At 64.4% G+C, this 51,320-nt stretch overlaps 5 protein-coding genes across 7 annotated transcripts; 4 read left to right on the top strand and 1 right to left on the bottom strand.

Annotated features, from left to right (window-relative positions):
- Positions 1-629: 629 nt before the first annotated feature.
- Positions 630-14,620, top strand: UBE2J2 (ubiquitin conjugating enzyme E2 J2). 3 transcript variants are annotated; one of them, XM_044236891.1, is made up of 8 exons: positions 630-755; positions 1,930-2,084; positions 4,639-4,769; positions 7,474-7,514; positions 12,286-12,388; positions 12,468-12,606; positions 13,271-13,351; positions 13,964-14,620. In XM_044236891.1, the coding sequence occupies exons 3-8, from the start codon at positions 4,639-4,641 to the stop codon at positions 14,246-14,248; spliced, it is 780 nt and encodes a 259-aa protein (XP_044092826.1). In that variant the 5' UTR covers positions 630-755; positions 1,930-2,084; the 3' UTR covers positions 14,249-14,620. The 3 variants fall into 3 exon arrangements, with proteins under 3 accessions (XP_044092826.1, XP_044092825.1, XP_044092824.1); XM_044236890.1 differs by lacking the exon at positions 1,930-2,084; XM_044236889.1 differs by lacking the exons at positions 630-755; positions 1,930-2,084 and adding an exon at positions 4,208-4,466.
- Positions 14,621-16,331: 1,711 nt separating this feature from the next.
- On the top strand, positions 16,332-22,888 carry C1QTNF12 (C1q and TNF related 12). Its single transcript, XM_044236254.1, has 10 exons — positions 16,332-16,434; positions 18,433-18,701; positions 19,317-19,460; positions 20,771-20,908; positions 20,989-21,100; positions 21,188-21,336; positions 21,838-21,946; positions 22,147-22,237; positions 22,427-22,505; positions 22,698-22,888. Exons 1-10 carry the CDS (start codon positions 16,332-16,334, stop codon positions 22,794-22,796), a joined length of 1,293 nt encoding a protein of 430 aa, XP_044092189.1. The 3' UTR covers positions 22,797-22,888.
- An 8,148-nt stretch (positions 22,889-31,036) lies between these two features.
- B3GALT6 (beta-1,3-galactosyltransferase 6) lies at positions 31,037-34,616 on the bottom strand. The gene has a single exon (XM_044236887.1). It carries the CDS (start codon positions 34,580-34,582, stop codon positions 33,593-33,595), a length of 990 nt encoding a protein of 329 aa, XP_044092822.1. The 5' UTR covers positions 34,583-34,616; the 3' UTR covers positions 31,037-33,592.
- A 233-nt stretch (positions 34,617-34,849) lies between these two features.
- SDF4 (stromal cell derived factor 4) lies at positions 34,850-44,852 on the top strand. The gene is made up of 7 exons (XM_044236886.1): positions 34,850-34,933; positions 37,798-38,150; positions 38,982-39,118; positions 39,370-39,483; positions 42,530-42,688; positions 43,050-43,225; positions 44,270-44,852. Exons 2-7 carry the CDS (start codon positions 37,846-37,848, stop codon positions 44,444-44,446), a joined length of 1,068 nt encoding a protein of 355 aa, XP_044092821.1. The 5' UTR covers positions 34,850-34,933; positions 37,798-37,845; the 3' UTR covers positions 44,447-44,852.
- Positions 44,837-50,640, top strand: TNFRSF4 (TNF receptor superfamily member 4). Its single transcript, XM_044236253.1, has 9 exons — positions 44,837-45,022; positions 47,175-47,570; positions 47,824-47,953; positions 48,216-48,338; positions 48,803-48,904; positions 49,256-49,322; positions 49,796-49,992; positions 50,143-50,247; positions 50,343-50,640. The coding sequence occupies exons 1-9, from the start codon at positions 44,837-44,839 to the stop codon at positions 50,411-50,413; spliced, it is 1,377 nt and encodes a 458-aa protein (XP_044092188.1). The 3' UTR covers positions 50,414-50,640.
- The last annotated feature ends 680 nt before the right edge of the window (positions 50,641-51,320 follow it).

Genomic DNA, 51,320 nt, shown 5'->3' with positions numbered 1-51,320 from the left:
GGCACGAGGACCGCGCCCCCCCCGACCCCCGGGCCGAACTGGCCCCGTCCTTCGCAAGGTAGCCAACGGGAGAGTCGGGGTCCGAGTGAACTCAAAGCGGAGTGCACGCCGGCACCTCGGGGGTCACCCTTTGCCTGGGCTTGTCTGTCTTCCCCAGAACGGCGCGCCCCGCTCTGGGGCGGCCCCGTCGGCCGGGCTTCTCGGGGAGGAAGAAACTGTGCAGGGTGAGGGGGTCCAGGATCCCTGCGGCCGCTGACAACCCCTGGGGCCGCCCGCCCGACAGCATTATGGCGGAAGGAGGCTTCACAGAGCCCCGACCACCTGACCGGGCCACCAGAGAGGCCGCGCGGCCGACCCCGCACTGCGCCCGCTGCGGCCCTGCCTCCCCGTGCGCACGCGCCGACCCTCCGCCCTAGGGCTCCGCCCCACGAGGCCGCTCGCCAGTGCGCACGCGCAGACGTTCCCGGCCGCGCAGGGCGGGAGGTGGCAGCGAGACGCAGGCGACGTCCGCCGGGCCGGCTAGAGCGGCCGCCCCGGAGCGCGGCGCACCGGAACCGGAAGCGGGGATGAGCCTCCCCCGCCCCGCGAACGGCCATCTTGCAGGCTGAGGCGGCGGCGGCGCTGCGGCGGTTCGGCGGCCTCCGTCCCGGCGCGGTGCGGCTCTCCGGCGCGGGCCACGCGCTTCCTTCCCTGCTCCGGCCTCGACCACGGCGAGCCTGAGCGCGGCGGCGGCCCACGCGCGGCGACGGGGAGAGGTAAGAGCGCGGCGCGGGCCCGAGCCGGGGCTTCGGCCGCGCGTCCGCCCCGCCGGCGCCGGCCCGCGCGGAGGGCACGGGGCCGTCGCAAGGCTTGTCCCCGCCCGGTCTGCCGCTCGAGGGGCCCCGGCCGGGAGCCTCCGTGCGCGGAACCGGAGGTCGGTTACGGCGGGGCGCCCGGGGCTCCGGGCCGGCTGCTCCTCCGGCCAGCTTGGGGGTGTGGGTGGCCCCGCGGCTGGGCCGCTGCGGAAAGGCCTCCTGTTCGTGGCGCTCGCGGGCACCTCCAGGACTGGCCGGCACGGTCTTGGTGGGTAAACGTCCCCGGGCGTCGGCGTCGGCGTCGGGGGGGCTGCCCTCGAGCCCGCCGCCGCTTCCCCGGCACGGCCCCCGGGCCGTTTCGTGAGACCCGGCAGGAGCGAGTGTGCCGGGGTCGTGGCTGTCGGGGCAGTGGCCGAGGGAGCATGAGGCGCTGAGAGCCGGGCGGCTGCGGGGGCCCCGGGCCGGTTCCTCACGTGTGTCCGCCCACTCGGCGCGCCTGCCGGTTACCCGCGGCCGGCCGCGCTCCTGCCGACAGCACCCGGCCGGCCCGTGTTGGACTCAGACCCGCTGCCCGGCCTCTCTCCGGGCCCAGGCGTGGAGCAGCGGGAGCGTGAGGCCCCAGCCTCCTGGGCGGAGCGCTGGCCGGTGCGTGAGGACGAGCCCGCGGCGGGAGGCCGCCTCGGTGGAAAGAGGCGGAATCGGAAAACCGGCTGTGCCCGGCAGGCCCGGCCGCATCTCGGTGCCGACAACCGGCAGCTCGGCCTCTGCCCCGTTCTGAAGGGTTGAGCTCGGGGGCAGCCCCCGGCCCAGGCCGGTGCAGGAGTGGCCGCGGGGCTGCCTCCATCAGCCCCGGCTTCGCTCCAGCCTGTGGAGCCGTCCCGGTGGAGAGAGCAGAAACTTCCGTGAGAGCCCTGGGCTTGGGTGTGTCACGTGCCCAGCGGGTCATGCGGGCCAGAGACGGCCAAGGTCCGCGGCCACGGAGGGGAGGAGATGCGCGGAGAAGGAAGGCTGGAGCAGTGGGTGCTGGGCGGGGGCCGCGCGGACGGTCCCCTGTGACACCGGCTCAGGCTGCGGTTTTCCAGCCTCTGGGGTCAACATTCTTCATTCATGCCTTTTTTTTTTAAATGTCTTCCAGCGTAATGCCCTTTCGCGTGCCCCGCCTGTGGGGTTTGCACGGAACTTGAGACATGCTTCACGGTGTGTGTCCGCGCCGGAGGCTGCAGGGGCTGTGAGACCGCAGACTGAGGCCCAGGAGGGGCCCGTCGGGAGCCGCGTAGTTGAGTCGTAAAGGTGACTGTGAGCAAGAATGAGAGGGACGTTTGTGACCGGCCAGGCTGGGCCCGTCTGTTTTGCGTGGCTGCCCAGTGGCCTTCATCAAGCATCCGGCCTGGCCCCGTGATTAAGTCCAAACACAGTGGCATTTGAGTAACCCAGAGCATTGTTTCGTGTGTGGCAGAGTGCCGACTTCGCGGGGACATTTGCGAGAACCTGGACAGGTGCCGAGCGGTGCCGTCCGTTACGAGCTGTGGGTCCCAAGTGAGCCACCTGGCCTGCGTGGCTGGGCCGGGAGCTGGGGGCAGTGCTGTGCGGGAAGGCATCCCTTCCCAGGCTGCTCCGTAGCTTTGTCCTGCTGGGGGTTCACCGGCATCTCTGCTGGGGCCTGGCGGGAACCAGTGTGGTGCGCAGCTGGGCTGCGGGAGGCCGGGCGGAGCCGTTTCGCGAGATCAGGGAGGCTTTTGAGGGACCTCACTTCTGAACTAGGCCAGGGAGGGCCTGAGTGAACTTTCTGCCCACAGATCGGGCGAGGGCGAGGAAGGGACTTGGGACTGGGGAACTAGGGGGGCTAGCTGGGGCTGCTCTGTCAAGGGCTGGGCAAGCAGGGGGAGGCGCTCCGGTTTACTGGCTTGGCTCTGGGGGAATCGTGCAGTGCTGTGGTCAGAACTGTGGGTGGAGAAAAAGTTGATCTGACCGAAGTACACAGGCCGGACGGAAACGGCGGGAGACTGGAAGGTGGAGGCCAGCTGGGAGGCCGTTGGGGCGGGTAGTGGGAACACCCGAGACCCCGCATTCGGGCGGGTGCGGTGGGGACAGGAGGAGGAGGGGAACAGAGACCCTGAAGTTTAGGGGCCCCGAGAAGTGCCGTGGGCAGTGGTGTGTAGAGGATTGCTCGGCGCTCCTTGGGGTGCAGAGCGAGTGCACTGAGCCCTGGCTGTCGTGGAGGGGCTGAGTGCTCCGAGGGGAGTTCGGCCTGTAAAGAGGCAGGAGTCTGTGGACGTCTGACTCGACGGAGCTGTCGCTGGGGAAGTGAGCGCACAGAGGCCCTGAGATGAAGATGAGGAGGGCAGGCACCGTCGTGGGAGGGGAGTGGAGTGACTGCAGGCCTGTACAGGCCAGCGGTCGGGGTGACGATCCTAAGCCCTGATGTCCGGTGCTGTGGCAGGTGGCCCGAGATTGCTGACCGGCCGTGTCCGTGTCACGGAGGAGAGCAGGGCCCGGGTGGCTCCAGTTTGCCGCCACTGTCGCCTGGAAGCTCCTCCTCTCCGTTCCTGCGCACCCCTGCGTGTCCTCTGTCTCCATCGCGTTTCAGACCGGCAGCTTTCACGCTCTGCTTTTAGCGGCAGAACTTGGGTGCCGTCTTACTGGAGCTTCAGCGCTAGCCGTTCAAGTCGGAGCTGCTCGGATGTCTGTGGGGGTCGGGGCTCTGTCTTCCCCGCCGTCCTCCCTTCTGTCTCTGAGCATAGCTGAAGGGTCCCGGGGCCCCCTCAGCCCAGGCATGCCTCTGCTCTTGAATGGTGGCTGTGACTTCGCTCCTGGTCCTCAGCTGTCCGTGCTGTCCTGTCCCTGCCGTCCCATCTCAGCGGCCCCATTTGACCTTCACTGAACAGTTCAAGTGATTTTTTTTTTTTTAAGGTTTTATCGATTTGAGAAGACTGCCAGAGCGGTGGTGGGGGCCTGCAGGGAGGGAGATGCAGACTCCCCGTGAGCAGGACTCAGTCCCGGCCCCCTGGGGTCATGCAGGCCCTGAGCTGAAGGCAGACGCTTAACCGACTGAGCCACCCGGGCACCCCGTGTCCAAGTGATCAAGCAGAAAATTGGATCTTCCTTTAGGCTTGGACCTAAAAACTTCGTGATGTGCTGCCTAGCCGCCTGGCCTTGCCTCCCTGCCCAGCCTTGTCAGTCTCCATTTACTGCCCCGTGGCTCCCTACAGAGTGGCCCAGTGCTCTTCCCTGGACCCGTGATGCTGCCCGAGTCCCTGTAGCTTCTCCTCTCTGGAGGGCATGTGGGTCCCTCTCTCTCCCATTTCAGAGGCCCCTTCTCGGCTCTCCTGTTGCTCCCATGCACTTTTGACCAGGGGTAGGTGTGTTGGAAAATGCCGGACAACAGGCTCTCGGTGGGGGCTGGTTCCCACAGTGCAAACGTTTGGCTGGCACAGAGCTGGCGAGAACTGCTCAGGCACTCAGGAGCCCTGCCCAGGCTGGCTTCCGCACACCTCTACTGAGGACCCTTTAAATCAGATATTTTTCTTCCCGTTTTGGTTCTTTGATGACAGGAGTGAGGCTTTGGGTTTCTCTTTTTTTCCCTTAATCTTTGCATCTGATGTTACATAAATGAAGGTTGTGGCGGGGCAGATGGAGAAGGAGACTGTGCCGGTCCTGCAGGCGTCTGAGTGGGTGAGCAAGTCAGGACAGCCCACGGCCTGCGTTCTGGGCGGCTGCGATTCACCTGGCTTGCTGCTGGGCTGCGGAGATGGGAGCAAAGGGGGGCCCTGCTGAAGCCGTCTGTGGGTGAGGAAGGCAGTGGTGTGCCCTTTCCTTTGTGAGCAGAAGTGTTTGTTTTCCACAGATGAGCAGCACCAGCAATAAAAGAGCTCCAACAACAGCGACCCAGCGGCTGAAACAGGACTATCTTCGGATTAAGAAGGACCCGGTGCCTTACATCTGTGCTGAGCCCCTCCCTTCCAACATTCTAGAATGGTAAGGCTCTGGACTGCCACTCTGCTCACACTGACGGTCACCTGGGTTTGCTGCCGGCTTGCCTGGGTGGCTTTCGTGCTCCGCCATGGCACTGGGAAAGGCGCATCTGCACCTTTCTTAGATGTGAGCAGACAGAGGCCTGCGGATGTGTCCTGGTTGTCTTCGTGATAGGTGGCGGCTGGCCCGCAGTGAGGTCTTCCTTCACCCCTGCACTCTGGGGCTGGAGAGGGAGTTCTGGGGAGCACCGTTGGGTGGGGTGGGGGCGGTGGGGGGGGCTGGTTGGTGGGATCCACAGCCGGAGGTTGGAGTGTATCGGTCTCACAGTTGTTGGTGGAGAAGCTACATTTCTAGACTCTTCTTCTCTGCTCTTTGCTTGTTGGTGCTGTGAAGTGGCCTGTCCTGCCTTGGAGAGTTTGTGACAAAGGGTCAGGGGTCCTGATACCTCAGCACCTGGCACTGGCCTGGGAAGCCATTGGGCTGATGCGACAGGCTCCGTACCTCAGGGACACTTGTTTCGTAGTGACTCTTTGGCTGTGTTCACGTGTGGCCTTGGGAACCTACCTGCTTCTCCAGACACGCTGCCCTTACCAGGGGCGTTGCTGATTTTGTGGGAAGTCCAGTGTAGGGCCCAAGTAGTAAGCATTTTCTGTTTGGAGGGTATTTCTTTTTTAAAATCTTACTTGTTTATTTGAGAGAGAGAGTGCGCACACGTGCCAGTGGGAAGAGGGGGCGGGAAGGCGTCCTGAGCGGGCAGTCCGTTGAGCCCGAAGCCTGATGGTGTCACTAGGTCCCACAGCCCTGAGCTCATGACTTGAGCTGAGACCAGGAGTCCGATGGTTAGCTGAGCTGCCGAGGCACCCCTGCTGGAAAGGTATTTTGTGTTTTGATCTCAGAAAGTGTCTCCGAGGGGCACTTGAATGGCTCAGTTGGTTACGCTGGCTAGTCTCAGCTCAGGTCTGGATCTCGGGGTTCAAAGTGCGTTGCAGCGTGGAGCCCATTTAAAAAAAAAGGAAGTATTTTTTAAGTTTCTTGAATCCAGAGGAAACAATTGAACAGAGTTAAAAAGAAATCCTTTTCCGACTGGGCAGGTAGTTTCGGGGTTCTGGATCCGCCTTCCTCAGCTTAGAAGGGCTCTCAGGGTGAGGGCGCCCGTCTGGGTGAGGCTTCAGGCCCACAGCAGAGCTCTCCCTGCCCCCAGGCCACAAAAACCACGTGGCGCCGCTTACAGAGTCGGCCCACGGAGGGACAGGTTCCATGGCCGTTGCAGGGATGTCCTCTTTGTTTGGGGAGCCTCTTCCTGCCCGCGAGTTCAGGTCCCCGGGCTCAGCCGCTCACGAGGAGGAGCCGCTAAGGTCGCTTACAGAGAACAAATGAGTCAAGTCGGCACATGGAAAAGGCCCTGGAGGCAGAATCCGTAGGAGGCCAAGGACAAGCTTGCCATCCCCGCGGGCTCTCACAGACTTGCTGTGGCAACACATTTGAGGTTCTGTCCACCAGGGAAGTCTGTAGAGATCCAGGACTTGGGATTTCCAGGGGGTGTAGGTCATGTAGGCACCTCTGCCTGGCACCTCCCAGTGTTCCAGACTCCCAGCCGGAAGGCAGGCTTCCTTTTGGCATGGATCCTATTTTTGGCACAGATAATTTAGTTGGGGTGGTGAGACCTTCTCCCCACTCCAGAATCCAGTTCCCAGAGCTGGCCACGTCAGGCCTGCTGGTTGGGCTTTCCTGCCCAGCCCTGGGCGTCCCCTGCTCTGCTGCCTCAGGGTGCTGGGTTCCCCACACTTGCTCGTTGCCCCAACCCTGTGTTCTTGTACTGGGCGCCCGGCTTGGGCAGTGACAGAGTAAGGCCGTGCTCCGGGGTGGCTCGCATGCTTAGCTCTCAGGCTTGTTCCTGGTCAGCGAACACCGATGACTGCTCCGGGAGTGAAGTGTGTCAGCGGACGGCAGGTGCTGTACGGTCCGCGACGTTAACGTGGCGCTTGTGGGAAGAGACGTCTGTGAAGGGTTAGGGTAGTTGAAGTGTTCACAGTCGTGTGTGGTTGTGCGTTTCTGGTTGGTTCTACTTTCTCCTTTGTTTTCTGTTTTGTTTGAAAACCCTTAAGTCCAAACACCTCTTGGCCTACAGCTGGAGCTCTGTGTTTGTGCGGGAGAGCGGGGTCTGTGCGTGTGGCTGCTTTTGGTCGGAGGCCCGTGGGCCCAGCCTGGGCTTGGGCTCTGTGCGGGGACTTCAGTGACGGTTGTGGGCTGTGCCTGTTCCTCCTGCTCCAGGACAGCTGCTCTGAGGTGGTGTGTAGTTCTCCCAGAACAGGAGCAGCAACACTGGGAGACACAGTCCCGTCACCAGCTGTCCCCCGCTTGGCCTGCTTCACAATATTTGGGCGCACAAGTTTTCCCTGGAAATGCAGGTTTCCAGGTACACCTCAAGAATGAATGTGAAATTAAGGTTGGAACCCTTTCCATTTGGCTGTAACTGTTAGAGAGGAGTTCTTTCTTGCACATTGTAGACACACAAATATTTGTGGAAAACGCACAAGATAGAGCTTTCAGGTTCTGTTACAAAGTGACTGACGTGTCTGCAGTACGAATTCATCGACCGACCGTGAGTGTCAAGTTTCACGGGACCCTACAAAGCCCAGCCTTGGAGTCACTCCAGGTTTGGAGAAGTTGCCATCCCGGAGCCCGCTGATTTTCTTCTCTCCCTCAGGCACTATGTGGTCCGAGGCCCAGAGATGACTCCGTATGAAGGTAAGTCTGATCCGATTTGAGAGGAACAACAGGCCGCTTTACCTCCCCAACCCCCACTTAGGATTTTATTTATTTATTTATTTATTTGACAGAGAGAGAGAGAGAGTGAGAGAGGGAACACAAGCGGGGGAGTGGGAGAGGGAGAAACAGGCTTCCTGCTGAGCAGGGACCCCGATGTGGGGCTCGATCCCAGGACCCAGGGATCATGACCTGAGCTGAAGGCAGATGCTTAATGACGGAGCCCCCCAGGTGCCCCACTGTTACCATCTGAATAGACTTCACCTGTCAAACACTTGGTATTTGTGAATCACGCCCTATTCTGGATGTGAACGCATGAGATTGGACTTCCTTGGACTCCATCCCAGTGTCTCTCCAGGTCCAAGAAGTGTTTGGTTTTTTGCCGTTGTGTTCGGTCTTTGGAAGCTGTCTGTAAGGGTCGGGGTTTACCCGGCCTCTCACATCAGTGGGATCAGAGCTGGAAGACAGACCTCGTGAGCAGGACAGCATGGCCAGCTTCTCCGGGTGTTCGTTCAGACCAACGTGAATATTGTCCGAGGGAGGAAAGGTGTGATTATGGAGCTCTCACTCTGCTGAGCCCTCTAAGCCAAGTTTTGGGCCCCTTTGTGGATGGGACACTGAGGCTTAGGATCTGCTCTGGGTCAGCTGGGCACTTCTGCTCTCCTACTTGGTGCTGAGGTTGATGCGCTGATGCCCCCCAGGGTCGTCTGGTGTCATTTACAAAGAAGACCTGGGATTAGTCAGTGCGTCCGGGGCCGCAGGGAGCCGGCACCAGCCTTGGGTTAGGCCGGGGGAGAGATGGGCCATGGCAGGGCAAGCCCAGGGCAGAGCTGTGGCTGGGGGGGCAGCACCTTCAGCTCTCTAGCCACGGGGTCCTTGCTTCAGGCGACCTCTACGTCCACATGGGGCTTTTGCATAAGATTTCAGTAGAATAGAGTCTGGCCACTTGAGGTTTGGCGCGTGTGTCCCCAGCCTTACGAAGACTCTCCTTTGCTGTGCCGGTCCCTGGCACCGGCACGTGTGTCCTGGAGGGGCAGAAGCCGTTTGCAGGGTAGGGGGTTCCCAGTGTCATGGTGGGGCCTGCCCAAGTGACCGGCAGCAGCGTGTGGCCTTGGGCTTGCAGGGGGCGTCTAGAAATGCAGCAAAAGATGGGCTTCAGGCCGTCTGGACAGATCATGTTAGAATGGATGTTACAGATTGATTTATTTATGTATGTGTTTGATGGACAGAGGTCACAAGCCAGCAGAGACGGGCAGGGGGAGGGGCCGAGCAGAGAGCCGGATGCGGGGCTCGATCCCAGGACCCTGGGATCATGACCCAAGCCGAAGGCAGCGGCTTTAACCCACTGAGCCGCCCAGGTGCCCCTAAACACGTGTTTCTGACACACTAGGAGTGAATGTGTTTTCTCTCTGCCAAGGGGTATTATGCCTGATTTTTAAGTGTTTTTTTTTGTAGTTTTATTATTTTCCGAATAAACAGTAAATGTTTATTAATTTTGTGTCCAGGCCTGTTGCTGGTGGAAGTGAGCCTGGATGGGAGTGGAGGCAGCGGGGAGAGGAGAGGGCAGGCCTCCCGGGTGAAGGCATGCACGGCTGGGACGCCAGGAGACCCGCTGATCCCCAGGCCCTGGCCAGCAGGGGGTCTCCTGTCTCTGTGCAGAAAGAGGCGCCCTCTTTCCGGACCCAGCACTGTCACAGTGCTTCCTGTGTCTGGTACTCGCCTGTGTGTTTACCTGCGGGCTCTGGCCCTCAGGCGGCCAGCAAGATGCCCTTCAGATACAGAGCTTGTCCTGCTGCTGCTCCTCCCTCCCCTCCTCTGCCTCTTCTCCCTTCTCTGCCCTCCTCAGCGTCTGTCCCCGTCCCTGCCGCCATCCCCTCAGCTCAGGGCTACACTCTACAGCTTAAGGCCTGCCTTGTTTTGGTTACTAAGGGACCCCTGTGAACTGCCAGTCCAGGGGACAGATCTCAGGCCTCAGTGCCTGGGGTTCTGTGGACTCCAATGGTGTTGACGCTGGCGCCCTCCTCACTTGCTTCTCCTCTGACTTCTGGAGGTCCTGACCCTTCCTTCCCGGCCTGTCGCGGCGCCTCTCCCTGTCCATGTCTGCTCGGCTCGGCACTGGCTGGCCTCTGGCCTCCACGACTGTGTTTGCCCTGGCGAACCCCAGGCCTACCGACCCTCGCGGCTCAGAAGCCGCCTCCCGCTAGCGCGGAGGGTTCTCCCTGAAGCCCTCTGGATCTTACACGATCCCGTCAGAGTGGTGACGGAAGTGTTCCGTAGGCACCCACAAACTTGACCTGCGAGCTTTGTTCTAAAACGCACATGGAAAGGCAGGGGGTCGGGAGCGGCTAGAGCAGGAGCGAGCCCGAGGGGTCGCCCTGCGGCATCTTCAGACCGCGCAGCCTGCGAGCAGACTGGAGGGCGGGGTGGGGGGCGGCCCCCGGGACAGAGCGGAGAACCCAGAACGGGCCGGCACGTTTGCGGCCATGGGTTTTTTCTCTTTTTCCACTTAGTTGCAAAAGCAGTTCGGTGGAGGGAGGGCGGCGGCGTGCTGGGCGCTCTCCGCGGCGCCTCCCAGGGCCGCAGCGCTCGGCCGAGGCTGTGCTCCTCACGCCGTCCCCTGTGGATGCTGGGAGTGAGGGATGTGGGAGCTGCCGGCCTGGCGCGGCTTCCGTGCGCTTCCTGAGGGCCTGACCTCCGGGCGAGGCTCTGTCCTGCGGGCCCTGCTTTGCCTCTTCCCCTCTCCCACCGAGCCCTCCGGGCCCCCTCAGCCCAGACCCGCCCAGCGTTCACCTCCTGGCTGCGGAGCACCCCTACACGCCGAGCTGCGGGGGCCCGAGGGCGGCGCCTGTATTGCCGTTTGCTTCTCCCGTTTGCTCCCTGTGTGGTTGCCTCTCTGCCCGGCTCCTGCCCGGAGCTCTCCCCTCGGTGGAAGGTCTTCGCCGGGCTTTCCTCCAGTACCCGCCGGGGGTGCAGGGCGGGGCTGGCGCAGGTCCTGAGAAGTCCGTCCTCCCGGCAGCGGTGCGCTTGGGCTGCGAGGCAGTGCCTGTCTTCCCAGTGCCTTCCGCTGAGCTGCCCGTGGCAGCTGTTTCCCGGGGGCTGAGCCTCAGACGCGCCCGACTCTTCTGCTTCCTCTTGGGAAAAGCCCCTGTGTGTATCACTTGGCTGTTGTCCAGTTTGGCGTTTCTTAGTAATTTTGAGTGAGTGTGCCCTGAGTGTCATTTATGGTGGTGTCATTCAGTAGTGGACTTGTCTGCTCGCGGGGTTGGCCTTACAAGGGACACTTGCTGATGCCATCCCTCCGCCACCGGCAGAGGTTGGCGTGGAAGACAGCCCTCACGCGGGGGGGGGGCAGGGCCCTGGTGGGCAGGACCTACCCAGGAGTGGCCTTGGAGCAGAGATGTGTGGCTCTTTGGGACTAGTGTGCCCCAGTCCTTGAGGTGGGACCACACCCGGGGTGCTGGGGACAGCGGGGATCCCAGGCGGAGGTCGTGCAGCTCGTGAAGCCTCCGTGCGCGCGCACGTCACCAGGTGTCCTGTCAGCGTGCGTCACTTAGCCTGCTGCGCTGGGCCCAGGGCTCTGCATTTCCAGCAGGCTCCCAGGTGCGGCCCTGGGAGGAGGGTGTGAGGCCTCCGGTAGGCTGGGGCAGTGGGTCTGGGAGCTGAGGGGGTGGGGTGAAGGCCGTGAGGCTAGCAGGGTCCCCCAGAGTGTTGGTCTGGATCAGTTGGAAGGTGTGGCCAACAGGATTCGCTGTCGGAGTCGGTGTGGAATGGCTGCTGGGCCAGGGGCGGGGGGACAGGTCCGGCCATGGGTCTTCCCAGAGCTTAATCTGCAGGGTGAAGAGGTTGGCACTGCTCTTTGGGGAGAATAGCCAGATTCTCTCTCAGACTCCTCTGAACAGTGTTGCCTGGATGTTGAGGCCATGGGTCTGGAGTGAGGGAGGATCCCCAGAGGCCCGTGTGGAGGTGCTGGCGGGGGACTAACGATCGCATCCTCATGTCACAGGAGACGTGAGACCCCAGAAGTGTGAGTGGTCAGGGAGGGCACCAAAGGAGCCAGTGGGTTGCGCTTAGGGGGTGGAGTGCGAAGGGGGAGGCAGGCCAGGGCGGGACTTGAGGTGGGAGGGGAGGTCTGGGGGGTCTCGAGGTTTGGGGGATCACGGTGGGAGCAGGGGCTTCGCCAGGGTGGACTTGGCCGTCGCTGTCTGGGGGTTTTCCAGAAAGGAGAGTGAGCGACTGGCAGGAGTTGGAGGGGTGGTGGCCAGAGTTTTGTGTTTTTACGGTGGGAGAAATGATGGCAGTTGTTTATTGCTGGGTGTAGCTTAGTGGAGAAGGAGAAATGGGTAGTGCAGGAGGGAGGGGATCTGAACAGGGGTGACCTTGGCTGTCATGCTGGGAAGGGCGGCAGGAGGGGGCCACTGAGGAGCCCAGTACAACTTCTCTTCTGGTGCCCTGCTCTGGGTGAGAGGTGGGCATAGGAGGGCTGAGCAGGGTTTGTGTGGTGGTCGTATGGGGCAAGGCTGCTCCTAAGTTTCGGTCATGAGCCCCTCCTTTGGAGTGAGACCTCCAGCAAGACTCTTGTGTTCCGGGGGCGGTCAGCTGGTGGGCACAGAGATGGGGGCGAGCGGCTGGGCGGGGGTGGGAGGCCGAGGGCACTGATGCCAGCCTCGGGGCTGGAACGGGGCTGGGTGTGAGCCGTGTGTCCCCGCAGGAGCTGCACTGTGAACCATGACAGGCTCTTTCTGTTTTGATATAGGTGGCTACTATCATGGAAAACTAGTTTTTCCCAGAGAATTTCCCTTTAAACCTCCTAGTATTTATATGATCACGCCCAATGGAAGATTTAAGTGCAATACGAGGTAAGGCATTTCTGCTTCTCCAGTATCGAGTGAGGTTGGGATTGGGGTGAGCTCTGTTGAGTGGGTCCCTGTTTTGCAGGCTGTGTCTTTCCATCACGGATTTCCACCCAGACACGTGGAACCCGGCCTGGTCCGTCTCCACCATCCTGACGGGGCTCCTTAGCTTCATGGTGGAGAAGGGCCCCACCCTGGGCAGCATAGAGACGTCGGACTTCACGGTGAGGGGTGGAGAGCGCGGCCACGTGTCGGGGGCTCCCCAGACACTGTGCGGAGACTCCCTGCTCTGGGGCTCCTTGTTTTCCTCAGCAGTGGGAAGAACAGGCCAAGCTTCCTCAGGGGCCTGGGGGCAGGGGGCAGAAGGGGCAGCTGTGCAGCCCCGGCCATGGATAGCAAGGGATCTAGTCCTTGTTACCTGGTTTTTATTTTTCTGCTTTTAAATTTTATTTATTTAATTATTTTTAAAAAGATTTTACTTATTTATTGGACAGACGGAGATCACAAGCAGGCAGAGGCAGGCCGGGGGTGGGGGGTGGAAGCAGGCTCCCCGCTGAGCAGAGAGCCCGATGTGGGGCTCGATCCCAGGACCCTGGGATCATGACCTGAGCCAGAGGCAGAGGCTTTAACCCACGGAGCCCCCCAGGCGCCCCTATTTTTCTCTTGTTTCAGTAGGAGTTAAAGTTACTAGTTGACGATAATGGAAAGATGCGTTTTCATAAGACGGAGTTAGTTTACTCTGAAGACCGAGTGTATGGGTGCTCTCAACCACACGAAGACCGTAGCTTTTGAGGATGAAATAAAATTTGAAAAAATTGAAATTAATTTAGAATTTGAAGGACCTGAAATTAGTCTTTGGGCTGATCTTTCCGTTCTGGTTCTTCTCAGAAGAGACAGCTGGCCGCGCAAAGTCTAGCATTTAACTTGAAAGACAAAGTCTTCTGTGAACTGTTCCCCGAAGTTGTGGAGGTAAGGGCCAGGCCGGCTCCGATTTGCACCCCTTGTCAGGAGCACTGCATGTCCCCGTCTTCCCCAGAGAAGACCGTGCTGCTCTGGGTCCCTGGGCCGCACGTGGACCGCGTGGACAGCACCCGTTCCCACGTGCGCCTGTAGGAGCTTCATGGGCGGGTACAGCCCTGCCCCTCTCTTCAGGGGGCCCAGGGAGCTGGGGGCTTGGATGTGGTGGGGTTGGAGCTGGGAGGGCCAGGGAAAGGGAAGGATGTCAGGACGTGGAGCTCCTGGGGTGGGCTGCTGAGCCACAGGGAGGGCCCTTGGCCGGGAGGGGCAGGGTGAGCCGCATTAAGTCGAGGTCCCGGTGATCCTGTGTGGCTTGGACTGACTCAGTCTAGGCCCTGCGAGGTGCATGCTTGGCGACTTTGATAAGTCCCTGGACCCCCTCTTCTGTCAACAGGTTAGCAGCAGCCCCCACCTCCGGGGGTGGGTGTCCGGCTTGAGCACGTGGGGCCGGCGACCGCAGGCCCCACAGGTCTCCCACCCACGGGTGGATCTTAGAACAATCCCTAGTTCTAAAGGAATTCGTTTGTTCAGAACAACCCTTGTTTTTTTCTGTTTTTATCTTAGGAAATCAAACAAAAACAGAAAGCCCAAGATGAACTCAGTAGCCGACCCCAGGCTCTCCCCTTACCAGATGTGGTTCCAGATGGGGAAACACACCATGGTCAGAACGGGCTTCAGCTCCTCAATGGGCACGCGCCAGGGGCTGGGCCACACCTCGCGGGGCTCCAGCAGGCCAACCGGCACCACGGACTCCTGGGCGGCGCCCTGGCGAACTTGTTTGTTATAGTTGGGTTTGCAGCTTTTGCCTACACGGTCAAGTACGTGCTGAGAAGCATAGCGCAGGAGTGAGCCACGTGCCACGGCTGGCAGAAGTGGTCAAAAACGAGGGACACTGGGCCCGAGCGTGCCACGGGCTGGCTGAACGTGCCGCCAAGCGCGGGGTGGACCTGCCTGACTCCTGGGGTAGCTTTTTAAAACCTTGAAAAGGAAAACAGAAACCAAAGTGTGTCATTGAGATTTAGAGGAGATGCAAGATTCTCAGCTCCCTGTCCTCACTCTGGGGTCTGTTGGGGACCATGGAGCTTGGGTGCCGAGGAGGAGGGGCCTCATGCTTTGGTTTTATAGCTTATCTCCTGTATCGTCTTTTGGACCTGTTTTAGTAAACCTGTTTTTCATTTTATTAGATTTGGTCACTTAAAAATACAAAACTCGATTATCAAATACTCTGCGTGCATTCTTGGTCCAGTGGAGCCCTGGCTCACCAGGCAGGAGCAGTTCCCACAGCTGCGCCCGGCTGGCAGGGGCAGGGGGCCTGGCCGTGGGGCCCAGGGGCTGGCCAGGGGCAGCCACAGATGGGGACCAGGAGATGTGGGGCTTTGGGCCTCAGCATTTGAAATGTGTTTGTGTTCGCTGGAAAGAAGCCGTCCTTCCTCGCAGAGTGGGTTCTTTGTTTTGGTGAAGTTGGAATCCAGCGTCCACTTGCTTTCTGACCACAAGGTGGCACCCCTTCCTTGAAGAGCCACCACGTCCCGCGTGGTCCCTGAGGCCGCCTTCCCTTCACCCTCCTCCTGCCCTTGCCTCCACACCCGTGCCAGGCCGGGCCTCCCGTGGCCACCTCCAGGCTCCCAGTGCCCGCAGGACGTTTCCTCTGACCCCCAGCAGCCCCCCGGGGTCCACACCTGACAGGCAGGTTCTGTGCACGTCGGGGCTCCCCTCACACTTGGTCCAGATGTGTGCTTTACCCGAAAGGTCGGCTCCCGTGTTCTTCCCGCAGCTGACCCGTGTCCGGTGTGGGCTCTGCCCTGGAAGGCCACACGTGGACTGGGCATCCCGGGAAGGACGGGGCCGGCAGGGTGGACACGGCGCCTCGGCTGCTGACGTCTCCGGCAGGCGCCCGTGTGAGGGTTCTCACTCCGCGTCGGCTGAGCGCCGCGTCTGCGGCTCCCGGGGCTCGGGTGCGGCCGCCCCCTTGTGCAGCGTCCCCATTCTTTGCTTTTCGATCTGTTTATTTAAAATTGCGCAATAGTTTACCACTCGTGTGTATTTCACCCACTCTTGTGAAAAAAATCTTTCATTATATCTTGTTCCTAAACGTTGTGCTGTCTGAGTCTCTGTCGGTGGAAACGCAAGCCCATCCCAGCCCAGTGCCAGGCGCGCCTGCGGGCGGCCAGCGGCGCGGCCGTGGGGCTGGAGCTCCCGTGTCGGCAGCGCAGCGGCGCCTCGTGAGCAGCCGTGGGGCCCGGCGGCAGCGCCACAGCCGGGGCCCCGCGGGTGTCGGCCGGCGTGCGCTCTGCGGCGCCTTGCCCTCTGTCCGCGGCCGCGTCTGACCCAAGCACTTGGTGTTTCCGCAGCAAATGCGTTACTTAGCGTGGGGTCTTTCCTTGCCGGATGTGAAACGTCAGCTCTTCCAAACCCTTTGTCAGCGGGGCCGACCGGTCCGTACCGAGCCTGCACCCCGTGTCCGAGGCGGACGATGACCTTGGGGTGCCTGGCTGGCCCAGTCAGAAGAGCGGGTGACCCTTGATCTCGTAGTTGTGAGTTTGAGCCCCACATCGGGTGTAGAGATTGCTTAAAACCGATAAACAAACACTTCAACAACAACAGCAACAAAGACGAACTTGTCCTGTGGGTCCCCGCATCTGACCCCGTGTCCACGTTGTTCTCCCTCAGAGGCGTCACCGGCCCCTCGCGCTCGTGTGGAGCCCTTGGTGGAGGGCAGTTGGGTGTCCCCAGTGGTTGGCCCATCTGAACCGCTGAGGGCAGGCCGTGCTGGGAGTCTCTCAGTCCGGGGACGAAGCCCTGACCAAAGTCAGGCCGCACGGACAGAGGGGAAGGGGTCCTGGTGGTCTTGCGAAGACCATTCCCAGCACCTCTGCCCCCAGGAAACTTCCCAGGCCTGTGTTTGAGCCTGGAAGCTTGTGAGTGCGGCCGAATGGTCTGGGTCCGAGGCTGGGGCGGTCGTCGGTATGTCAAGGGCATCACCGGGGCAGGCTGCTGTGGGGACAAGGCCCGGCGTCTGGGTTGTGGCTTTGTGGGTAGAGAGGTGTGGCTGTGGGCCTGGGCCTCCCCTCCAGGGGCAGTGGGTGTCTGGGGCAGTAGGGTGTGGACTGGAGAGTGGGGTCCCTTTCATGGTTTTCCAGGCAGCTCCCGTGCTCATTGGGGGAGCTGGGGCCCTGAGAGGACCCATAGGGTGCAGGGAGAGGAGGCACTGGAGAGCAGGGAGCTGCTTCCCTGACACTGGACCTGAGCCCGAGGGGGCCGCGTCCCCCTGCAGAGCACAGCCTGGAAGAAGCTTACCAACCAGTGGGCCAGGGAACTGGTCCTTCCTGTTTGTGGTCGAGGTGCCTCGGGATGGGAGCAGAACCTCATGGTTCAGGCACGGTTGGACCTGTTTGAGGCCTGTTGCTGTGCGGCTGCCCCGTCCCGCTTCAGAGGCTGTCCGCTGTAGGTCGACCTGCCTGTAGGACTGTGCTGGAGGCTGGCCAGTTGGCAATGCCCACGCAGTAGCCAGTCTGGGATGGTCCACTGCCCCCGGCACTCTGCGGACACTTGGAAGCCTCTGAGGATGGGGCTATCAGGATGCAGTTGCTAGAAAAAGAGGTGCCCGGGTGCCTTGTGCCCCTAGGGCACAAAGGGACCTTCTGCAGCATGGCCCTCTTCAAGACCCAGGCATTGGGACCTGAGTCCCTGACCGTGATCTTGCAGTTTGCCATCACCGCCCGCTCTTGTCCCTGAAGCTGACCCGCTCTGCCTGGACCAGGAGTGGGGACGGATGACCCTGGGCAGACACTCCTCACATCTTCCCCACCAGGCTTGGCTCTGGGGATGGCTCTGCCTGCAGCTGCCAACCGTGAACGTGGTCTGGGGTCTAGAGTCTGCCTTTGTCATTCCTGGCGGACGTCTGGAAATTGAGGAGTTCCTGGAGGAGGACTCGTGCAGTCCGCCAGGGCCGGTGTGCCCCCCGCCTTCCTCTCGGCTCGGGGCTAGCCATGGCTCTGACCGTCTGTAGGCCTGGTCCACCAAGGGGCAGCTGTCAGCCCACCTGGTCCCCGTCATGTGCTGATTGACTCTGCAAGGCTTGGGTGGCTTCAGCTGGCCCCGGTCACCCTGTTGCCTGTAGTGTGCTGGTGGCTAAGGAAGGGCGCTAACTCTCCCTGGGGACCCACGCACCGGTTTTCAGGTCCCACTGGGGGTAAGTCTTGCGCTCCATCTCCTCGGACTTCTGTCCCTTTCCCCTGCCGGCTGAAGACGGCAGGAAGCGGAGAGGCCTGCTTGGGAGAGGGCACCCCTTCGGGCAGTAAGGTTTGGCCTTGTGCCCCAAGAAGAGGAGGGGGTGGAAGGACTCGGGGAAAGCCTCAGGCGGGCCGCCCACCATGACTTTCTCTGAGGTCACTCAGTGCCCCCTCTCCCTAGACCTGCTCACTCCAGTGGAGGGCCAGTGCCCAGGGTCATCTAGGCCCGGATGTGGCTGGGAGCCTGGTCGAACAGCTGTCTGTGCCAGGTCCTGCCTTTCTCAGGAGCAGGGTCTGAACCAGGCTTCTGTCTGTCCTGGTGGAGGTTGTCCCTGCCCCTGGGCCCCCTGGATATGAGGTGCTGGGAGCTTTTCTGGGAGCAGGGTGGGGTGAGTTCATGTCAACAGTTTGCAGGGCCAGCCGGCCCTCCTGGAGAAGGGCGGGGGCTGTTTCCCCGGGGCAGGGAGCAGCCCCTTGCCGCAGCCTAACGCCCCCGTCTCCGCCCCCGGGCTGGCAGGGGAGCCCCTGTTGGCTGGCAGAGCCCGCAGAGTGTGAGCCCTCCCCCTTGGAGCTTTGGGGCGGAGGGGAGGGTTTATCTGGCGGCGTGCGCGGGCGGGCAGCCGGGGCACTGCGTGTGAGGGAGGCGGGCGCCCGTCCCAGCCCGGGGGATCGGGGGATCGGGAGGGAGTGTGTCCCTGGAGTGGTCTGCCCCAGCCCGGGGCCTGTGTCGCCGCCCCAGGCTCACCCTGCCTGCAGGTGCAGGGAGGTGTCGAGGTGCCCCCTGGGGCTGTGTCTCCGCAGGGGGCTCTGAGTGCCGGCTGCACCGCTGCCCCCATGAGCACACCTGGGGGTACCCGCTCACCGGGCTGAGCCGCCACTGGGGTCTGCAGCTGCTGGGCGCCATGCACTGGGCCTGGGCGGCCGCTGCTGTGGCCCTCGGGCTGCAGCTCTTGCTCCTGAGGGGCGTTGGGGCTCGGCGGGAGCCCAAGAGACCTCAGCAGCCCAGCCAGCGCACTGAGCCCCCCACCGCCACCATGTCCCACAGCGAGGGGCTGCTGGGCTCCCCCAAGGTACGCTCGGGCCGGTTGCACGTGGGGCGGGTTGCGCATACAGGCTTAGGGCGGCCCCCTGGCTCTTGGCGGGCCACCTTCTCCGTGGCTCTGCCCTGTCTGGGTGGAGTGGAGCTTTGGGCAACCACTGGGGCCCCGGGCCCAGGGGAAGGGTGGGGGAGGGGAGGGGCTGTGTTGGACCCTTTGAAGCCCCAGGTCCTACATGCCTCTAGCAGCCTGCTGTGGAGCAGGGGGCGGGGGCAGCCCCTTTGTTGGGAATCTGAGTAACCCACAACTTGGGTGGCTGGAGAGGCAAGGCTAGCTTGGACCCTGGGCTTCCTGACCCCCCACTGTGTGTCCAGCACCCCCGATGGCCTCGGACAGCCAGTGTTCTGGTCCTTGTAGTCCCTCTGGCCTCAGTCTGCCCCTGGGGTCCCCTCTGAGACCCGCCTCAGCCTTGGCCCTCCACCATCTTGGGCCAGGTATCTCCGGGGGCGGGGGGCGGTGGAGCTGACCCCAGCAGTATGGGTCTGCCCCTGTGGGGGCCGCAGGCCTGAAAAGAGAGAGGCAGTTGCTGGGGCAGGCCTCCCACCGCCCAAGCCCTCATGCCTTTGATCCTGGCCTCCCGCCTCCAAGGGCGTCTCCACGGCAGCCAGCCTGCTCTCGGCCCACGCGGCCCGTTGGAGCCTGAGGCCCCATTTTCCAGATGGGCAGGCTGAGGAGTGTGAGTCCCCGGGCCCTGCCAGCCAGAGAAGGGTGGGCTCCTGGCAGCTTCTGGGGGTAGGCCCGGGTCCGCCTGGGGACAAACAGGCAAATCTCTATTCCAGGAGTGTCTCCGTTGTGGGGGGGCTGCCATGTGACACATACCCCAGAACAGCCCTCCCCAGGCCTTGGGACCCTTGCTCCTCCTGCTGGGGGTGGGCTCCTCTTCCACCTGCCCCCGACTCCTGTAGCCCTTGGCCCCTAGACACCACTGACGGACTTGTCTCGAGGCCCCTGAGCCCCTCCGGTGTGGCTAGGGAGGATGGCAGCCAGGCCACCAGGCAGAGAGCAGGTACTCCAGGAGCGAGGATATTCAAATATTCCTGGCTTCTCCCTCGTCTCCGGGTGGGCCCCAGATCAGGGGTGGGAGGCCCGCTCCCTGCCCCTCCTGTCCTGTCTGGTCTCCTGAGAAGCCCTGCCCCACCCTGGGTTGGGAAGCAGCACCCGGCCTTGGAACCTGGCTCTTGCCGTGTCTGGGACTGAGGGCTGCCCGCTGGACTGGACCCTGCAGTCGGGGCCCGTCAGCCTGCGCTGCCGGACAGAGCCCTCTGAGAGTGGCCAGGGCTCTGCCCTAGCCCTGTGGTGGTGGCTGTGCCCCAGCCAGCCCAGCGTCTGCTGGGTTCCTGCCCGTGTGATGAGCTTCCTGCCCCAGCCTGGCCTGCAGACTGCCTCAGAGACAGGCTGACGCTCTCCCCAGCCCACACCCCCTCAGTGGGATGTGCTTTCTTCGATTTCGAAGGCGCTTCGGGGCTGCTGCCTCTCGGGCTTGTCCCAGTGCAGAAACTGGGCTGGGGGGAGTGGGTGGAGGGGAGAGGGGGAGCATGGTCCCTCCCAGCCCTTGCTCGAACAGTCAGGTGGGCTGGGCCGCCGTGGCCTGGGTCCGAGCCCAGGGAGCCTGGCCGGGGGTGTCCGCTCACCCACCTGAAGCCCAGCGCAGAGCAGGGCCTGTGCTTGTGCTTTCCCCAGCTCTGTGGGGCTCTGAAGCTCTTGGGGAGCACCCCCCACCCCCGAGAACTTACTCCCGCTCTTTACTGCCCACCTGCGGGGACGTGTGGGGCATGTCGACATGTGCCCGTCGGCTTGGGAACCCGGCGCAGTGGGAGCGGACGTGGTTGCTCCAATATGGAACCAGAACCAAGGTGCCTGGATATCAGGTCCTTGCCCTGTGTGTCCTGGTCTGGGTCCCCAGGGGTGGCCTACAGTGACCCATTAGCATGTTTCTCATGTGTGCTGAGTCCTGCCCCAGGTGGCCTGGGCCCCAAGTCTCTCCACTCTCCCCTGGGGGCAGTAAGGGAGGCCTTGTGGGGGCCCGGTGGCCAGCACAGTAGCTCTGTCCCCTGGCCCTGCAGCCACCTGAGGGCCTGGGGTCTGAGTTCTCAGACGCCCACATGACCTGGCTGAACTTTGTCCGGCGTCCACATGACGGGACCTCCAAGAAACGGTGCCGGGGCCGGGACAAGAAGTCGGTGAGCCCTGGGGTCTGAACCCAGGGGAGGGGTGGCTGTGGCTCCCACTGGGACCCTAACTTTCTCCTGCCACCCCTCAGCGAGGCCTCTCTGGCCCCCCGGGGCCGCCCGGGCCGCCTGGGCCCCCCGGGCCCCCCGGTGCCACAGTCACCCAGGAAGCCCTGCTGCGAGAGTTTCAGGAGATGCTGAAAGGTGAGACCCTGTCCCAGATCTTTCCGCCTGGGCCCTGGGGGTGACCACACCCTGACCCAAGACGCTGCTCTCACCCCTTCCCCACAGAGGCCACTGAGCGCCGGTTCTTGGGGCTGCTGGGCCCATCGCTGCCTGAGGGGACAGGGCGGCTGGTGGCCGAGGCCTTCCACTGCGCCCTGAAGGGCCCCCTGGTGGTGGACGAGAGGACGCTGGTGGAGCTGCATGGCTTCCAGGCTGTGAGTGCGTGTGGGGGGGAGGCTGGTCCTCTGGGGCATCTGCCCGGGTCGGGAGGTCGGGGGGGGCGCACCTCATATCCCAGTAGGGGCCAGGGGGCGTGGGGAGCCAGGTGCTGGGTCGGCTCCCCACTGCTGGGCAAGGCTCCTAGCCAGCCTGGGACAGTCGCCCAGCACACGCACGCAGAGGGTGCCTGGGGGGGCCCGGCACAGGGGGGTGGGGTGACCTGAGTCAGGATTAGCAGGTCCTGTGTGCCACAACTTTGGGTGGGGCCCAAGGGGGCCAGGAGCCAGGGATGCCTTCCCTGGTGGGGGCTCTTGAAGGTTCTTCCATCTCTTGGGGCCTGGGGCCCAGGTGGGCCCGGAAACATGGGTCCCTGCTGCCGATCTTGCCCACTGGGGGCTTGTGGGGGTGGCTGTCAGTCACAGGCGCCTCCCCCAGGCTGGATGTGCAAGATGAGGGCCCGGGCGCTGCAGCTGGCTGTTCACCTGCTGTCCCTCCAGCCCACGGCCCAGGGCGCCTTCCTGCGGGGTTCTGGCTTGAGCCTGGCCTCAGGCCGGTTCACAGCCCCAGTGACCGCCATCTTCCAGTTCTCCGCCAGCCTGCACGTGGGTGAGTGGGGGCCAGCCCCCAGGCCTGGGTCCCCTTGAAGACATGCCTCCATCCCCACCTCCCGCCAGGGCGCTCGCTGAGGGCTCAGTCTCCTCCAGCTTGGCCGCTCCTGGGCCTGCACCTGGCTGTCTAGCCCCTGCCCCTCTCTGCTCCGTCCCCCCCCCCCGGGGGGGCTGCTGCAGGCGTGCCTGTCTCCACAGACCGCAGGGAGCCGCAGGGCAGGGCGCGGGCGCGGGCTCGGGACACCGTGCGGGTGCTTGTCTGCATCGAGTCCCTGTGTCATCGACACACGTGAGTGGGCCTTCCTTGGGGGCACTGTTGATGCTGCGGGGGCCGCAGGGGGTGGTGGCCAGGCCTGAACTGTCCTGCCTGCGGAGAGGGAGGGGCTGCTGCAGACACAGAGCTGCCCCGTGTACCCGGGTGGGGTCCTGGCCCCGCAGCCAGCGGCGCCCTCACCCCACCCTGCGATGCTGCGTCCAGGTCCCTGGAGGCCATCTCGGGCCTGGAGAGCCGTGGCAGAGTCTTCACTGTGCATGTGGAGGGGCTGCTGCAGCTGCAGGTGAGGCCAGAGGGCCAGACGTGTGGGGATGGGCCCCAGGCCTAGAGCCTTTGCCTGGCACCGCTCAGCCCTGCGCGTGGTTGGACACCGGCCACGTGAGCCCCCCCCCGGTGGGTGCCGCCTGGTGGGGTTCGCGCTTCATTCCTCTGTGTGCCGCCATGGCTGGTGATGCCCACTGTGCGGTGTCCACAGGCTGGACAGTACGCCTCCGTCTTCGTGGACAACGGCTCTGGGACAGCCCTCACCATCCAGAGTGGCTCCAGCTTCTCCGGCCTGCTCCTGGGCACGTGAGGGCCGGACGGGGGACCCACGGGGCCCACCCACCCCCACTGTCCACTGTTAAACCTGTGGTCCCAGCAATAAAGAGCTCCCAGCCCTCCCTGTCGCGTGGTTACTGTGTCATCATGCAGGTGGGGGTGGGGGTGCAGGCCTGGAAGGACATGTGGGCTGGTGTCGAGTCTGGGAAGCAGTAGCCTATGGACACCTGCGGGGCCGGGGGGCCCACATCCATTCAGCCAGGGAAAGCACAAGTCCCAGAAGCTGGTGAGTCCGATGGCGGCCGGATGCCATTTGCTGTCACTGTCTCCCTTGGGAGGGCCTTGTCCTGCGGGGTCAGGTGCAGGCAGCGCACAGGTGGAGGCCCGCGCAGGGCTGCACCCGTGAACCTGGCGGGGCAGGTCTGCGCGCCGCGATGTGCTAGTGCGCATGCGCCTGCGGGGCGGGGCCAAGGGCACCCTCCACGCCCCGCGGCTGCCCCCGCGGCGGGACGCAAACCACGGGGCGGGGCGCTAAGGCCCAGCCTGCGGGTCCTGTGGATTTGGGCTCTGTACCCGCACCCTGATTCGGCTCCGGGAAGCCCAGACCAAGCAATGTGAATTGGTCTCGGGGTGCCCGGGCCTCTGCGGAGCTGCTGAGATACCATCTCTGTCTGGCACCTGGGCCCTCGGCAGCAGCCCCACCTGGAGGGCCGAGGCCAGGCTCCTGGCCCCTCCCCAGATGCCTGGGGGCTGGGGGCAGGGCCCGAAGCCCCCCTTCCAGGGCGGAGCAGGGAAGGGCCTCCCTGGCCCTGTGAGTGGGCGGGGGAGGGGGAGGGCAAGCGCTCCGGGGTCCTCGGCAGGCTCAGGGGGCGGGGATGGGAGGCAGGGCGGGAGGAGATCGGAGCCCGAGGGCCGTTCTCCAGCCCCTCCCCTTGGGGACCCTCCCTGCAGCCCGCTGAGTAATGAGGCAGGAGAGGCTGGTGCCGGGCTGGCGGCAGCCCCTGCAACCACGGGCTTGGCCGATGACCCGTCCTCACCTCTCTCCCTGGTCGCCCCAGGGTGGCGTCAGGGGCCGGGGGGGCCGAGCTGGGGGTGTCTGCTTTGTAGTGGCTGCAGGCGCCAGCCCGGCCTGAGTGGGGGTGCTCTGGCAGCTTGCGGGGTGTGGGGGGGACGGGGCCCTCTCCGGGGAGGTTGGGGGAGGAGGGGCACACTGGGGAGACAAACTCAGGAGGGGGCACTGTCTCCCACTTCCCATTACTGAGGTCCTGCGCCAGGCTCCGCCATGGGCACTGTCCATGTCTGACCCCCATTTACAGAAGGGAAAGGGGCGGGAAATGCTGAGAGACAATGGCCAGCACCGGGCCAGACTCTCAGATGTGCCTGGGGCCTCTCAGCGTCCAGGGGGTCTCCCCACTTCCCTACAGGTCCTTCCATGCCAGCCAGTCCCTTCCATGCCAGGTCCTCCTGCACCTGGTTGGGTCCAGGAGGGGACAGGTCTCATGGTATCCAGACATCTGGGGACTGTGATGACAGAGATGGAGACCCAGACCCAGAGTCCACAGACAGTGACAGACAGGCGAGGACAGGTGAGAGGTGAGGACAAGAAGCACGAACTAGGCCAGCGCCGTGGAGCCTGTGGTGGGCAGGTGGCCAGGGCCCGGGCCGCCGCGTGACAGCACCTGCCTCCAGGTCTGTCTGGTCTTCCTCCGTTTCTGTCACCCCTAATCAGAGGTCATTAGCCACTTAGCTGTAATTCCCCTGGAATGCGCTGTCCCCACTTGGGCCTCCATGGCTGAGGGACTGGGAGCAAAGGCATGTGGGCGGGGGCGGGCCGTGGTGGTTGCCGTAGGGCATTGAGTGTTGTGAGCTGAGGGGGCCCAAGGGTCAGGCCCCCACGGACACAGGGTGGACTCCCAGGGTGAGCGAGGGGCGGGTACAGAGTGAGGCTCCCCAAGGCTGAGCCCACCTTCCAGAGCCCAGGTACCCAGCCCGCAGAGAGAAGGGAGGGCGGTCTTCTGTGAAAGGGAGATGAAGATTCTTACGGAGCAGCCCCTGGGACGCCCTTCAGTGGAAAGAAGCTTGCTGCCCTGTTGCCCTCACCCTCGACCGTGGTGTTCGAAGAGCTCCCTGGGGTCTGGGCAGCGGTCTGGAGCCCCCTAAGGGGCCCTGGGCCCTCACAGTGATGCCCAGCCTGAGCAGGGGCTCCAGGAAATGCGAGAGCCCGGGAGATGGGGACCTTTACCCGGCCTGGTCGCTGGCTTTGTAGCTGGGTTTTGGGGTGGCCTGAGCGTCTAGCTGGGGCCAGAGTCAGAGTGGCCGCACAGCTCTGTATGGCTTCGGGTTGACCCTTGACCCTGAGCCTTGCCCTGAAGCAGCAGGAAGTAATGGGCTGACCTTCACTGACCGCCTTTAGGGCTCACTTCCCAGAACCTCCATCCGACCCTGGAGCTGGCCAGACAGGGCTCGGTGCCCTGCTGTGCTAGGTAGGGTTTCTAGGGAAGGGGCAGCCTTCCTCTGGTGTCCCCCAGCCCTGCACAGTCAGAGCCCGGTCTTCGGGCAATCGCCTGACCGCCACTGATGGGCCCCACGGTAGCCTTGGGACGCTGAGAGTCGGGGTGTCTCGGTGTTGGGCCCCAGGCTGGCCTTCCAACACCCTGGGCACGTCTGGTTTGAGAGCAGACAGGAATGTGGGTATCTGGCTTGGGACAGTGCTCTTGGGGGCCAGGAGCCCCCGCCAGCTGTGCGGCCAGACCCCGCCTGAGGTCTGTGGCAGGGTTGGAGGGGTCCAGGCTGGGAGCAAGAAGGCTGCCTGTTTCCTCTCCCTTCTCTGTGGGGACTGAGGGATGGGATGGGGCGAGGCTGGCAGAAGGAGCCCCCCCCCCCAGCCTGGGCCCTGGGCCCTGCAAGAAGTGTGGGCGTCCGCATACAGCCCCGCCAGGCCAGCTTTGGGTCCGAGTTCGCCCCTTCGGGTGGGGCCTGCGGCCGGTGAGGGCGCCGTTCAAGGACAACTAGGTCTCCCCAGCTGGGTTAACTCCCGGCACACCTGGGAGTTTCTCACTTCCAGACCAGACGTGCTGACTCCTGTGACCTTGGCCAGGGACCAAGATTTGGCCTGGGGGTGCGGGGGTCTGGGTGGCAGTTTCTCAACTCATGTCTTTGGGTGTGCCTGTCCCTGGGCTGACCTGGTGGTGGCCCGGATGGGGTCTCTGACTTGGAGGGGTGGGGCTGCGGAGGGCTGCTGAGGGTCCCCGGGAGGGCTATGTGTGGCGTCCGTCTCCGTGTCGTCTCTCTCTGCCTGGGACCAGCACGGTCTGTGCTAACCTGGGACACGTGGAAGCACACACAGGGCAGGTGTCCAGGACCTCGTGGCTGGAGCCCTGGGCCCAGCAGGTGAATGGCTGCTGAGCTTGTGAATGGCTGGGCTTGGCGTCCTTGGCGTCAGGGAGGCCAGCGGGCTGGACTGTGCTGGGGGTCACAAGACTGCCGGACCCTGAGGCGGAGGGGTGCTGCTGCCAGTCCTCAAGCTGGGCTCACTGTGGTGGCTGGGGACGCTGGGCGATGGTGGCCAGGGACAGGGATTCCTCACGCCCAAGGAGGAGCTTGCAGCACACTGTCCTGGGGCAGCGGCTCCCTGGGGGCAGCAGGAAGCCTTATCTCCCCCAAGGTCTCTATCCTGCACACGGGAGGATCCAAGGCCAGGCCGGCCTCCAGAGGTGAGCTGGGGAGCAGGGGGGTGGGGTGGGGCAGGGCCTCCCTGGGGTCTTGCTCACTGGCTGGGCTTGGCCAGTGTGTCCTGTGGGCTCTGAGCGCTCCATGACCTGAGGGTCCTGCCCTAGGGTCAGCCAGCTGCTGGGGTCTAGCCCCAGGCACCCAAGCTGACCCAAGAGTGGAGGCCTTCAGCCCGCAGCTGGGTCCAGGAGGGCTGGGAAGCAGGACCCGGGGTCAAGCACACAGCCCTGACCCACACCCGTGCCCGCGGCTGCCATCGACACATCTGCCGGTGAGTCTGACGGTGTGCACAGGCCTGGGGGCGGGGAGGGGGGTAGTGCTGGGGCACAAAGGGCCTTTGTTCAGGAGGTTTGGGGCGCAGTCCCGGCTCCGGGGCAGTGACTCATGGGTTCCTCTGGTGTGATCCCGTCAGTTCTGCAACAGCCTGCGTGTGCCACGCACCCCTGGCAGCCTCGAGGGGAGGAGGGACCCCCACCCGCACTTGCCGCCCCTCCAGGCTGCTCTGTTGGAATCTGGCTCTGAGAGGGGCCGCGGGGAGAACAGGAGCGAACAGGAAGGGTGTCAGTGGGCCAAGCAAAACTCCGCTTCCGAAGGAAAGCCTGTCCAGAAGCAGCCACTCGGCCTCCCTCCCGGCCCTGCTGTAGGCGGGAACCCCTCCCTGCCACGGCCCCAGCAGCCAGAGGTGGCGGGGGGGGGGGTCCCTTGCAGCAGGGTGCTCCAGAGCCAGGCCCCAGGAGGCCCGAGGAGGCTGCGGGATCCCTCCTCCTGTGGCTGGAGGGCCTGACACGGGTGACTAGCTGTCACGGGGGGCTGGGGCCGGCTCTGGCCAGCTATCCGTCACTCCCTTTGCAGCATCAAGCAGGCGTCCCTGTCAGGGTGCAGGGGCCCCTTGGGGGCTGGGCCTCGGGGCTCCAAGGATGCCGCTGGAAGGAGGGGGCAGGCCTTGGGTGAGGTCTGGGTGAGGGTCTTTGTGGGGTTCTGGGGCAGTGGCCCCTGCCTGTGTTTTCTCTGGAGGACGAAGCAGGAGCAGCTGTGGTCCCGGCTCCCTCCGGTGGACAGAGCAGTACACTGTGGCCCCGGCTCCTCCCTGGCCTTGGCCACCACCCAGCAACAGGAGCCCTGCTTGGCGAACCTGCTGCCTCTAGCCGGAGGGGTCTAGGGCAGTGAGCACGGGAGGTGCAGGGACCTGGGGCCAGGGGTACAGGGACACCTCTGCATGGAGGCCACTCTGGGCCCCACCCCCGTGTGGGCAGGGGCCACAGATATGTGTGGGAGGGCCCCTGACTGTCCTGCTGAGTGGCCACCAAGGGGCTGCCCCTTGCCTCCCCGACCGCTCCCACCGGTTCAGGCCTCCCCAGATTTCAGCTCTGGCTGCCCACTCAGCTGCCAGGGTCCCCTTCCTAGGCTGGGGGTGGGTGTGTTCTGGGGGGGCTTTCATCTCCAAGCCCAGGTGGAGACTGCTGTGTAGAGACCCTGACCCTCATCACTTCCTGGGCCCCGCTATGCCCCACTCCCGAGATGGCCTGGGTGAAGGCTTCAAGTCTGTGTGAAGGGGGATGCAGGAGTTACTCTGTCCCCATGGTCAGCTTCTGCAGAAGCCTGTCTCCTGAGAGCAGCTTGGCTGATGCCCCGCAAAGGCTTGGTACTCTCTCCGGGACCCCATCAGCTGGACAGGGTGGATGGACCCCTGGGCCCCTGTTGGTGCTCAGACTGGAGGCGGGGCACACCTCTGCCCAGTCTTTGGATTTGCCCCCTTGAGGCTGGCATCCGAATGCCATTCCAGATCCCTGGGACCTTCCCGAACAGGTGCTCCTGGTCCTCCCCTAGCCCCACAGAGCTGCTAATCGGTCCTGTTCTGGGCCCCTCGGGGTCTAGGGGATTGATCCCTGCAACCCCAGGCCTTGGATGGGGGGGCGGGCTTGAGTTTCATTGTCACCGCAGCTGGAACAAAGGCCTGAGGTGTCATCTACCACCCCCCCCCGCCACCACTCAGGCCGCCCCACCCACTGCACAACCTCCAGTGGGACCCCACCGTGGGGGAGGCTCAGAGTCCTTGGGGACGAAGGGGTGGCCGCCCCAGAGATACCCAGCAGAGGACGTTGCCCTGAGCATGTGGCCTCAGGACCCATGGGTGGGAGGTTGCTCTGGGGGCTTCAGTGCAGCAGGGTCACCTGGCTGCAGTCTGGGAGGGTCGGATGGTCTGCGGGGGCTTCTTCCAGGGTGTGAGGGTCTGAAAGGGGGAATGGGGCAGGATGGGGAGACAAGGGTCAGGAAGGACTGGGAATGGGGCAGGGTCAGAGGAGAGTTTTGGAGGCGAGTGGGACCAGGTGTGTGTGGGGGAGGGGGAGGAACTCTGGGGTAGCCCAGGCTGGCAGTGAGCCCACCGTGGCCCTGAAGAAGCAGGGGAGCCCCTAGAGGCCAGGTGACAGGGGAAGGGGCTATTTCAGCAACCAGGGCTGTGCGGAGGGTCCTCTGGGTGGGGGCTGGGAGGTGACCCAAGAGTGGAGGGCCATAGGGTCCCAGGAATGAGGAGACCCCCCAGGGCCTGGACTGCGACCCCTCGAGGGCCTACTGTTCGTTCTGAGGCCAGGTCCTGGTGTCAGGACTGACACAGGCCTTCAGCCGGCTCCCCGGACTCAGGGCAGGACCTAACCCGGAGCATCCTTAGTAGGTGGGACAACCCAAGCCTCTCTCCTGACCAGAGCACAAGCACCCTGGAGCCAGTTAGGGTGATTCGGTCTCCACTGGGCTGCCTGCTGCCCCGGTGCCTCTGAACGTGGTGGTTCTCCGCGCTTCCTCTGGCTGTCCCGAGCAGGGCCGGATGCTTGGCCTGCTTGAAGCCCGTCTGTGGCCGGCGGCCATGCGCTCCCTCAGCCCCAGACAACGAAAGGCAGTGGTCTCACAAGGGGACCCAGGTCCCGGGGTCAGGTGGGGGCTGAGGGGCGCACCGGCCGTCCTGGTCAGACCCTGCAGGTTCTGGCCAGGAGCAGCCAGCCCCTTAGGCCACTCTAGGACCCTGTCGTCCAGGCCAGGTGCTGGGCAGAGGGAGGCCTGCCCCTGCGAGGCAGGTTCTGTGCTGAGCCCCGGGAGGCACACCCGGCCAGAGGCAAGGGGCCTGTGATGCGCACGCAGCTGGGAGGGGTGAGGGCCGGCGGGCGCCAGGAGCTGTGCGGGTCTAGGGCTCAACCGTGAGCCTGTGAGCCTGTGGGCGTGTGGTCTCCTGCCGCAGGTGTGTGTCCCAGGGCAGTCACCACACCGCAGGCCTCCCCTCCTTCAGTTCCTACCATGTCCCTGATCCTTCTCCACTCTTGCCAACTCTGTCCCCCAGGCTTTTAGGGGGGCTGGGGGGGCAGGGAAGGGGGTGGCGGTCTTGGCTCAGATCCAAGGGGGGCAAATGGTGGGGCAGCGCACCAGCTCCCACCCGCCCCAGGGCTCGTGACCGGCCTCCGGGAGCCCTGCTAGCCTCCCCAGCATGGCTGTGTGGCCCTTCCTGGCGCCCGGCCACCCTAGGGCGCCCTGCCCTCTCCGGTCTCTCTCAGGTCCCACGTTTCTCTTTTGTATTGGAATTAGTGACGTAATATGTATTTTTATATTAAATGTTAAATTTTGCGACATTGCAAATTTAAGGCAGCTGTGACAGAGGTGCCACACCGCTCGCCAAGGCTCCCCCAGTGGTCGAGTCCTGCAGAACCACCGGACAGTATCACAGGCAGGACACGGACATCCAAACCAGCTGCCGGGCGGCTCCACCCCCAGAACCCAGCTGGGGCTCCGTTCCACTCCCCACCTTGACCCCACCTTGGCCGGCAGCCCTGATCCGTCCTCCGCATCTAGAACCGTGACCATTCGAGAATGTCATGGAGATGGAGGTACCCAGTATGCAACCTTTTGGGATGGACTTCTTGCTTGGCATAATTCTCGGGAGATTCCTCCTGTTACTGCCAGGATTTCTGAAATTTCTCCCATTTTCTAGCCCTGGGACCTTGGCCAAGGCGCTCAGGCTCGATGCCCCCATCTCTTCCTCTTTTCTCAGGAACGTGAAAGGGCTGTGGCCAGGGCTCTCCACGTTGGCCTTAGGGTAGGCCAGGCAGGACGAGGGCCCCCCGGAGAGGTGTCCCCTGGGTGGTGCCAGATACCCCATGCCCATCTGGTCCCAATGCACTGCAGGGTGGGCTCCGACGGCCGCTGGGACGTACCAGTCTGGCTGGGAGACGGGTTAGTGGTCCTGTATCCTAAATTCCCATAAAACCAGTCCAGTGGTTAGACTCCCCATCTCCCAAGAGCCAGAGAGCCTGAGCTCACTATAGGGCACACACGTCCAGATGGTGGGGAGCCCTCAGTGGGTGGGAGGTAGGGGAGAGAGGGTACCCCGACCTGGGGAACGCCCACCAGACCGGAGGAGCGCAGGCTCTACCCACATGCCCTGGGGCCACGATACAGGGATGCTGGAGGGTCCCTCTAGGGAGGGGCTCCTGGCCTTTAGCCCCAGCGGGGGTCTGAATGCGGACATCACAACCGCAGCAACGACGCACCAGCAGCATCTGGTTGGTTGTCTTGAAATTTAATGATTTAGGTCGAACAACACGAAGTTTCCGTTTCGGTCACACCTGGCCGCACACGGGCACTTCCCTGTGATTCGCCTGTGTGCCAACGCTCAGGGACCCCCGCCTCCAAAGAGACACGCCTAGATTTTTAGGTTTTGTTACTAGGAGGTCTTGGACTTCGGGGCCCTGCTTTCCCTTGGGTCCACCCTGGAGAAACCTGGAAGCCACAGCAGGACTGTGGCTGCTGGGGGGGCTGTGGAGGTCCAGCCTTCGGCCCGGAGCCTGGCTCTGCCACCGGCATGTGGCCCCAGCAAGCTGTCTCGTCTGTCCAAGCACAGTGTCCTCGTCTGAGACACGGAGACACGCACCACAGCCCCGAGGTCAGACAAGACGTCCAGGTGAAAATGGCCGGCAGGGTCCCGTTCTGCTCACCCCAGGGTCCTCAAACCTGGACCCTCTTATGAACCCTTGTCTTGGAAACCTGTTCACAGGGGGCAGTCGAGCCTGCTTCGAGGCAGCTCATCAGAAAGCCCACATTCCCCTGACGCTCACAGGCCCGGGTTCTACCTTCTAAACACAGGAAAACCGCAACCACAAGACCATCCCTTCCGGCCCGAGATACCAAATTCTGGATAGTCTACTTTTAAACAGAAATAACCCAAACCTGCAATGACTGACTGTGTCCCCAAAAATGTAAATTGGAACTTGAACCCCCCATGTGACAGTATTTGGAGCTGGGGTCAGCGGAGGTCCAGGCGGTGAGCCTTCCGGTGGGATTAGTGTCCCTGTAAAAAGGGACACGGGGAAGCCTGCTCTGGCTCTCGCTTGCCATGAGGACGCAGCGAGAAGGTGGCCACGGTGCCGCAGGAAGCAGGTCCTCACCTGCACTCGGGCCCGCGGGCACTCTGAGCCGCCCTCCGTGAGGGCGACACGTCTGCTGCTTGAGCTCGCCTGTCTGCAGGGTTCTCACCGCGGCCCAAGGGCACCAAGGCACCTGCTCTTAAGACCCACGGCCCGAGAACGCAAGGAAAGGCGATGAAAGGGCAAGCTGGAGATTCGCTCCCCGCGTCCTGCGTTGTGCCGAGGCGGACCACAGACCCCAGCAGCACCGGCAGGTGACCCAGCGCAGGCGCCAGGGTAGGAGTGTGCAGCATCACACACCCCTGCGCGGACGGGAGGGCTCGCGGCTGTCCTGGAGCCTCTTTATTGGACTTTTGTGATGACCACAGCACTCACTTTTCACATTTACTGGGAAAAAAGAAAGCCTGATCTTCTGAAGATGTGTGAGTGGATGTGAGGCCATCAGCCAGGAGGCCGCACGTGCTTTCTGTCTCCAAAAGGACGTGCCGGCCGGCAGAGCCCGTTTTCTTAAGACAGACTGGGAAACCTCACGATGCTTCCGAGGGCTCACATTCTGGGAACTTGGGCCCAGAGTCTAAAACAACAGATGCGTGTGTGAGAAACGCCTGCCCCTGCATGGCCACGAGGAACCCTTTAAAGGAAAGTCTTTTCAGAAGGAAACAATGGGACTGACTTTTTGTGTAAACTGGGAAGAGACACGGAGAGTTCTAGAATTCTTCCGCATTTAAACACACAGGCAGTAACGAGTCTACTCCAGCTGTAAAACAGACTAATCCACAAAGCCCCAGTTATGATAGAAAAGTCTTCCCTTAAATAATTTAAAAAGTACAAGACCCACACACTTGTACTTAAACTCTATCTACACAAATTACAGTATTTATACGTCACAGACTAACGCCAAATGACATTGACCGCGATTCGCTCTAAAGCAACGAAGACCAAGATACCATTGAAGCAGAAGAGCCGGACACACGGTTCAGTCAACGCCACGTGACCCAAGACATCAACACGGAACAGAAAAGGTAACCTAACCCACAAACTGCAGCGATTTTGATACAAGCCACTGGGCGCAACACACGGCTCAGCTGGAACATGCAAGGGCCGGAGGGTCAGGTCCCCGCAGCCAAAGCTCTCCGGGCGGGGACTTCCCAGGTGGACGGTCAACCACAGCCTGTGTTGACCGTCACAGGATCCCCACCTCAGAACAAGTCCGGATGCTTTCTTTGGGGCCAGTGTCTGCAAGTGCCTGTGGGCTCCAGCCTCTGGCCACTCTCCTCGCCCTTGGTAGAGGACAGCCAGGGTGGGGGGGGGCAGACTGTGCAAGCCCCTCAAAGCCAGGAATCCTCCATGCGGGCTGAGATGCAGGGACAGGACCTTTCTGCCTGGACCTTATGTGTTGCCCTGGCAAGACCCAGAACAGGAGTGAGGCTCCATGGTGGCCCCTGGGGTGCACAGGCCTGGGTGCGCACCGGAGCTGGGACCTAGAAGCTGTCCACTGCTGCTCGCCAAATACACCTGGCCCCCTAGAGGGCTGGGCTTATTCTGGGTGACTAGCCAGAACCGGTCAGCTGTGCCCATCTAAGGCCAGTGGGAGGGCCCCCAGGCCCCCTCGCTGCGGCGGCCCCCTCGCTGCGGCGTGTGTCCCGGCCTCCCTCCAGCGCCGTGTGACGTGCGGGAGGTGGGCTGCGGCTGCGGCTCAGGGGATGCCCTCCTTCCTCTGGCAGCACTGCGACGGAGGCGCCGACCAGTCGTAGACGTAGGACAGGCGCAGCTGCACCTCCTGCTTGCACAGGCGGCCCTCCCGCGCCAGCGTCTGGTGCTTCTCCAGCATGTCCTCCAGGCTCTGCTTGTGCGTCACCAGGTACTGGTTGCTGCAGCCGCGGGACTTGTACTCGGTGTCGAAGCGCGGGTCGTGCTCGCGCTGGACGTCCACCGGCGCCAGCCAGGCGCCCAGCGACACGTCCTCGCTGTGCCACGCGCGCAGGTACTCCCGGCTGAGGCGCAGGTAGTGCACCAGGTCGGCCGAGAGCACGTAGCCGCCGCCCAGCGCGTAGGGCAGGTAGTAGTCACACAGCTGCCAGGCGGCCTCGCGCCAGCGGCCCCCCGGCTTGACGCGGCCGCGGCCCGAAAAGAAGCCCCAGTAGAGGCGGCGGCGACGCGCGGGCTCGCGCGCCCGCAGCTCGGCCAGCAGCGCGTCCAGCCGCGCGAACGAGTCGTCGTCCGCCTTGAGCACGAACTCGAAGGCCACGTGCTCGTCCAGCCAGGCCAGCATGGCCAGCACCTTGGCCGTGAGGTTCTCGTAGGCGTCGCGCAGCGCGGGCAGCAGCAGCAGGTCGCCGTGCCGCGCCTGCTCGCGCTCCAGGGCGCGCCGCTCCTCGGCGCCCAGGCCGGCCGTGCCCACCGCGAAGCGCGCCCACACGTCGCCCGGGCCGCCGCGCCGCGCCGCCGCCAGCCACGTGCCGCGGACCACGCTGCGCCGCTCGGCCGCCCGCGGCGCGCTGGCCACCAGCACGGCCAGGAAGGCGGCGGCGCGCGCGGGCTCGGCGGGCGGGGGGCTGCGGCCGGGGGGCGGGCGGGGGCCGTCGGCGGCGCAGCGGGCCAGGTAGAGCAGCCCCGCGCCGCAGAGCGCCAGGCCGCCTAGGCCCAGCGCCGTCCGGTGCCGCCACGCGCGCCGCAGCAGCTTCATGGCGCGCGCGCGCGGGAAGCGCCCCCGGGGCCCCGAAGCCGGCGCGCAGGTCGCGTCCAAGGACGGCGGAGGCGGAGGGCCGTGTGCTGCCCGTCACGGGTCCGCTCGTCACGTGGGCGCGCGTGCCCTTCTCATTGGTCGTCCGGGGGGGGCGGCGTCCGTGCGGCTCTTTCCGCCCAGAGGAAAGATGGCGGCGCCAGCGTCGTCGCGGGGACGTCGCCCCCGCGCAGCGCCGTTCCCGGTCCGCCTTTTCCCGGAAGAAAGATGGCCGCGGCCTAGGAGCGTCCCGTCGGAGGCGTCACGGGCGCTCGGGCCCCGCTCGGCCGATCCTGGGCGAGGGGAGGGAGGCCGGTGAGTGAGGGCCCCGGGTCGGGGGCGCCGGGGGGCCTGCAGAGGCTCCCCCGGGCCGCTGGGGCCTGGGCTCATGTCTTCTCTGCCCTCACCGACGGCTGCCGCTGGGAAAACGGAGGCTGAGGGAGGCCGGTCGGCGGGGCGGTCGGGTGGATCCCGGTAGTTACCAGCGAGGGGCCCTCGCTCGCCTCGTCCGCAAGAGGTGATGCAGTGGGTGGGACTTGGGGAAGACTGGAAGCCGTGCGTGGAACGCCCCCGGCCTTCGGTTCGGCCCGTGGCCGTTAGCGACGCTCTCGGCGCGACTCCTAAGAGCGGCGACAGCGCTTTCAGGCGACGCGTTTGCCTTTCGACCGGCCAGGTTAGGGGTAGGGCCGCCAGCACGGACCCCACCCGGATGGCCGAGAAGTGCCGCCCGCACCAAGCCGGGCCCCTGGGTGGTGCTGCCCCCTCCGCTGACGTCGCTTCTGGGAGACGGGGACTCCCGGGCCCGCCAGCCAGGCCCCTGGCCTTTGCCATCCCCGTCCCGGGTCGAGGGGGAAGGGCAGGCCGAGGCGGAGGGGCTGAGCAGCCGAGCAGTCTCACTTGACGTCCTGGCATCTGCGCCAGTGTTTTGGGGCTACTTTTGTGCAGAACGTCCTGTCCTAGACCTGAAGATAAGGAAGGACTTGACTTTGTCTTTTCAGGGAGCAAAGCACCGTGTGTTTGGACATGATGCGTGTTTTCACGGCCACGACCGGCCAGGGCGGTTTTAGTGTCAGGGGAGGTCATCTTGGTTTGCGCAGCACTTGCCCAGCCAGGAGAGCTGGGGCGCAGGGGTAGAGTTACGCTCTCGCAGGGAAGGAAACCTGGCTGGCCGCAGGCCTTGCAGCTGTTGGCCCGCAGCAGACTGCATGTCCTCCTGGGCCCACCTTAGGGGCAGTCCCACTGGCATCCCCTTGGCACCTGTGCCCAGCATCTTCACCAGTGTAGTAGCCGCCGAGAGCTGCGTGCTGAGTCTGCGGGACCCTCGCCGGCCACCACTGACTGGTTTCTTCCTGGCCCGTTAGAGCGAGTTGTTTGGGTCTTGAGACACATCCCCTGAGTTGTTCCCATGGGCCCTGTGCTTTTGTTGTGCCTTTTTGCAGAGCACCGAGGTTTTCAGGAACACACGTATTGCGGTGTGGCAGAAACCCCCGTACAGGTTCACTGGGCTGTGTGGACAGTGTGGCAGCTGCTGGGACGGTGGGGTCGGGTAGCGTGTGGCGTTCCAGTTCGTGTGATTCGGGGCAGTCCAAGCCCAGAGGACGGCCTGGGGCAGCCGGCAGGCTCCACACAGCTGGAAAGAGAGATGGGCGCTGCCCTCTGAGGATTGCTTTGCCCGAGGAATGAGACGGATGAGTTCCGAGAGCAGAGTCTTGTTGAAAAACCCAGATAGCGGTCAGGTTTGGAGATCAGTGCGTAAAGGTGTCAGCTGGCGGGTGAGTAATGCTGGGCAGGTTCAAGAGGAAGCACCAGATAAGCAGGGGTGGTGTCCAGCCCGCTGGAGCCCCCGGTCCAGTGCTGTGTGCCCTCAGGCCAGGGTGTGGTGGCAGGGCTGCTGGCCGGCACTGACCTCTGCTCTGCCCGATGAGTGGCCCTGTGCTTCCTTCCATGCCCCAGCTTGGCAGCAGGTGGCACTCTGGCCTGTGGCAAGCGTGTCCACGGCCACCACCTTTGGACCCTGGGAGCTGGTGGGCTTCCCTCTGCTGCTCCTCTCTGTGAAGACGGCCAGAGGAGGGGAGGGCCTCAGCTGCACTGCCGGTGTTTGCCAGGCGGACAGACTATGAGAGGAACAGGTCATGGAAAGGGCGAGAAGGAGCTGGAGTTCCTTTTGGGAAGTGTGGAGCGTGAAGGTCCATGAGGCGCCAAGCAGGGACCTGGGCGGGCAGCTGGGCCCTGTTCTGGCGCCAGCCAGAAGGGAATTCCAGGCCATTCCAGAAGGGGATCTGGAGGAAACTGGAAGGTGTGAGGGAAAACAGGTGGCCTGTGTGGAAGGAGCCAGATGCAGGGATGGCCGAGTGCTGGGCACCAGCGCGTGTGGCCTTGGAGCCCGTACCGTGGTAGAGTGCACAGAGGTGGTATGGTTTCCCGTGGCTGGGCCCAGGCGTACCAAGGATGACAGACTTCCTGGTACTCCTGTGTGCAAGGCGGGGTGTGTACGTGCACATTTATGGGTATGTGGGTATACACACGTAGGGGTGTGTGCGCACATGTGTGTGTGTGCGTGTATATCCACGTGCACATGTGCATATGAGTGTGCGTGTGTGTACTTGCTGAGTGTGTGTGTGCGCATGTGTGCGCCTGCAGAGGCCATTGAGAAGGAAAGGTAGGAAGGGGCTGGTGCCCTGCTGGGTGGGTTTGGGCATTTGCTGGCACCAGGCCCGGTGGTCACAAAGCCTTGGGGTGGGAGAGGGGGCGTCCTGTTTCAGGGCGGAAACAGGCAGGGAGGCCCGGTGACTTAGCCAAGGTCACAGAGCTCATAAGTGCTGAGTTGGGTTTGGAGAGTGAATTACCACGACTCTGGAGCCCGTCCCGATGCCGGGGGGGATGGAGGGAGACTGTGGGCGTTGGAAGGGGGTAGGGTGAGTGGTGCTGGGCAGCCCCTGGGGTGGGCATCTTTGGAAACAGTGTGTCCAGTATGTGTCTTGAAGACCAAGAGCTTGCATCTCAGGTTGTGAAGCGGACGGCTCTGTAGGGAAGTACCGGCCGGCGCGCCGTTGGACGGTGGCTGTGTCTTCTTGACAGACCTGTGACTGCATGCTGGAGCCTTCCGCGGTGCCGGGGGTGGTGGGGGGGCTGTGACCCCAGGCCTCACGTCCCCCCCTGCCCTGCCCCTCTCTCCCCAGCTCCTGGCCGCACTTGCAGCCCATCCTGCAGTCCGGACCCGGGCGGCCATGGCGTGCGGGCGGGTCCCCCTCAGCGGCCTGGCTCCTCACTGCCTCTGGCTCTTGGGGCTCATCCTTCTGATGGATGTGTCTGCCCGGCCTGCCAACCACTCCTCTGCTCGGGAGAGAGCCGGCAGCAAGGATGAGCGTGAGCTCCTGCCCCCGGACCACCTGAACGGGGTGAAGCTGGAGATGGACGGGCACCTCAACAAGGACTTCCATCAGGAGGTCTTCCTGGGGAAGGACATGGACGGGTTTGAGGAGGACGCGGAGCCGCGGAGGAGCAGGAGAAAGCTGATGGTCCTCTTCTCCAAGTAGGCGCCCGGGCCTGGGGGGCCGCTAGAGTCTAGCTGGCGTGTGCTGGGCCCGACGCTCACGCAGGCCGGGTGCTGGGCCTGGGCGGGGTCCACAGGTCTCGGGGGCCCATGCCTTGGGAGGCTGTCTGCCCAGCACAGACCCGGTGGGGTCCAGGCTCCCAGGGCATCGGTGGCACGGTCGCCCGGTCGTGTGCCGGGACCCAGGAGTCATGGTGCTCGGTTCCAGGAGGGAGACTGACAGGAGCTCCTGAGCTCCGGGTGGACGGTGTGTAGAAGCCGGAATTTGGGCACTGGTGTCCCTGCCGGTGGGCCTCCCGGAGGGCAGGGCCGGAGGACGGGGGTGTCCGTAGGTGTGTTAGGTCAGGCCCATACGTGCTAGTCTGCACACGTGTGTGTGAGCCACTGCATCTGTGGGCACTGCTGATACGCGTGTGCACACGCTTGCATCCACATTTGCTCCTCCACCGAGCCGTGGGTACCCGTGTGTGGAACGTGGCTGTGCTCTGGCGTCACAGCTCTGGTCCCGTGCCAAGTGTCTGGGCATGTGCATGTGGGTTGACGGGGCCGCCTGTTGTGAGTAAGGGCGAGGGCCGAGTCTGGCCTCCCCCTCGGCCCCGGACTGTGGGGAAGCGGTGCTGGGCTGCCCTGCACAGCACGCGGCCTTCCCAGCCAGCCCCGCTGTCCGCTGACAGCTCCGGCGTCACCGTTGGGCAGAGTGTGTCCGTGTTCGTGACGGTGGAGCCCCGCTGGCCACCCTTTGGTCCGTCTGTCTGTCTGTCCTGTCCGGGGTTCTGGAGGCCTCATCTGACGTCGCGCCCCTGCCTGCAGGGTGGACGTGAACACGGACCGGAGGATCAGCGCCAAGGAGATGCAGCGCTGGATCATGGAGAAGACGGCGGAGCACTTCCAGGAGGCCGTGGAGGAGAGCAAGGTGCACTTCCGCGCCGTGGACCCCGATGGCGACGGTACTGCCCGCCTCACCCTCACCTGCGGGGGCGGGAGGCTGCCAGCAGGAGGGGGCGCTGTGCGCAGCGGGCAGAGGACGTGGGGGGCCTGGGCGGTGGGGCTGCGGGGCGCCGGGGGGGGGGGGGGGCGCTCCTGCCTTGCTGGACGGGCCTGCGGGGCTGACTTATTGGCAGGGTCTGAACACAGCGACCTCGCTGTTCCTAAAACCACGCGCGGTGGAACAGCCTAGCGGCGTGGCCTTCCCTTCCAGGCCACGTGTCGTGGGACGAGTACAGGGTGAAGTTTCTGGTGAGCAAAGGCCACAGCGAGCAGGAAGTTGCGGAGAAGCTGAGGAACGGAGAAGAGCTCAAAGTCGACGAAGAGAGTGAGCGCGGGCACGGCTGCGGGGCTGCGGGGCTGCGGGGCTGGGGGGGCTGCGGGGGCTGGGGGGGCTGCGGGGGCTGGGGGGGCTGCGGGGGGCTGCGGGGGCTGCGGGGGCTGGGGGGGCTGCGGGGGGCTGCGGGGGCTGGGGGGGGCTGCGGGGGCTGGGGGGGCTGCGGGGCTGCAGGGGCTGGGGGGGCTGCGGGGGCTGGGGGGGCTGCGGGGGGCTGCGGGGACTGCGGGGCTGGGGGGGCTGCGGGGCTGCGGGGGCTGGGGGGGCTGCGGGGGCTGGGGGGGCTGCGGGGGCTGGGGGGGCTGCGGGGACTGCGGGGCTGGGGGGGCTGCGGGGGCTGGGGGGGCTGCGGGGCTGCGGGGCTGCGGGGGCGGCTCGCTCTGGAGTGCGGCTGGGTGCCGCCTGGCCCTGCCCAGCTGGGCGGCAGGTCCTGTCCTTCCTCTGAGTGCTGGGACCAACCCCACCTTGTCCTGGCGTGTCTTCTCGGGGAGCTTGTGGCCCCGGGGCCGCAGGTGTCCCTGCTGCTGGGCCTCCCGCTGGGTGGACGGGAGCACTCCCGTCTGTGGGCGCTGGTGTTTCATGGCCGGACCCCTCTGTCCCCCGTAGGTTGTAGTCACACTTTCTTTCTGTGTTTTCATGCTTGCCCCTAATCCTGACTCCCGGCCTGCCTTCCTGGCACACAGGGAGGTGACCGGCCGTTCTAACCTTCTGGCACGCAGTCTTCAGATGATTCCGATTGCCTACGCAGGAGACTGTGACGTCTGTGAACACGCACTGCTTCTTCCTTCCCAGCTGTCTCTCTGATTTCCTTTTCTTAGCTTGCGTTGGCTGGGACTCCAGTACAGGGCTGGGAAGCAGTGGGGTGGGGCATCTTTTTCTTGTTCTGGTCTCACAGGAAGAGCGTCCGCTTTCTCGTCGTTAAGATGATATGAGCTGTAGGTTTTTTGTAGGTGTTCTTCGTCCCACAGAGGACATTCTCCTCTATTCCTGGTGTGCTCAGAGTTTGAATCACGGATGCCTATTGGATTTTACGTCATGCTTTTTCTGTGCCCGTTGATAGGATCGTGTGATTTTTCTTCTGCCCTTTGGGACGCTCGTGCTTACTGGTTTTCGGGTGTTGAACCACCTGAGTGCCTGGTGTGAGTCCCGCCTGCTCACGGTCTGGGATTCTTCTTGAGTGTTTCTGGGTCTCAGTCGCGGATCTTCCGTGGGGCGCGTTTCCACGAGACGCCCTGGTCTGTAGGACCCTTTTCTTGCAGCGTCTTACGGTGTGTGCGGCGGCAGCCTTCCCCCTGTCCCCCCGGGGGCCGCTCGTCACAGGCACCTCGGCCCTGTCTTACACCTTGGTCGCTTGGGCTCAGTCTGTTTGTGGCGTGTGCGTGGCCAGCAGCACCAGACGCTTGTCCTGAGCAGCGCAGGTGCCCTCGGGCGCCGGCTGGCCTTCCGCAGTTCTCCGGGATTTCACTTCTGTCCTTTTGAAAGTCTGTGCCTTGAATGTGATTATTTTTTTTTCTGAAATGGTTGTTTGTCTTTCTCGTATCTTTCTCCGTTTTGCATTTCCATGGTCTGTCCTGTCGTTCCAGCTGTCCCCTGAAGGTAGTATTTGGAAGCATCCGGGGGCTCTGGGGGGCCCCTGTCCTCCTGCCGGTATAGGGCACCTGGCAGCAGCCTCTGGGGTGGCTGCTGGGCGTGGGCTGCCGGCTCTGGCCCTGGTTGCTCTCGGGAGTTAGTCTGTCTTCAGCACCTTTCCTTCGGGTGTGCCTGGGGTCAGGACCCGTCCTTTGGGGCATGAACTCTCTTGCCTCAGCCTGTTGACTCCTTCATCTCACTCGTGTTCAAGGCTCCTCGTTCCTTCTTCCGTTTGGATGGGGTGAGCAGGTCTGGGCATCGGAAGTGCAGCGCAGTGTTGAGGGCCTGCGAGGCCCGGGGAGCGCGGGCGGGCACTGAGAGGCCGTGTGCCTCCCTGGGCTCATGGGGCTGCTGTCCCCAGGCACCGCAGACGGGCTGGCAGGGCTTGGTGGCCGCCTCCCTCCAGCCGCTGGAGCCGCGCGCGTCCCTGCTTGTGTGTCCTCCTCTTCGCGGTCATCTGCTGCTGCTCTCAGCACCACTTAAGCCTCCAGGGAGCTCACGCCGAGGTCCTCGAGCCGCTGGAGTCACGTGGACCTTCCTTTGTCGGCAGAGTCTGGGCCTGGGCCCATGCGTGGCGGGCGGGAGCGCTGCTTGCTGCCACCGTCCGCTAGGTGGGTTTGCCATTAAAAGTAGGTCACCACGGGATCTCCTGTGCATCAGAAGGTACTGAGACTCGAGGGGGCGGGTGCTGTGCGGGAGGCAGCTGTGTCCCTGTTGCGATGGGCCAAGGCCTGGGCGCCCCTGTTTCCGGAGGCTACAGTGAGGGCACGGACAGATCTCGGTGCCTCGGCTCTTCCTGCTTGGCCGGCCTCTGCCACTCTGCCCTGTTGAAGCCCTGGACGGTCACGGAGCCTCTGAGGCTGTGGGGGCAAGCTCTGGGCCCCACTCCCCATGCTAGGCCTTCCCATGGAGGGAGAGTGGGGGCTGCGCCAGTCTGTGGGGATGCTTGAGTCATATCTGGAAGCCGGGTTTTCCTCCAGGGCCCTGCCCTCTGTGTGTGGCGCGCGTGCAAGAGGTGGAACGGAACGAGGTGTGCTTCATTCCTGTAGGGGCCGGGCGAGTCCACCCACCCGGCGCTTTCCCCCTCCCGGGAGCAAAGGGCAGCCGTGAGCCGAGGGTGGGGCTGCACGGGGCGGGGGCTGGGGGTCTGCGCCCGCGGGTGCCCGGCTGGGGGAGGGATCTGGGTTTGTACACGGAGGGGGTCGGCCCCTGTACTTGGGAGGGTCTGGGTCTGGCAGCCTCTGCACCGTCTGCCGTCCTGAGGATGCTGAGGGCTGAGCTCTCTGTCGAGCAGCAAGACCCTTGGCCGCATTCGCCAGTGTCCTAAGCCAGCCTTCCCAGGCGGCATGTCTCAGAACTTCTCAGGCACGTGCGGGTGTCCTGGGTCCTCATGGGGATCCTCTCTCAGCACAGGAAGTGCTAGAGAACCTCAAGGACCGCTGGTATCAGGCGGACAGCCCCCCCTCGGACCTGCTTCTGACGGAAGACGAGTTCCTGTCCTTCCTGCACCCTGAGCACAGCCGCGGCATGCTCAAGTTCATGGTCAAGGAGATCGTCCGGGACCTGGGTGAGGCCTGGCCTGGGACCCTGCCCTGTGCGGGAGTGTGGGGGGCTCCCCGCTGGTGGCTGGGCTGGAGGGCGGAGCCCACTGTACCCCTGCAGCAGTGCTCCTGGCAGGGGTCGGCCTGGGGGTCTTAGAGGCTGTGGGGCCACACAGTGGTGTGGGGAGGTCAGGCCTTGTCCTGGGCCATCTGGCCTCGGCCAGGCTCTCGAGCAGATCAGGTGAGACGTACCTAAAACAGCTTCAGGCTAAAATTTAACACACTGAAGATTTGGCAGGTAATCTCTTTCGGTCGACTTTCTTCTGGGTGGGCCCAGGAGGTCCCACATGCACGTGAAGTCTGAGTGTTCACTCCCCTGTGCTGCAGACCAGGACGGCGACAAGCAGCTCTCTCTGCCCGAGTTCATCTCTCTGCCCGTCGGCACCGTGGAGAACCAGCAGGGCCAGGACATCGACGACAGCTGGGTCAGAGACCGAAAAAAAGAGTTTGAGGAACTGATCGACGCCAACCATGATGGGATCGTGACCATGGCTGAGCTGGAGGTGAGTGCAGGTGCCTGGGGGGCACCGCCCTCCCCCCACCCTGAGTTCGGGCCCACATCCCCAGGCTTCCAGGTGTGCCGTAGGCAAGGGGCTGCGGGGGAAGGGACGGCAGTGTCGGCTCCTCGTCGTAGCACTTGGTGGCCCCTGGAGGAGCACCCCACGCGCAGGGGAGGGGCAGTCACCGGGCAGCGTGGTCACCTGGGGTGCTTGGGCCAGTGAGGTGCTGGCCTGCCCCCAGCCAGGGTGCCTGGGATGCCTCGGCCTCTTCTGGCTCCAAGCAGCCGCTCCCCAGTGGGCAGCGGGTGAGATGCTGGGGCGCTGGGGGTGCAGGCCGGGCTGGAATCTATCTTCCCCTGAGGTGTTTCTGCCGGTGCCGTGTGGGTGCTGTGTGGGCTTGTTTTTCCCCGTCACTGCATGACTCACTGTCTTTGCACCAGAATTCTCTGATCCTCTTGATAGCTGGCGCACACATCTGCTCTGAGCATTGAACGGCGGCTTGTTGAGTCCGTGTCCATGTCCGTATCCGGGCATCACGTGACCCACGGGCAGGCCCCCCAGCCACTCAAGGCTGTTTGCCCTCCGGCTGGCCCCTCTGGGAAGGAAGCAGCAGGAGTGCGCTGAGGAGGACGGGAGGCGGCGAGTCTCAGGCACCACATAGGTGAAGGCTGTCTGGCCCTGAGCCACTTCCAGCCTGGTGTCTGCCTTCCAGAACATTCCAGAACATGCCCACATCCCCTCCTTGCTGCTTCTGTACTCTTAGCCCGTGGGGTGTTTTAAATAAGGTGTTGCTTTCTGAGGCTGGTGACAGGGTCAGAGTCATGCAGATACTTCCCTGAGGCCAGAGGCGCTGACCTTGCTGACAGGGCATCCGTGGGGGGCAGGGGCGTCTGCCAGGCGGTGGTGGGGGGTGTCTCACGGCCTCGTCACCAAGTGTGGACTTCTGGCGCCCCTTCGATGGCCCTAGTGCTGCCGGGGAGCGGGCGCGCTGGGGAGGGCCGTGGTGGCCAGGGGTTCGCGCTGACCCCGTGCCCGGAACCACCGTAGGACTACATGGACCCTATGAACGAGTACAACGCCCTGAACGAGGCCAAGCAGATGATCGCCATCGCGGACGAGAACCAGAACCAGCACCTGGAGCCCGAGGAGGTGCTCAAGTACAGCGAGTTTTTCACGGGCAGCAAGCTGATGGACTACGCCCGCAACGTACACGAGGAGTTCTGAGCCCCCCGCCCCGACCCCCAGCCCAGCCGAGCCCCAGGCCCGGCCGCCACCGCTCCAGCCCTGCCCCAGGTGCGCTCGAGCGGCCGGCCCGGGCCGGGGCCGCTGGGGACCGGTGACCCCGCGCGGGCGTCTGACTTCCGGGCACCGGGCACGTCGGGGCCCTGCGGGCTCACCACGCTGCGGGGCACAGCGCGGCCCCTGCCCCTTCCCCGCTGGCATCGCGTTGGCGTGTGCTCTGCGGGGGGCCCGCGCCGGCCGCTGGGGGTTCCGGGCGCGACGTTCCGGCTCCGGAAACACAAGCACTTGTGATGAGAATCTCACTAATGTACGTTAAGATAGACTTGCCTTTTCTCTTAGCTTCATTTCTTTGTTGAAAAAAAAGCTCATAAAATGATTTTGGAACGTTTGTGGCCAGGTGGCTTCCACTCAGTGCTTTTGAGGCGGCTGATCCGGGCGAACAGAGGTTCGGTCACGCTCCTGCCAGGCCCCTGGGTGCGGCTGCCCGTGAGGGACACGCGTAGCGGCGGGGAGGCCCGCGGGGGTGCGGGGGCCGAGGGTCTGGAGCGTGGCGCGGAGGTGAGACCCCTGGGAAGGGCTGGCCGGAGAGGGAAGATCTGAGGACCAGCCCTTAGGGCAGGGGCTGTGGGGAGAGTCCCCTCCACGCAGCCTGGCTGTGGGCGAACAGCAGAGGCGGCCAGGGGACCTGGAGTCTCACCGAGCCTGTGGTCAGGGCCCGGAAGGGGACCACATAGGTGAAGGCTGTCTGGCCCTGAGCCACGGGGACGGGACGGGGCTGTTGGTGGCGGTCCCGTCAGACCTGTATTTGTCCCAGGCCCTTTCTGGAGGTCAGCCGTGCCCAGTGCTTGTCCAGCATGTGGGGACAGAGGACACTGAGCTGTGAGGGGTTTAACAGACAGAGGGTCCCTGACCTCACGTGCCCCTGAGCTGCCGCCTCCAGCCCCTGCCCCTGCCCCCTCCGTGCTGGGCATCCCCTCAGGAGCCCTGAGCTGTGGGCTGCGGCGCCTCAGTGGGTCTGCTCGGGCCTTGGAGGGCCCTGCTCAGGTGGGGGCTCCAGCCCGGTGGGCAGAGGAGCGGCCTTGAGTTGCCCTCATGACCCGCCCTTGCCACAGGGATCCGCTTCCGAGCAGCGTGGGTTGGGACCCTGTAGCGGAAGGAGTACCGGGTGCCCCGCAGATGAGAAAGACTTCAGAAGGGCTGGGAGTGTGTGGTGGGAGGGAGTCCCCACCGTGGCCGGGCCCACGTGGGTGAGTTGGCAGAGGCGTGGGCGACGTGGTTGTGCTTGGCGGGTCAGCGTGAACAGGGCCTGGTTCGTGGGCCCGGTGGGGAGGGCCCCGGGGCAGCGGGGACCCGAACTGCCAGAGGGTAGGCAGTGCCCACGTGGCCCCCAGAGAAGGAGAGGGGCACATTGGTGGGGACGCTGCCCACCGGATGCCCAAGTGAGCTCAACCTCAGAAGCTACAGTGCGTCAAAAGAAAAAAGGTTTTTGTCCCCATCTATGGAAGACGGGGGCCCGGCACCCCGATTCCCTCCCCTGGTGGCCCCCTGGCTGCTGGCAGAGGCTGCCTCTCCCTCCACCCCCGCTGTTGTGGGCGGTGGCCTCCTCCGTGGCAGCCTTGCCCTGCTCCGCTGGGGAGGAATTTCCCACAGGTGGGCCGTGGAGCTCAGCTTCCTTACCTGTCGGGGAGTCAGGGAGGGGAATTTCCAACCTCTCCCCGAGAGGGGCCCTCTGCCCGAAACTCCGTGAGTTAACTAGTGTTTGGTTAATCTCATCTCAAGGTCAGGGTTTGAAGGGTCCAAAACGACCCAGGGTAGCTTCCCCTGCTTCCAGGGCACCCAGTGAGGCCCGAGCCGTGCGCAAGTGTTCTTTCCGCTCTCCACGCCACAGCCCTGCACGCGGCCCTCCGCGCCTGCCCTGGAACCACCTGGGGCTGTGTCCGAGGGTGCCATGCGCTCCAGGGGGCCATCCGGTGGGTCATCCTGGTCTTCACTGTCCCATTGGTGCTGTGGGGACACCCCAAGCCCAGCGTGGGTGTGGGCTGGGCTGGGCTGGCCTGGCCGCCGTGGAGGACACAGAGCCAGACCGGACCGCGGGCGCCCCAGGAGCAGCCGCACACGTGCCACACGCGCACGTACACACAGGTTCACACGTGCTCCTGGCATACTTCGTGCCCAGGACGCAGAGCAGGTGCCGTCCCAACAGAACACCGGGACGGCCGTCTCCCTGTCCTGGGGCCGGGCTTCTGAGAGCACGTGTGGGCAGGGCTGTACCCGTGCGTCGTCCTCACGCAGGCTCCTGCTGCGCTGTCCTGGGGTCTCCCCCAGACGGAAGCCAGCCTTTGGGATCCGGACCACCCCCCGGCCCCGCCACCCTGTCTAAACTTGACCAGCAGCCCAGAGGCGCCACCTCCAAACAGCCACATGGGAGGTCAGGGTTTCAACGCGTGAATCTGGGGACACCTGCTGCGCTCAGACACGCTGCGCAGCACAGCCCTGCCTCGCTCTCGTGTGCTTGCCACGTCCGCCGACACCCCTGCCGGGCTCCCCACACTCACACGCTCGCCCCTCTGACCTCTTGACCACTGCCTCCGTCTGAGCTGGTTTTGGACGCCTGGGCCAGGGACTGTGCTCTGGAGTTCGGGGCTGCTCTCCCCTTGAGCCGGTGCCCCGTGGAGGGTGCAGATGGTGTGAGGCCTGTCTCCTGACGCAGGGTGCTGCCTCAGTTTACCCGTGTGCTCTGTGCACCCCTTCGCTGAGGGGTGAGGATTGCCACGAGTGTAGCCTTTTGTCGGGGGGCGGGGGTGGTGGTTGCAGGAGCAGACACCTGCTCCCGAGGGGTCCGACCTGCCCTCCACAGGGAGAGCGGGCGCCCAGAGGGAGCGAGCTTGTGGAGGGGTCGGCTGGCCAGAGCAGGAGGCTTACCCGTGTGCCCAGCCGAAGGGGCACCGTGTCCCTGGTGAGGTGGTGCGAGGGGGCGTCCAGTGTGGGCGGTGGATGCGGACTAGATGTGCCGGCCCTAGCAGGGGTCTGGCGGCTGCAGGTCCTCACTTTGGCCCCAGGTCTGCGAGCCGGGTCGGCGCCCCACTGCCCGCTGACTGAGCCTCAGGTTAGTGGGCGTATTTGAGGCGAGGAGGGCCCAGGGCAGGAGAGAAGCAGCCTGGAGGTTGCTGCCAGACTAGCCACCTTCTTGCCACCAGCCCAGGTCAGGGGTCCCCAGCCCTTCCTGGGCCTCCTTCCTCCTGGTCCCTCCTCCTCTCTCCCTCCCCACCCCTCCCCCGCAGCCCTTATAGCCACATCCTGCAAGGAAAAACCCCAGACTCCTGCACCGCCCAGCGATGAATCCTCATCTCCTCGTGCAGGCTCGGCGGCCCCGCGGGCCCCCCTCAGCCCTCCTGCTCTTTGGGCTTGTGCTGGGTGCTGCGGCCCGGCTCACCTGCGTGGGGGACGCCTACCCCAAAGATGGCAGGTGCTGTCAGGACTGCCCACCAGGTGAGTGGCCCGGCCACAGAGCTGGGAGGGCGCCTGTGGGGCCCTGGGACAGGAGGGTGGGGTCCTAGGGATGGGACACACACGGGGATGGGGGTTGGGGAGAGCGGAACAAGCAGATGGGGTCCCGGGACACGGGGGTCATGGGCTAGCGGACCCAGGCCGACGGAGTGGGGGGCCGGCAGCCAGGCCCAGGGCCATGGGCCGCCAGGACTGAGGCTGGGGATGCGGAGCCGCTCTGAGGCCGGCCTGCCTCCCGCTGCAGGCTACGGGATGGAGAGACGCTGCAGCAGAGGCCAGGACACCGAGTGCCACCCTTGTCGGTCCGGCTTCTACAACGAGGCTACGAACTACGAACCCTGCAAACCCTGCACCCAGTGCAATCAGAGTGAGCGTCACCTGGACCGGATCCCAGACCCCCGCCCAGGGGCTCCCAGGAGGTCCCCATAGCCGCAGAGACAAACCCCAAACCACAGTGGGGCCTGCTGCACCACGGGGGGGCCCCCTCGGAGCCCCTCCTTCCTCCCGGGGAGGGGGTGCTGAGGCCACGAGGAATCAGGCAGCAGCACGTGCCCGCCGGCCGGCCGTGGCAGGCAACAAGAGTGGGATCCGAGCGCCGCCGAGGGTCCTGCTGTGGGCCCGACGGGGGGTGGGAAGGGAGGCCGAAGCCACCCTGGGTGTGCCCCCCAAGGGCCACGTGGCATCCAGGGACTGGAGGGAGCCCGGAGCCCCGCGAGCCCCGCACGGCGGCGAGGGGGCTGCTGGTCCGGGAGCCCTCGGCCCCCGTCCTCCAGGCTGTGCGGCAGCCCGCGGCTCTGCCGACCGTGGCCGCCTCCCCTGACCCCCCCCCAGGAAGTGGGAGCGAACCGAAGCAGAGATGCACGCCCACGCAGGACACGGTCTGCGGCTGCAAGCCAGGCACCGAGCCCCAGGACGGCTTCAAGCGTGGCGTCGGTGAGCCCGGGCGTGGCGGCGGGCATCGTGTGCACGAGAGGGCAGGGTCTGCGTGCCTGCGGGGTCCTTGGGGCTGGCAAGGAAGCCTGTCTCCACATCACCTGCTGTCACTTGCCACTGTACCCCCCCAGCCCCACAGGTCAGACCGAGTTCCTTTCCCCCAACAAACAGGCCAGGCCAAGAAAGACGGGGGGGCCCGGGTCAGGGCCAGTGGGTGGAATGTGGGCCGGAAGGCGGTTCTGGAGGCTGTGGTGGGGGAGCGCCCAGCCCTACAGGACTAGCCCCCAGCAGCAGCCGCGTCCAGGTCCCTGAGGTGGCGGTGAGGAGACCGTCCTGCTGTCTTTGTTGCAGACTGTGCCCCGTGCCCACCGGGGCACTTCTCCCCAGGGGACGACCAGGCCTGCAAGCCCTGGACCAAGTGAGTGGCCTGGGAGGCCCCTGTCCCCTGTCGCCTCGTGACTCCTGGCTCCTGGCCCCTGGCCCCTCGTGACTCCTGGCCCCACCATGCTGCCCGTTGCCTCAGCCCTGGGCCAACCTGGGTGCTGGGCTGGGGTGAGGAGTGTAGGCCTCTGTCCCAGGCCCTGGGAGACCATGAGAGCCGCATCCACAGCTGGGCCTCCACGGTAGGGGTAGGAGGAGAGCAGTGTGGGCAGCAGAGCGGGAAGTGGGCAATCAGAGTGTGGGGGAGGGGTCCCTGGGGGCTGTGGGGCTTGGGCAGGTCCTTGGCCTGTCCCCTGGCTAGGAGTGGGATGCTGCCTGACAGGACCCGGGGGGCTCTGATGGCCATTGCTCCCCACACGTCCCTGGTCCTGCCTCATTCTGGGTCCTCCTGGGAGGAGTTGGCTGGGGGTCGGAGGCTCCGGCCTGAACAGTACCCCCTGCCTTTGTCAGCTGTACCCTGAAAGGAAAGCGTACGGTGCGGCCCGCCAGTCAAAGCTCAGATGCTGTCTGTGAGGACAGGAGCCCCCCGGCCACGCTGCCATGGGAGACCCAGGGCCCCCCAGCCTGGCCCCCCACCACCCAGCCCACCACAGCCTGGGCCAGGGCCTCTCAGGAGCCCTTCACGCCCCCTACAGAGCCCCCCAGGGGTAAGGGGGGTGCCTGGCCTCCCCCCAGCAGGGCAAGGAAAAGGGGGGTAGGGAGGGGGGTGGGGGTGCCCTCTGCCCTCCTGGAGGCCCTCTGGGGCTGGACCCCTTGCTCCAGTGGACCCCACCCCAGCAGGCCCTGCCTCCCCGCAGGCCCCCAGCTGGCCGCTGTCCTGGGCCTGGGCCTGGGCCTCCTCGCTCCCGTGGCGGCCGCGCTGGCACTGCTTCTTCACCACAGAGCCTGGCGGCTGCCCCCCAGTGAGTACCCCGTGTGACCCCGACCCCAAAGGCCTCCCACGCATGGGGGCCATGACCCTCCCCCACCTCCTGCCTCTGCTCCTTCCCCTCCCCAGGTGGAAATAGCTTCCGGACCCCTATCCAGGAGGAGCATTCCGACGCCAACTCCGCCCTGGCCAAGATCTGAGCCAAGACTGGAGCAGCTAGTGCTCCCCCACCCCGGCTGGGGGCCCCCAGGGCCTGCTAGACATGGAGGGGCTTTGGGGTGCCCCCCCACGCAGGCCTCTGTGTCCCATAACCCCCCCACCCCGCACCGTTTTAGGTGCTCCTGGCCTGCGCCCAGGGCTCTGCTACGTATGCCGTGCATACTCCCCGCCCAGGGTGGCCCCCCAATAAATGACATTGGCGAACCGTCTCCAACTGGCTGCCCGCGGGCTGAGTGCCACACAGCCATGGTGGGAGTGCAGGGGCCAGACCCACTCTGGCGGGAGGGGGGGGCTCTCCAGCCTCGGCAGGGGTATGGGACCCCCTCAGAGACCCCGGCACCCCTGTCCTCACCCCTTCTCTGAGCACGTCCCGGCTCCAGACGGGGGGCGTGCAGGCCACATACATGTCCTGGGGGACCGAATGACCCCAGGCTTGTTGGCGGCATCCAGGAGCCACTTCTCCGAGCCCCGCACCTGGGTGCACAGGCCCTAGGCTCCCCCAGCGAGCCCACAGCTTCCAGCACTAATGGGAGCAGGTAGGAGGCCGGAGGCCCTGGTCCCAAAGGGGATGTTTGAGGACAACCCTTCAGGTCTCTGTGTGTCCTTGCAGAGCAGAGAGCTCAAGAGCCATTCTTTCTCGAGGCCTCTCAGATCCCAGGCCTGCCAGACCTGCGTGTATGTCGTGGGTAGTGAGTGGGGAGGCTTGGGTGTCGCTGCTTTGGGAAAGTGGAGATTTCCAATCAAGCTGAGCCGCAGTTGGCCCTGGGGGCGAATGCTGAAAAACCCCGATGCCGACGCCCATCGGCAGTAGAGTCCCACGGACAAGGACTTGTCCGTGACCATGGCGCCCCTCCTGCTGGGTTGCCAGGCCAGATGGTGAGCGTCCTT

Source organism: Neovison vison, chromosome 2 (genome assembly GCF_020171115.1).
Source record: "Neovison vison isolate M4711 chromosome 2, ASM_NN_V1, whole genome shotgun sequence".
Classification (NCBI taxonomy): Eukaryota; Metazoa; Chordata; class Mammalia; order Carnivora; family Mustelidae; genus Neogale; species Neogale vison.
This window is presented reverse-complemented; position numbering and strand designations above follow the sequence as displayed.

Excerpts from the sequence above, each read along its gene's own strand:
- UBE2J2 (XM_044236889.1), top strand. The coding sequence starts at position 4,404 with ATGAAGGTTGTGGCGGGGCAGATGGAGAAGGAGACTGTGCCGGTCCTG. Across the intron at positions 4,770-7,473 it reads CCTTCCAACATTCTAGAATG|GCACTATGTGGTCCGAGGCC; the intron begins GTAAGGCTCTGG and ends TCTCTCCCTCAG. Across the intron at positions 7,515-12,285 it reads AGAGATGACTCCGTATGAAG|GTGGCTACTATCATGGAAAA; the intron begins GTAAGTCTGATC and ends GTTTTGATATAG.
- TNFRSF4 (XM_044236253.1), top strand. The coding sequence starts at position 44,837 with ATGATTTTGGAACGTTTGTGGCCAGGTGGCTTCCACTCAGTGCTTTTG. Across the intron at positions 45,023-47,174 it reads GTCTGGAGCGTGGCGCGGAG|GGTGCTGCCTCAGTTTACCC; the intron begins GTGAGACCCCTG and ends CTCCTGACGCAG. Across the intron at positions 47,954-48,215 it reads CTGTCAGGACTGCCCACCAG|GCTACGGGATGGAGAGACGC; the intron begins GTGAGTGGCCCG and ends CTCCCGCTGCAG.
- SDF4 (XM_044236886.1), top strand. The coding sequence starts at position 37,846 with ATGGCGTGCGGGCGGGTCCCCCTCAGCGGCCTGGCTCCTCACTGCCTC. Across the intron at positions 42,689-43,049 it reads GGAGATCGTCCGGGACCTGG|ACCAGGACGGCGACAAGCAG; the intron begins GTGAGGCCTGGC and ends CCTGTGCTGCAG. Across the intron at positions 43,226-44,269 it reads TGACCATGGCTGAGCTGGAG|GACTACATGGACCCTATGAA; the intron begins GTGAGTGCAGGT and ends GAACCACCGTAG.
- B3GALT6 (XM_044236887.1), bottom strand. The coding sequence starts at position 34,582 with ATGAAGCTGCTGCGGCGCGCGTGGCGGCACCGGACGGCGCTGGGCCTA.
- C1QTNF12 (XM_044236254.1), top strand. The coding sequence starts at position 16,332 with ATGGTCTGGGTCCGAGGCTGGGGCGGTCGTCGGTATGTCAAGGGCATC. Across the intron at positions 18,702-19,316 it reads GGCTGCTGGGCTCCCCCAAG|GGCGTCTCCACGGCAGCCAG; the intron begins GTACGCTCGGGC and ends CCCGCCTCCAAG. Across the intron at positions 21,101-21,187 it reads GTTTCAGGAGATGCTGAAAG|AGGCCACTGAGCGCCGGTTC; the intron begins GTGAGACCCTGT and ends CCTTCCCCACAG.